The sequence below is a fragment of the Gymnoscopelus microlampas genome, assembly GCF_963454915.1.
Source record: "Gymnoscopelus microlampas genome assembly, chromosome: 19".
NCBI classification, from domain to species: Eukaryota; Metazoa; Chordata; class Actinopteri; order Myctophiformes; family Myctophidae; genus Gymnoscopelus; species Gymnoscopelus microlampas.
The window spans coordinates 34,523,553-34,595,641 of record NC_139956.1 but is presented as its reverse complement, the minus strand read 5'-3'; the positions used below and the strand labels follow the sequence as shown (position 1 = coordinate 34,595,641).

At 41.1% G+C, this 72,089-nt stretch overlaps 3 protein-coding genes across 6 annotated transcripts in view; 1 reads left to right on the top strand and 2 right to left on the bottom strand.

Moving 5' to 3' along the window:
- Positions 1–3,959, top strand: part of LOC311034986 (cerebellin-1-like) — a 5,736-nt gene extending 1,777 nt beyond the window's left edge. Inside the window, exons 3-5 of one of the 3 annotated variants that reach the window (XM_084043036.1) lie at positions 588–710; positions 2,004–2,126; positions 2,747–3,959. In XM_084043036.1, the coding sequence (XP_083899162.1) occupies positions 588–710; positions 2,004–2,126; positions 2,747–2,982 (482 nt within the window). In that variant the 3' untranslated portion in view covers positions 2,983–3,959. Of the gene's footprint in view, positions 1–587; positions 711–2,003; positions 2,127–2,695 lie in introns of all 3 variants that reach the window. The other 2 variants (XM_084043035.1, XM_084043034.1) reach the window with 2 other exon arrangements.
- A 32,118-nt stretch (positions 3,960–36,077) lies between these two features.
- Positions 36,078–45,516, bottom strand: LOC311035429 (GTPase IMAP family member 8-like). Of its 2 annotated transcripts, XM_084043615.1 has the most exons (7): positions 45,381–45,516; positions 40,902–40,955; positions 40,084–40,800; positions 38,721–39,422; positions 38,332–38,450; positions 36,952–37,780; positions 36,078–36,631 (listed from the first exon to the last, which is right to left on the bottom strand). In XM_084043615.1, the coding sequence occupies exons 2-7, from the start codon at positions 40,930–40,932 to the stop codon at positions 36,426–36,428; spliced, it is 2,604 nt and encodes an 867-aa protein (XP_083899741.1). In that variant the 5' UTR covers positions 40,933–40,955; positions 45,381–45,516; the 3' UTR covers positions 36,078–36,425. The 2 variants fall into 2 exon arrangements, with proteins under 2 accessions (XP_083899741.1, XP_083899742.1); XM_084043616.1 differs by lacking the exon at positions 45,381–45,516 and having other exon boundaries at positions 40,902–40,991.
- Positions 45,517–61,988: 16,472 nt separating this feature from the next.
- LOC311034483 (uncharacterized protein) lies at positions 61,989–63,686 on the bottom strand (the record flags this gene model as incomplete). Its single annotated transcript, XM_084042365.1, has 5 exons — positions 61,989–62,099; positions 62,257–62,297; positions 62,726–62,833; positions 63,011–63,532; positions 63,632–63,686. The coding sequence occupies 5 exons, from the start codon at positions 63,684–63,686 to the stop codon at positions 61,989–61,991; spliced, it is 837 nt and encodes a 278-aa protein (XP_083898491.1).
- Between the last annotated feature and the right edge of the window lie 8,403 nt (positions 63,687–72,089).

The following is a 72,089-nucleotide window of genomic DNA, read 5'->3' as shown; positions in this document are numbered from 1 at the left end:
GTTACAACAAACTAGTATATGATACTCAATCAAATATTTTGTTGCTATCATTATTATACGTAGTAGTAGTAGTTGTAGTAGTAGTAGTAGCAGCAGCAGCAGCAGCAGCAGCAGCAGCAGCTGTAGTATCAACAGTAGTAGCCGTAGTTACTACCAACAGATCATGTCTGTGTACTTTCATGTACAACTGACTGTCAACATGTGTATCCAGTTGACCTCGTCTCATGAAGGACTCACAAAGCCAGTGAGGGACAATGAAAACATACTGTAGTCTGTAATGCAGCACCGTCTTGACTGGCCACATTATAACTAACCCTATTCCTAAACCTAACCCTAACCTCACACTAACCTAATGGTCGGAATAATGGGATGTCTGAATTATGAGCGGTCCCATTAACCACTGAGCCAGAGTGGCACACAGTGTTTTGTAAACACATTTTCAAGAGAGATATTATTTTCTTATTATTCCCGATATATATTAGATGCTAGCATTGAACACACTTTAATGATAGCAATCAACTTGCAGCAGTAGATGTCCAGTATTAAATAGTTGATCTCCCATTTAATAAAATATTGTTTCCATACAGATCAGTCCAACACGGTGGAAAGAGACCAACTACTGGCTAGCTTCAACCACCTACAGGCCAACCTGACCGAAGAGCGAGACCAATTACTGACCAGTTTTGAGCAGTTGAAGAGGACTCTTCTTGGTGAACGAGACACCACAGTTTTTCTTCATTGTTATATCCTGCATGTTCATCATCTGTAATTAATCTGAACAAATGAAAACAACATTGATAACAACACTAGAAGAAAGCAGTTAGCTGGAGAAACTGTGGTTCTCAGAAAGCGATGGGGATTATGGTGGGTTGGGGTGGGAGGGTGGTTTGGGAGTTAGTGGGTGTAAAATAATTACAATCTACAAACTCACAACACATTGCACGCTGACATGTTGCGATCTTGTAAATTGGCTATTTTCGATATTTGTTGTACAACAATCTAATTATATAATCGGCAAGTCACTTCCGCGCGCCGCTGACGCCATAGCCACAGCTCTGTAATCGAGTAAACACAACGGCGACACACCACATCTCGCCAACACAGTAGCCACGGCGGACGCGGAGAATTTACGGGTGGCGTAGGGCACCTATCATTGCTCACTTCACAGTTTCCACGTCGCAACATAATTTATTCCACTCACCACATTACGGACAAAACGGAAGGTGAAACAGTTTCGTACCGTTTACCGTGCGCACCACCGACACCGAACGGCGACGGCTTGAGCCGAAACAACACGAGCGGCCGCCATTGACCTCTGCGCAGCTCCACAACAACACACAAGCAGGTCCTTCGCTTCAACCCCCCCCCCCCCCCTTCTTACCTACCTCTTTTGTTCCACCCAGGCCGTTACTTTCACTTCACTCATGTCTCGATCACAATATGTCCGTCCTTCACGTGCCATGTACATCCCAAACACAACAACAAACGGCGACGGCCACAGTACAGCACGTTGTCCTGCTAAATCTGGTAAACAAACCAGCGTAGGTTCATGACACCAAAGGATTCGACAGTGATGTCATCATTATGCAACACGGAAGTACAAATACCAAGGATACGTCAGTGATGTCAGTCGGGATGCCAGGATTATGCCAGGTTTTCAAAAACAAGCGACAGAAACAAGCAAGGACGTTCATGAAAAAAAAAAAAAACCCCGGGGGTCCCAACACTCACAGGGGGTCCGCGGACCACCACGTAAAAAAGAAATATAAACATTTTTTTCCAATTTTTTAATTTTTTTTTAAAACTTTTGGACAGTTCTATCCCACCATTTTGGTACCCCACAATAAGCGCGCCCTCACAGCCCTAGAGCCCCGTGCGCGGCTGGGGTCGAGGGGGGCGTAGCCCCCCGAGACTCTAGTGTATATATATAGGGCTTACGTTGTTAATAGTATAAAGTATGCTTTTATAATATTATAAACAATGTGATGCTTCTGTGTTGACAGACAAACCAAAGGTTGCCTTCTCTGCTGGTTTGGGTGGAACAGTTGGAAAAGTTAGTTCTGATACCACTCTGGTCTACAAGAGAGTGTTCACTAACATCGGCAACGCATACAGTCTATCTACAGGTACGGTAGCTGGTGATTAAGTCATGTCCATGAACTTTACACAATGAATTAACTAACCAACTAATTATACAACGTACATATCTTCACTGTCGGGTGGAAACCTTTTAAGTCCAAAACTGTTACTTTTCAGGAATTGTGTTCCAAAATCTGGTGTTCCTATTTTAGCCATGTCATTATAGGTCAAAATGTTAAAGAATGTATATATATATATTTTTCTTCTCTTGCCATAATTGATCAGATCAGATGAGAGCACATTGACATCATTGGTTTTAATTAACTGTGTTTTAAAAGAGTCATCATGGTCAAAGAATTGCATTTGAGTTGAACCTACCATCTTCTTTTACACTATGTGGCAGGATGGCTTATTCACACAGTTATATTCAGTGTGTGTGTGTGTGTGTGTGTGTGTGTGTGTGTGTGTGTGTGTGTGTGTGTGTGTGTGTGTGTGTGTGTGTGTGTGTGTGTGTGTGTGTGTGTGTGTGTGTGTGTGTGTGTGTGTGTGTGTGTGTGTGTGTGTGTGTGTGCGTGCGTGCGTGCGTGTGTGCATATGGTTGCTTATCTTACCTTAGGTATCTTCACAGCACCACTGAAAGGAGTCTATCGCTTCACATTTACTGCAGCTGTCCATGGAACATCATCAGAGCATGTGCGTATCCAGATGTACAAGAATGAGCAGATGCTCATTTATAACTTTGGATACAATGATCATGGAAAAACCGAGTCCATATCTAATGGACTCATCATAGAGCTGGAGCAGGGGGACACCGTTTACATGCGTGTACCTAGCGGGTACAAGCTCTATGACAATGATAACAACAACAACATATTCAGTGGTGTTCTGATCTATCCTATGTAACACTGGTACTGTTACCAGAGCTGTGCCCTCTGTTTACGATTTTAAAAGACTGTTAAAGACTGTAGTGATCATAGGTCACTATTATGGGAAATATTCATAATTGTATGAAAATAATGAGAAAATTATATTTTGTCTGAAATATTATTTTTCATAAAAAAATAAGGAATTAAGCAAATTTAAATTATTTCCCCATCATTTTCACAACATTATTAACATTTCCCATAATAATTATGATCACTACAAGACCCACCTGTTCAGACAGGCGTTTACTTAATTTTATGTGCCTGCAGCTTTTTTTGTGTCCTTTCCTGTCATTATTGTGATGTCTTTTAATGATTGGAGGTTTGACTGATTATTTTATTCATTACGGGGCCAGGCTTCCAGCATGGACCCGTTTTGTTATTGGCATTATTCCATTTCTTCTTCTTCTTCTGCCGTTTTTGCCAGTTCTGGCTGAACCGTGCATACGCTTTTTATGAAACTCGGCCATATGATAGATGGTCATGAAAAACTATCAAGAAATAAATCTCACAATCTTTCGTCAAAAGGTGGCGCTATTAAGTACTCAATTGAAAATGCCAACTTTGAACAGGTACAACTCATGCCCTGTTTGACCTACAGCCATGAAACTTCAATACACACATGCGTCTACTCATGATGAACAACTTTCACACTCTGACTTTTGACCTCTGACCTTTAGATCTCCCACCATTTCGAATGATATGAAAAGCAGTAAAAAGCAGTTAAAACATCTCCTCCTGGGATTTTTGAGTAATCTGCACGAAACGTTTTACACATGAACTTTGGACCTATGCCGACGAAACGCTGCAAGCGGATTTTTTCTAAGTGAAAAAATGAAGCTTTAATGAGCCAATGAATATTGTAGTTTTATGACAATTATTCATCTGCCCCTAACACATACATGCAGACTTACCATTCTTTGAAACTTTGCAGAAATGTAAAGGGCCATTCCAAATATCACTGAAACCAATCTTACTCCAATTGGTCAAACGGGGGCGCTATAGCAATTTTTTGAAAATGCAAACTTTAAACAGGCAAAAGTCATGCCTCGTTTGGCCGACAGCCATTAGACCTGCTTACACATGTGCCTTGACTAATGAGGAACACATCTATCACGTTGACCAGTAAGCACCGCCCTTAGATTGTCCGCAATCTTGAGCAGTTTGAAAAACACTTAAACCCAGGATTTTTCAGCTATTTGCGTGAAACTGTATCATCAGTGTGATCTCTTTTTTCAGAGGTTTGTCTGTTGGTCCAATAGCTTCCCGCTTAAGAGGTCTCACAACCTCAAGGTCACAGGTTCAAGCCTCACTTCATCTAAGTTGCATTTCACACAACATGACTATCAATGAATACATCTGCAATTGTTAAAGATAACATGAAATACTTAATTGAGTGTTTTTTACATACTTCATTGTGAAAATAGCTGATCTACAATCTCACAACTTCTCAGATAGCAATGAGAGTATGTTTTTTCAATGTATAACATACTTCATTGTGAAAATAGCCGATGTACAATCTGACAACTTTTAATTGTTTGTGAGCTTGTAGATCGGCTACTTTCACTAGTTTTGGTTCTGAGGAGATGTACAATTACTTCATTGGTAAATGGTTTGTGAACGAGTGATCTTAATGTTAGTGAAACAGGGGCTTGGGTCATGACAGAAGGCAAGAGTTTGTGATCCTCAACAGACAATATCAGCCTGGACAAAGCTATAGCACTATAGGTAGTGTTGCAGCAACCTAAGAGTGCCTCACGACCGCAAGGTTGCCGGTTCAAGCCTCACTTGATGCACACTCATTTAAGTTGAATTGCAAAAAACATGACTCAATCTATTCCGTTTCCATGGCTCTCTCTCTCTCTCTCTTCAATCTATTCCGTTTCCATGTCTTTCTCTTCAATCTATTCCGTTTCCATGTCTGTCTCTTCAATCTATTCCGTTTCTCTCTCTCTCTCTCTCTCTCTCTCTCTCTCTCTCTCTCTCTCTCTCTCTCTCTCTCTCTCTCTCTCTCTCTCTCTCTCTCTCTCTCTCTCTCTCTCTCTCTCTCTCTCTCTCTCTCTCTCTCTCTCTCTCTCTCTCTCTCTCTCTCTCTCCCCCCCCCCTCTCTCTCTCTCTCTCTCTCTCTCTCTCTCTCTCTCTCTCTCTCTCTCTCTCTCTCTCTCTCTCTCTCTCTCTCTCTCTCTCTCTCTCTCTCTCTCTCTCTCTCTCTCTCTGTGAGGGGCGGCCATAGCTGAGTGGTTAGGGAGCCAGAGGCTCTGGTTGCCCCAGGTACGATTCCAGGCCAGGTCAGCAAATGTGTCGATGAAATGAAATTTGTCCCTGAGCAAGACTCTTAACCCCTAATTGCTCACAGGCCCTCATTGGAAACAAGACCGCAAGGACTTTCATGAACTGACCTGTTAAAGGAATTATCATTTATCTCTCTCTCTTTCTCTCTCCTGGCCCCGTATTATCGCTGCTTGCAGCTATATTTTGTTTTATATTGCTATGTTTTTATGTTTTAAACTTGTAAAGCACTTTGTGACTGTCAGTGTCTGTGAAAGGTGCTCTATAAATACATTTTACAGCCCAGTGGTATATTCTATGTCAGAATGTTGTCAGAATTTATTGAGAGGATAGCCCCCAATAAATAAAACACATTATTACATACAGTAGATACACAAGAACACACAGATAGCTTGCTCACCCTCTCCCATCCATCCACACCCCCAGCCCTCAACTGTTTCACAACAAAAAATGAGAATAATAACAATGACCTGGATAAAAAAATGAAATAAATACAAATACAATTATCGTATGTCTCCTATACAAACAATTTAGAAGCATTAAACATGTTGTCTCAAGATGTGAGTATTTGGTCCCGAAAGTGGCAAAAGGAGGTAAAAGAGAAAAAAGAAAAGAGGCAGATTATTCCAGATGGAGCTTTATAATGGAATGACCTGAGTCCAACTTCTTTACACATTTAGGAACAACAAAATAAGGATACTGGTACCATTGCTTTAAAGAGCCCAGTGCTGTTCTTGTCTATTCTACGTCAGTGGTTCTCAATGTGGGGTCCGGGGATGCCCAGGGGTCCTCAATGATTTTCCAGGGGGTCCCTGTTAAAAATGAGTTGATATAGCATCAAAATCAGTTTAACCACTTTAACCCTATATACATTGGATATTGTAAAATAGCCAATGCAAAAGCTTGTAGAGCTGCTATACTGTACCTATCTGAAACATTTTGAAAAATCTTGAAAAATCTTGAAACATTTGGAACGCCTTGGGAGAAAATAATGTACACACATGTTTTCTTATGAGGTTCCTCCCTGGCACAAGATAGGGATCCGTGGCCAAATACAGATAAATTTGAGGGTCCTTGACATGAAAATGTTTGTTACAGTAGCCTACTCTATGTTGAAGAGCTTTCATCTTGTCAATAAACACTCCAACTCCAAAATTCCATAAATTGCTCCACAACGCATTGTGATCTGCTAGGGTCTCTAGTTTGGTTCCCATCAAATTTAGTAGAACTTTTTACCTATATTTAAACTTGAAAACGGGTTAAAAATTACCCAAACACCCTGGTAGTATGTGTGTTTTAGTCATAAAAATAAACTGTAAAATACATATTCTGACAATGTAATGTCTTCTTTGTTTTTGTTTACTTTTGTATTCTTGCACAATTAAATATAAAATGCTATTTGCCATTTTATAGCCTACACACATTTTGTGTTTGACAACTAATACTTATATTATTTTACATTATTTCAGATCTTTTTTTTATTTTTAACTAGAGTTTGTCTTGGAAGTTGGCTAGAAACGTACCAATCTATGGTCATTAGAGGGCACTCTTTGCCAATCTATAGTCGATCTACCTCACTGTGTAGAATATTTACTGGTGCCATCTAACTGCCTATAGTGGTGTTTTTTTTAACTTGGGTGACTGAGACAGCATGTGGAGCCTTCTTATTAATTGTAAATATGCACTAAATTCTGTGCTTTGGTTTTCTGTTTACAGAAGCACATAATTGTCTTATTGTGGATAAGTGTCCTGTGTTGCTGGGCCTTCAACTGCAGTTAAGAAAGTGCATTGAATGAATCCAGTCTTGTTAAAGCCATTCTGACTGATGGACTGTCTGGGACAAACATCCAGTTAAGCACTTTCAACCTGGCTGGAATCCTTATCTATTGCATGTCATTATAAGTGTTTAATATACTGCAGTCCAACAACCTTCCTCTGTTTCAATTCCTTGTCAAATAAATCAAATAAAATCAAAACCAAGTAGCCTATCGCAGAGGCACAGAGGAATTATTGCTAAACTACAGCATGTCTTTCATTTCATGCTGTGTAGTTGTTTGCTTACCCAAGAAGCACTAAAATGCTGCCTTGTGAACATCAACGGATTAAAGTTTAGAAAGCCATAATAACAATAAAATAAATAAAATACATTTGGACATAACCTTTAAATTTGTACATGGGCAAGACAGCAAATTGACATAGATTCCTGTTTGATGATATAACAGATATCCTGCATTAAATATATTCCCTGACTACAACAGGCCTTCCCCAGATATAACTTAAAATAACCCTATGTTTGCTGTCTTGGGGGTTGAATCAAAGACAAATAGTGCCCACAATAAACGTACATGCTTTTCAAACAAGCAAACAGTCTAGGCGAATACACGCTGACAGACTGAGTTAAAGGGCAGAGCTTCCCAGCATTGTGCCCATAGACGGATTTCCGCGCGACGTCATCACAGAGCAGAATGCGCAATCTGCGCATGCTCGGGGGAAACGAATTGTTGCGCCGTTCACTCTGTTGTTATGTTCGGGAGTTAGATAGCCATAATTCTGCTATTATAGGCATAATAGGCATAATGCTGCTATTATATACAAACAGATCCAACTTCCGACAAATCATTTTTATTGAGTAAACAAGGTATTACAAACTGCATAATTTAATCTACTTTCATTAAACCCGGTGAAGATCATTTATTTTATGAATGGACATTTGACCAGAGCTGCTGCGGGTAATGGCGCCCTCTATAGGCTTCCCCCTCCTCTGCGCGGTCATATCCTCTCAATGTTTACTAACAGGAAACCTGTCTATAGAGACACACGGCCGGAAACGGAAGGCCTACAAATTCACAACCACTTTTGAGATAGCGCCGCTACTCGGGGTCCGTTAGAACGATGAACTGCAGCTCTCAATGCATTCCCTATGAGAGGATATGAGAGTTAGCCTACTTTTAAAATATTCCTACATTAACTGGAGACGATATTGATTTAAATAAAAATATGTTTCCAAATGTATGGAGTGTCTTTGTCAACATATCTTCTTGTTTTCTTAATAGTTGATGTGTTTCACATTTAATTTGCCACTTTAACGAGTTACCCATAATGTTAACACAGCAGAGGGTAGACGGCAGACAGACAAGTTGTCGCATTTCAGTGACATCACTGCCTTTACGAGCGCGGAGCGCGCCGAGCACTGACCAGTGGTGTACCCACTGTAGAGACAGGACAGGCGGTTGCCTGCCCAACTAAGATCTCGCCTCCCCTAAAAAAAAATAAAAAAATAACCCGAAAATGTGTCATTGTGTGCTTAATGTCCTCAAAGTCACGCATCCAACAAGCTTTGAACTGAGCAGATTGGACCTTCTGTTCCAGAGATAATGACTAAAACGTATTGAAAACGGACACTTTCGCCAGTTTTCTAGGTATTGAAAACCTCAAGGGATGCGTCCGTGACGTATATACTATGCGACCACTTAAACTCTAAATCTCCGATGCTAGCGGTTTTGACATACTGATGGAGTATATTATAGTATATTGTGGGTAGTATATCAAGATGACAGATATGGGACATCATTAAACAAATGGGACAGTTTATTAGAACACAAAAAAAATCGCTACAGCCTCAGTAGTTAACCAGTGAAATTATGGTATTTTACAATGCCTCTCATAGAGATTGCATTGAGAGCTGCAGTTCATCGTTCTAACGGACCCCGAGTGTCAAAAGTGGGCATGAATTTGTAGGGCTTCCGCTTCCGGCCGTGTGTGTCGCAGGGGCGTCAATTGGGTATGGCAGGCTATTGCAGCTGCCATACCCTGGCTCCAGGGGAGAAAAAAAAAAAGAGTACTTTTTTTGACAATAAATCGGGAAAATCAGGCAAAAATAAGAATTAAATAACATAACCCTAACCTAACCCGAATCCTAACCCTAAAACCGAAATAAAGTAACCAAAAACTGAAAAAAAACGAACTCAACCCGCCCAGAACCGCACAAAAATTTTGCGCGCGCGCTTCGCGTGCATGCTGCCATACCCTATCTTTTGCTGAACTGACGCCACTGGTGTGTCGTGACTTCACTCTTCTTCTTCTTCTTCTTCTTCTTCTTCTTCTTCTTCTTCTTCTTCTTCTTCTTCTTCTTCTTCTTCTTCTTCTTCTTCTTCTTCTTCTTCTTCTTCTTCTTCTTCTTCTTCTTCTTCTTCTTCTTCTTCTTCTTCTTCTTCTTCTTCTTCTCTTAGTTCATTGGCATGTCGCAACCAACTTAAGGTGCATATCGCCACCTACTGTACACATCATTTCTGCTGTTTTATTATATATCAGACTATTTACAAAAATCACACCTGTGTGAAGGTAGCGGCGCCTTTGATACATTTTGTCATCAATAAGTGTTTATAATGTGTTTATAGCCACGTGTCACGTGAAGCTTGACCAATCACTTTGTTGACGTGTCTGACCAATCAGAACGTTGACGCAAAAGCCAGGTATAGAGGGCTACCGCTCTATACGGGTATAGAGCGGCTAGCGCCGCTAAAAACTTGAGGCAGAAATATCAGAGAGTGGGCTCAACTGGGGAGATCTAGAGAGAACCGCTAAAAACCGAGTGAAATGGAGGACATTTGTCAACGGCCTATGCACCCTGGAGGAGCAAAGGGCTTAAGTCAAGTAAGTCAAGTATTTACAAAAACACCCATAGTGATCCCCTTCTCGTGCTATATTACATTCTACCCAGACCCAGTGGTCTGAGTTGGTACGAACCCTTCCCTCAGGGTATAATCAAGGTCCTCTCCACTTATGTCCTCTATGTCAAGAAACTCTCCTGTGCCTGAGACAAAACTGACTCATATAATCTACCTGCATGGCCTCTACCTAGTGGCCTCAACCATCTGTCTTAAAGGACAGGTTACCTCAACACATTCACCTAAAGTACTAGTGAAATCAACAAAGAAAACATTTCCCAAACTTTACAGAAATAATTATCATCCAAAAGGTAAGTATTAGTCATGTTTTTAGCAACACAACTCTTTTTCTCTAGAATATATAGTACACAGAAAAATACCACACTCCCCTTTCATATGGTATGCCCCAATTACCATACCCCTCTATATAAGGAGCACTGTGGTCATGTGGTACTCTTTTCTGATCCTCAAACCAGGAAGAGGACGTGGCAAGTATGTGTGTTTGTTTGGTGATGAAGATGAGCTTTAAACTGTGGCGATTAATAAAGTGGTTACTGTATGTTTGAAACAAACAATTGTATCTGTGTTGTTTGTAAAAATGAAATGAATATGAAATGAATATTGATAAGAAAATGTAATGGAGATCTGTTACAAAGGCCATGGTGAATATATTGCAATAGTAACATATGGGAATAGTTAATATCCTGTAGCATGAAATGAGTAGTATGATAAGAATGCATATGTTAAGCAGAAAATAATTAAATCATGAGAAATATAATGGAACGGCTAATGGTGAGGCTATAAAGGTAAAGTGGGAAAGGCAGTGTGTCTTTACCACATGGTACTTTAAGTATATTTTGATTCCAATACTTTTGTACTTTTACTCAAGTAATTTTTGAATACCAGACTTGTACTTGTAATAGAGTATTTCTAAACTGTTGTATTGGTACTTTTACTCAAGTAAAGAATTTGAGTACTTTTTACACCACTGGGCCAAGTAAATCACTTAACACATTCACCAGGATTCTGGATGGCTTGGTTCCAGGCTTAACATAATTTATAAAAAATATTTCCGAAATCTAAAATGAATGGGTTTGACACCACAACATTGGCGCCACTGCTATGCCCTTTAAGTGTACTAGACCATACCCGGTCGACGCATGCGTGGGGGGATATGCGCACATGATCTGGCAACCCGGGAGGCAGTTCGTCCCATAGCTGGGCAGGCCTGTAACCATGGCGACAGTGTTTGACACATAAACGCTAATAAGAAGCTGAGATTTGATGAAATTGAAAAACGGGCTTCACAATTAAGTTCAGATGGTAATGGTCAATGGCTGTGTGCAAAATCAGAGCAATTGCTCCAGCCACTGAGGAGAACCGGGTAGCTTCACGTACTCACCTACTCACCACTACAGACAGAGGTTACTAGAATTATAGCAGGATACAGGGTATTTGCAGCACATTTATGAAGTTACAATTGAATGCCTTTAATACTAAATTGGCTAGGCTGTATGTTGTGACAGGATACAATACGTATATGTGGCTCTCGGTTACTTGAATGAATCTTTCTTTCTTTGTTTCTTTCTTTCAGATACTCAAGGCTGGCAGAGGTGTTGCAGGGGGGACACCCCCCTCTTTATTATAAGCCTGGACTATGCATTAAGACATCAGTGGAGGAGGGGAGCAAGAACTGGGCTTCACTACTACAACTAGGAGGTCTAGATGGCTCCCTGATGTAGTCTTTTTTAATTTTTTATAAACACACACACACAAACACACCCCACACACACACCCACCCATACCCATACACACACACACACACACACACACACACACACACACACACACACACACACACACACACACTGTACATATGACGATACCAGTGGCGTAGCCAGAAAGCTGGCAGCAGCTGGGCATGGGGATTTGTGGGTGGGCACGCACGCAAAGCGCGCGCGCGATTTTTTTCGGTTATTATCGGTTAAAATCTTACTTTTTTGCGCAATTTGCGGGTCTTTTGCGGGTTTATTATGTTATTTAATTGTTATTTTTGCCTTAATTTTCATGAAAACATTGACAGGTCGCAAATAATGCCCCGTTGTCCGCCTCCTCCGCGCGTCCGCAGTCCGCGGCTGTCCGCCTCCACTCACAGAGCACAGGCACAGTTCACAAGCAGAAAAAATGTTTTCTTCTTTTTTTTTTTGGGTGGGCACAACAGCCAGGTGGGTGGGCCCAGGCCTACCTATGCCCACCCGTGGCTACGCCCCTGGACGATACAGATGACATCTGCATCGTCAATGCCCAGAGGACTGAGGTTCTCACCTATAGTGTAACACCCTCCCAGACCATCCACCTCTAATAAAGTACTGGTGAAGCTAACCAGATGTATGGAGGATGGAGATGGCGGGAGTCGCCGCTGGAAGGCTCATCCGAGGATGCCCTGACCTAGAGAACGAGATCTGAAGATCTCTCTTAATCCATGGATTTGTCTGCATGGGGGATTCCTCCAAAGACTTGGTCCGCACGGTCGAACGGCCGAGGACCTCGTCCTTCTCGGGGTTTCCCCTGAAGACGGCTGATGAAGACGGCTCAAAGTAGGAACCTCTTTAGGACTGTCACGATTATGACATTTTACTTGGCGATTAATTGTCGCTCAAATAATTGCGATTAACGATTTAATCGTATGACAAATAACTTGCATAATTCAATAACTTTGTACTTAAAAAAAAACATGAATAGTGGAAATGGCAGTCTGCTATTTCCACATTTTTTTTTTATGTTTGAAAACATATTAACATTTTTCAACATGGAAATGATTATGACGATTATCTGAAAAAGTATTGCGATTATCTCAAATACTTGCGATTAGGCGATCATGTAATAATCGTGACATACCTAATTTTTCCTTTTCCTTTGCTGGATGCTGCTGCTGCTGCTGCTGCAGCAGTTTGTGTTGTATGCTGTTCATGTCATGTGCTGATGTGGTTCAAAATGTAGCTCTGTTGGGGCCCGGTGTGCCAGTGAAACATGTTCAGTGACTGCTTGTTTGTTTGTGGCTCTGGAATTGAAGGCTGATGTGAATGTCGGCTGTGTTGTGTGTGTGAGACACAGAGAGAATTTGCATTAAATACTTTTTAGACATAGGCCTCTGTAAATCCGGGCTTGGACCTGGTCATTTGAAAGGTCACTTTTTAGGTACCAAAAGGTCAAGGGGACTGTGTAAATCCGGGCCTGGACTAGACACAAATACAATGAATGAATGAATGAATGAATGAATAAATACATAAATAAAACACATTATTACATACAGTAGATTCACAAGTACACACAGATAGCTTGCTCACCCTCCCACCCATCCACACCCCCAGCCCTCAACTGTTTCACAACAAAAATAGAGAATAATCCAGTTAATGACCTGGATAAAAAAATAATAGCGTATGTCTCCCATACAAACAATTTAGAAGCATTAAACAGGTTGTTTCAATATGTGAATATATGGAAGTCCTGAAAGTGGTGAACGGAAGTAAAAGACCTAACGAGAAAAAGAGGCAGATTATTCCAGTGAGATTGAGCTTTGTAATGGAATGACCTGCGTGGCTGCGTCCAACTTCTTTACACACATAGGAACAACAAAATAGGGATACTGCATAATGTCTGAGTGGGTATGATGATGTAACACGGGTACTGGCACCATTGCTTTAAAAAGCCCACTGCTGTTTGGTCTATTCTATGTCATTGGTTCTCAATGTGGGGTCCGGGGACCCCCAGGGGTCCTCAAGGATTTCCAGGGCGTCCCTGTTAGAACTTGTTGATATAAAATCAGTTTAACCACTTTAACCCTGTACATATTGGCTATTAAAAAATAGCTGATGCAAAAACGTGTTGAGCTGCTATTTCTGAAACATTTTGAAAAATCTTGAAACATTTTGAAACATTTGAAATGAAACAATGTTCGACATGAACATGTTTGTATCACTGGTAATGGTAGCCTGCCACATGATTATCAAAATAAATGAATGTTGGTCTTAACAATTTTATGGGTCTCACTTTGCATTATTATAAGTGTAGTTTTTGTCATCAAATAGGGATCCGTGGCCAAATACAGATCAATTTGGGGGTCTTTGACATGAACATGTTTGTATCACTGGTTATGGTAGCCTGCCACATAATCATCAAAATAAATGAATGTTGCTCTTAACAATTTTATGGGTCTCACACTGCATTAATATAAGTGTAGTTTTTGTCATGACTGTTATAGACTGTGAGCCAGGACCCAGAATTTGGGGGGAATAATTTTCATAGTCATTTTTGGGAAGGTATACACCCCTAGTGCTCGAAAATATGTGACAGCATTACAGCGGTGGTAGCTTTCTGTGTGTTATCACTCCATTCATAACCCCATGCCAAAACACAATTTTCAAAATTATAGATGAGGCAAATGAGGCATTCCACTTCAAACTGATTGTTTTATCTAATTATTGACCCTCTCTGTGGGGTCAATAATTGATGGGCATAGCTCAGACAATATGTTTTTCAGAAATGTTGTTAAAATTAGCAACTCTAGAAATGTCATCTATTACTGGCAGTGGCAACATATATTGACTATACATTACACAAGGTGTATTTCTGTTTTCATGAAAGATGTTGAGGCAAGTCCACACCAATGCAACTAGTCGCAAATTGCAACCAGTTGCAAGACATTGCAGCGGTTTGGACTGACCAGTTGCAGGCCTGTGTCTTTGGGGAAATGGTTGCAAGTAGTTGCAAGTATTGCAGTTGCACAATTGCGTTACGAATCATTGGAGTGGACTGGCTTACACAAAGGTTTCCACTGTAAATAACCTAAAGATTTAATACAGCGCGTGCTTTTTCCACAACAGTTGTTAACATGCGAAGAACCTCTATGGCCTGAAGAATTGCTAATTTATTCATTCACACATTTTTTGACCTGCAGTAATGGGACAAATCGAATATCATGCAGGTTCCACCCTCAGTTCATGTAGTCCGTAAGCTAGGACCCCATATTTACTAACTAGGGGGAATAATTCTCATAGTGATTTTTGAGAAGGAATACACCCCATAGTGCAAGAAAATGTGTGATACTTTTGCAGCAGTGGTAGCTTTGTGTGTGTTATCAATCCATTCATAACCCCATGCCAAAACACACATTTCAAATCTGATGATTCTCTCTTATTATTGACCCTCTCTTTTTTTTAAACAGTGGGCATAGCTCAGACTATATGTTTTCTATTACTGGCAGTGACAACATAGTGACTATACATTACACAAGATATACTTCTGTTTTAAAGATGTTACACAAAGGTTCCTCTGTAAATAACGTGAAGATGCAATACCATGATTACATATCTAGTACATAGATTTTAATACAATTATGAAATTCAATAAAATAAATATAGCTTCATGTAATTAAGTGTAAGTAATGCATTCTATAAATGCCTTCTAAATCCTAACAGTTCTCTGAAACAACATATGTTGCTATATCTATCTATCTATCTATCTATCTATCTATCTATCTATCTAAAATAACACTGATGCTTTCTCGGATTGAATGGGTTAACATTACATTCATGAATATCGCCTTTGCAGCAGGTGCTTTTTTCACCTCTATGGCTGGCACAATCGCCAACTCATTCATTCTTGACAGAGTAAATAGTAAGAATTGATTATCCAGCAGGTTCCAGCCCCAGTTCATGTAAGCCAGGACACCAAATTTGGGCCACCACCAGTACCATCTGGGGGGAATAATTCTCATGGTGATTTTTGGAAAGGTATACACGTACCCCTAGTGCTAGAAAATATGTGCATTGCATGAGGAAATGTATTATGAAATTCAATATATCAAATGTAATGTAGGTGTGTAAGTAATAATAGCATTTATTTTACCATTACATATTTGCAGCAGCTTTCCACCAGCAATTGTTCACATGGCAAAATTGCTGTTAATGATAAGTATTCATTCAATAAAATAAATTAAAAAAACATTCACTTTACCACTTTCCCTGTGCCAAATGCATTCACGATCCCCACTATCCCAAACCAGTAAATAATATTATTTTCATATAGGCTATAATTGACCCGTCTCATTTTCTGGTAGTGTTATATTACAAGACAGCACACATATAGCTACCACTGGTGCAATGCTATCACATATTTTCTAACTCAAAGATGGCGTGTAAGATGGCGGCTGGAAAACTAGTTGCGATGATGTGATCTATAATACATAGAAATAAAGTTTTTGTGCCTATACACAATTTAGTAGGTTGAGGAAAGCTTATTATAATAGAGTGAATGTCATTGCAACCAGGGTGCATGTCATCACTAACTAGTTTTTGATCCTAAACTAGTTACCATGCTAGTGACAGGGACTCTGGATCGTACGCATAGTCAAGAGACCTCAGTCATATATCATCAAGAAAAACGGAATACCAGTTTGGACACTGGTTATATGGACACCTAACACACTGGACACGTGGACATTGCTTAGTTTGGATAGGATTGGATGCTGGTCCAAGACCAGCAGTTCCCCACCAAGAAAATCACCAGAACAGCAGTGATTGGGACCCGGAATTTCGACCGCAAAACCCGGCCGCGAGAAAGAACCCGCCCATGTATCACAACGGCCCGGGAGCTGTGTGGATCCACGACAGCCACGGCTTACCCGATAAACAAGCGTTTTTATTCTCGCATGTCATGGTGTGTTGCTAATTTGCTGAATACTGTATTCCACTGTATTGTATCCCATCCCATCCATATGGGAGGGATTTTCGGAATAGTGGCCAATCGGCACCTCCGTCTTCACACAGCAGTGAACATGGGGACCGTCACTATAGAGTTGCATTAGCAAATATTTTCACAACTATTAAACAATTAAATTGTGATTAAGTAGGCTAGAGGCCATCGTGTTACTCTTCCTTTAACTACATCAGTTTAAATTCAGCGAACATGAACAGGCTTTTACCCGTTTTTTAATAGAATAGAATGGAGTAGAATACTTTAGTGACAGTGACAGCCATTACAATCACATTTCACCAATTGAAAGTGACAAAATGGATTCAACTAAAGAATGTTTTTTTTGTATTTTTTTTTTCTTTTTTCTCTAGACTAGAGTCTGTAACCTGCTTATTTGCCGTAGTGTTGCATGTTGTGTGTTGTATGTGGTCGGTAATTGTTACAACAGGGGGAAAAAGGAAATGGAAAAAATGAATAAGCAACTGCAATGTGTTGTCATCAGTGTTTTAAGTCAAAATTTGCATTTTTTTTAAAGTGAGGGGCAGAACAAACAAAAGCAGAAGAGAGGCACAGAAATAAAAGAGGGACCACTCTATTCTTTTGTTCAGTGTGTTGTTAAGAGGTGGACCAAGTACCTGCAAGAAGCATTAGAATCATAAAGGTATAGAAATGGATGTAGATGGACATTATGACAACCTTGAGCTGCAACAGATAGACGATGCAACCTATGAAGACCTTAATACTAGGCCTACATTTCAGGAGAAAGATCTGAAGATGCTGCAGTCTGGTAAGAGATGTTGACATAAATAGATAAATACATTTTACATTTCAAGTGGTTCAAATATTTTAACGTGTGTGTGTGTGTGGGTGGGTGTGTGTGTGTGCCCTCCAGACATAAGACGGTACAAGCGGGTTGGAGTCAGTGTTGGATTGCTTTGTGCTGGTCTAGCTCTCCTCAGCATTGCTGTCCCGCTCTATCTCTGTAAGTCACGTTTTATATTAATGTAATGTATTGCAATGTTCCAATTATCTATGATGATCCAACATATGCAACATGTTCACAACAAACTAGCATACATGATACTCAATAAAATATAAACATATTCTCAGAGGCAAATATTGTACTTTTACTCCACTACAATTATTTGAACCTTAGTTTCTAGATTTGAATTATTATTACAAAACATACATTAACTACTTCAGCCCTATTTAAACTTTGGCTATTTGAAAACCAGACGTTTCAAATCACAACCGTTGATTGATGGTTAATACAAACATAATGTTGATACAAACATAATGTTGATACAAACATAGTGGACACAAGGACTTAACAATCAAACTTGACAGAACTAACTGAATAACTGAAACTGAATTGTGTTTATAAAACTAAAACGAACAAAGTAAAATTATAGACAAAATGTGTTTATTTTCGTTTATTTTGTTTTGGGTTGATATGAATGTATTGATTTCGCTGTACCAAATGTATAAATAAATGCTATCTTTTGTTAAGTTATTACACAATACTTACAAATAACCCAAAGTATAAAGAAAACTAAAACTAACACTAAAACGAATAAAAACTAACCAAAACTATTAGCATTTTCAAAAATAAAAACGTATACAAACTGGCAAATCCGCTCTAAAGACTAACTGAATTAGACAAACTCAAACTAAACTAAAATGAACAATCCAAAACTATTATAACCTTGGTATGTAGCCTGCTTTACTGTGAGGCAACAGTGCTTACTTCTGAACCACTGTGGGTCAGTGGTGTTTTGTAATTCAGGGGTCTTCAACGTTTTTCAGGCCAAGGACCCCTTAGCTGAGAGAAAGATGAAGCAGGGACCCCAACTACATTGTATGCAATTGTGTTGCAGAGTAAACATTTTCATACATTTCATAGATAGCTTCATTTACTATTATTATATTATTACTAATTATTATAGTGTTGTGTAAATTTGTGTACTTTGTTTATTTCAGACATTTAAACACTTAACCCCTTGATACTTAAGTTAGTAAACTTTACCATTGGCTCTGTTTTGCTCCTTTTCCCCTCTACACCAAATCTCTTTGCCGAAAATAGCCTACAAGCTCACTTGTAGATCAGCTATTTTCAGCTAATGTTCCCCTCACTATAGAGATGCTAGGGTTCAAGTGGTTAATGTTAAAACAAAACAAAATAAGTTCATATCATACAAAGATTTGGTGGCCCCCCTGTAGTAACTCTGAGGACCCCCCAGGGGTCCCGGACCCAATGTTGAAGTCCCCTGTTTTAATAAATAAATATGCGAGCATGAACCACTACTTTAATAATAGCAATTGACTGCAGCAGTAGGTGTACATTTGTATTAAACAGTGGATCTCCCTTTTCTTAAACATTGTTTCCATACAGGTCAGTCCAACAACCTGACTGAAGAGCGAGATCAATTACAGAGCAGTTTTGACCAGTTGATGACCAGATATAAGAAACTAGCTGAAGAGCGAGACTGCATGAAGAGGACTCTTTGTGGTCAGTGAGACATCACTGTTTTTCTTCATTGTTGTTACATCATGTTTGTTAATTATTTGTCATTAATGCGAGCAAATGAAAACATTGCTAACATTATTGTTTTATTGATAGAACCACATGGATTTACATTTGGTGATGGTCTGTGTTATTACATCTCTACTGAGAGGAAAAACTGGGAGGAGAGCAGACAGTGGTGCAGAGACAGACAATCAGACCTGATGGTCATAAAGAGCAAAGAAAAACAGGTGTGTGTGTGTGTGTGTGTGTGTGTGTGTGTGTGTGTGTGTGTGTGTGTGTGTGTGTGTGTGTGTGTGTGTGTGTGTGTGTGTGTGTGTGTGTGTGTGTGTGTGTGTGTGTGTGTGTGTGTGTGTGTGTGTGTGTGTGTGTGTGTGTGTGTGTGTGTGTGTGATTCTTTGTGGACGCACAAATCTATTGTACAGTTTGTACATCAGTAACCAGCAGCTTTTCTGTCCAGGACTTTGTTGCTGGTTTCAATAAGAGAGTGTGGCTGGGTTTGACTGACAGCGAGGCGGAAGGAAGATTTAAGTGGGTGGATGGAACGCCACTGACCACACCAACGTAAGACTTATCATCTTCATTTTTATGTTCTTGTTCAGTACATTTCAAATATTACATGTGTAGCTATATTCTTTCCAAATTATATTAATTGTTGTTATAACAATACAAACATATAATATTATTCAGACACGTGTCTATATCTAGAATATAGTTTGTGGTCATTTAAAAAACTAAAGATTTAGAGTGGGAAAACCATCCCTTTAAAGGTATTGTAATCCTACTTTTAAAACATGGGTGGGTGGACGGTGGGTGTCATAAACGTATCAAACGTAACATCCAGATTTGCCAACCCAAACCACCGTGTTACGTAGCTCTAGAGCTACTTGATTTTCAAGCCGACCGAACATCAGGTACATGTAACACATTAAAAGTGGTGAAAGTGGTTAAAATCATTTTAACCACTTTAACCATTATTTTATACTTTGGCTATTCAAAAATAGCAGATCTACAAGCTCATAGCGCGTCACAACGTGCTATGAGCTTGTAGATCTGCTGGAACTAAATCATTTGAGATAAATATAATTTTGGGGGTCCTTGACATGAAAACGTTTGAGCACCACTGATATAGCAATTTTCAGAAAACTTGTTAGAAGACAGGCCTCAGGTCTTAATAATGGGTTATTTAAATGTTCCCATACTTCTACAGGTACTGGTACCCTAATCAGCCTTCTAACAAAAGCCGAAACTCCAATGCAACAGAAGACTGTGTTGAGTTCTATGACGGGAGTCAACCTTCTGCTCCTGGTAGAGGATGGAATGACGTAACGTGTTCTTCACGTAGCCTGTGGATCTGTGAAAGAGTTGTGTGCTGAAAAATCAACATTTTTCCACACTGTATCAGTTAGCTCAGTGGTTCGCAACCTATGGGTCGGGACTCCCAGTGGGGGGGGGGGGTCCCCAGATGACAGTGAGGTGATAATTTAAGGACTTTTAAGACCCTTTTAATACAAAAAAAAAGTAAAAAAGACCATAACGGCATCAAAAGTAGTCATAGTCAATAGTGTTGTTACCTGGAGTCACTGGGTGTTTCGGGTCACCCTCCTCCTCACCCGCAACAGACACCCTCCTCCAGGCGACCCGACCGAGGCTGTTCAGACGGGAGGCATACGATAATCCGACATCCCGTTTCTCCGACTATGTGGCATCCGCGTGCGGTTAGGGTTCGGGTTTGGTATAGGGTTAGTATTGGAAACATCGGAGGCATGCGCTGTCGGAGGAATGCGCTGTCGGACTAACGTATTGCACCCGTTCAGACCCCAGCCTGTGTCCAAGTGGTATGCTACTGCCCACACTGTCTCTTGAGGGGAGGTAAGAGACAGTGCTAATTGGGGGTTAGTTGGGGGTAAAAAGAGTTTTAAAAGGAGTTTTTTTCCTGTGTGTTGCCCTGTGTACGTTTCTCCCCTCATTGGTGTATGTGTGCTTGAGTGGTGAGGAGTGACTGATTGAGTACCAGCTGGTGTGAATGGTGACTAAGTGGTGTCTGGGTGTGACTGGTAACTAGTAGGTTGAACCTCGCAGGTGATTGGCTCCTGTCTTCATTGACTGGAGATGCCTACCTTCCGTTCTTCAGGTGTCTTCCACCTGGCCACCTCCAACCACACCAGTTCTGTGTCTGGCAGCGTTTTAGTTTTGTATTAAAATGGGTTAGTCAGTGTATAGTAATGGTATTGTATTCTTTTGTTTTCAGTTGGTTGCTGTTTTTCTTTAGGTTAGATACTGTACTTGTCTTCTGTCTGGTCTAGGTAAGATTAAGAATAGTGTTTTCTTTTGTTTAGGGGTTTATGTATTAGCTATGGCCCACCCTGAGGTAATTGACCCATGTTCTACAAATTAATCACTGTTTTGGGATTTAAACAGGTGTTGTCTACCTATGTTTGGGGAATGGGTGGGAGGGATTCCATTTCTGTGTTACACCTGGGGACCTCTAGGCCGGGTCGTGACAGTACAGCTACATGATGGCTGTGTCTGCATGTGGTAGTCTGTGTGTTTGCTTTGGTTTGTCTGCCTCGCACTTCTACCCAATAGAGGGTTCATCTCAGCTCTTGCCCCGCCCCATGTACCTCCCTGTGGCCAGGCTCTACTAAAGCAATGATTCTCAACCTTTCAAGGCCTTGACCCCCCAAAACAATCCTATCTCAACTGGGTACCCCCCACCCTGACAAGCACTTGGAATCGTAGACATTAAATTTAGTTTGACTCGGTTCCACAGATAAATATTGTGAAACTAGTCAAACTACAAGCCCACAACGGCTCACACTGGCGTTGTGAGCTTGTAGATCGGCTATTTTCACAATGTTTGCCTCTTTCTTACGTAATATTTGGTATTAAAAAAGGTCTGCAAAGTCATTAAATTGTCACTTTAGCAATGTGCAGATACCCAGTATACACTTGTACTGTATGTTGGTATGTTTACTGTTGAGTGAGAAAACAATGTTGCACATTAAGCTAGCCATCCTGCGACCCCCAAAATCCTTTGGGAACCCCCCCTGTTCTCAACTCATGTTGAGATCCACTGTCCTAAAGGTCGTCTAAATCGCGCATTGTAACTAAGGGTCATCGGGCCTTCGCCGTCCGAGTTCCTATAGGCTCTTGAATGCTCTACCCGAGATAATTTGCCTCACTGATTCCATTATATCCATTATTATCTTTAACATTATACGTCTTAAAAACGTACGTGTTCCAGAAACCATTCCTGTATCAACTTTTTTGTTTCATTACCTTTTGCTCATCGTTATTTCTTTCATTTGTATTAGCTCATTTAATGTTTCACTTGTTTATTACCTTTGTGAAATTCTTGTTTTTAGATAAGATAAGTTATTCTGCATCCGTTTCTAGCAATATTCTCACCATTTCTTACCATAACCATTTTAGGCATTCTATTTAATTTAAGTTTCCTTAAGTTTTCCTTCCATCTTGTTTTATTTTGTAATGCAACGGTAATCTTCATGTTTGATTCATTGTAATCTTTTTCATGTTTTTCTCATCTCTTTAATGAAAAGCACTTTTTTGTATATGAAAGGTGCTTTAAAATACAAATAAAGTTTATTATTATCATCACTCTATGAAGGTCAAGTCTATATGCATATTCATAAGAAAGTATTTGGCATTATAATTCTTTATCAAACTCTTTATAAATGTATTTAATCATGCATGACAACGTATAACAAGGTTTATAAAGTATTACAAGTGGTGGACACAATTGATTAACTTGAACCATATATAAAGACACATAGAGAACTGCTTATATGTAACACATTATACATTCTAAGTTTTATTATTTAATATATTTAATATTTAATAATATATCCAATAATAAACTTTCATTACCTTGTTAGATTTAAGTAAAGTGGCAGCACTGTATATGGTTATTATTAGGGGTGTGCCGATATATCGTCCCGCGATATATCGCGATACGTTTTCGCGACGATATGTATCGTTTTGGGGAAAAAAAATATCGTTTTTGAAAAAAAAAAAAAAATTTTTTTTTTTTTTTTTTTTTTTACAATCATAATAATCAGGCATGCAAACGGCCCCGAAGTGAAAAGAGTGACAACATGTTTTTTTTTCAGGTCAGGTGTCATACTATTTGGATTCAAAACGGCTATTGTAGCTGAAAAGCTACAAGTTTGCATGTCTGAATAATGCAAAAACAGAATTATTTGTTTGCATTTTCTTTTTTTCTCCTCCATATATTTTCATAATAAAAAAAGTGCGTATCGTATCGTATCGAAATCGTATCGAAGTTGTGAGCCAAATATCGTATCGTATCGTTTCGTGAAATTAGTGTATCGGCACACCCCTAGTTATTATCAATTGTATGACACTATAACACAATTATGGGGACTAGAGGTTTGGGCCGTTTCGCGGCCCTCACATCTAGGCCCGATCATATCACAGTCCATATTTGGCAGTGGTAGCTGCATTGGAAAGTCCTTATGGTTATGACTGATCATGGTAATCGAATAAAAAGATACTGCGACCAGAGAGAAGGAAAGCTGCTGTGGCTAGAATGTTAATATGTAGTAGGAAATGTAGTTTTGTGGCCCTCACATCTAGGCCCGATCATATCACAGTCCATCACAGTCCATATTTGGCAGTGGTAGCTGCATTGGAAAGTCCTTATGGTTATGACTGATCATGGTAATCGACTAATCGAATAAAAAGATACTGCAGCCAGAAAGAAGGAAAGCTGCTGTGGCTAAAATGTTAAGATGTAGTTTTATATTAACCGTACAATATGTAAGTACATCCTATATTATAGCCAGAGCTCTGATCAACAGTCTGTGGCAAGTTTCGGGGCAAATGGAGTGATCGTGTGTTGAGCAACCCCGGACATATTTTGGAGGTCATTTCAATTAAAGTAGTAGGCCTAGGATTTATGAGCAGTATTGGCTGTAAGTAAAGTTTAAGTAAAAAACAAAACCAACTTAAGACATTCATGGAACAAAGTCATTAAGACAAGTCTTAATGACTTTGTTTAAAGAACATGCTACTGTAAGATTAGATTAGATTAGGATAGAGAGAAATTCCCATTCATTTACTCCATAGATGTCAGAAAATCCTTATGTACAGTACTGGAGTTTTAAGTGTGGAATCAAGCCAACCAGCAACGCAATGAATCATCCAATCCAATCCAATCCACTTTATTTATATAGCACGTTTCACAACCAGGGTTTACAAAGTGCTGTACAGAAAATCATGCAAAATACACTGTTAAAATATGCTAAGACACAAAAAACACCAGCAAGGACACACAAAGAACAATAGACATAGACCACAGAAACTCAAGGGGGAAAGCCAAGATATAAAGATGTGTCTTAAGCCGAGATTTTAAAAAAAATGGTGGGGGCCCTTTTAACATGGGGAGCGCATTCCATAGTGAAGGGGCTATGGCAGCAAAGGCTCGGTCGCCTCTGGTCTTTAATTTGGTCCTTACTGTGACCTCGAGACTTAGCTGGCCAGTAGACCGCAGTGACCTTGGGGGGGTATAGACCTTTATGAGGTCAGAGAGGTACTGGGGTGCCAAGCCATTCAGGGATTTAAAAACAAACAATAACATTTTAAAATCAATTCTGAAACGAACAGGTAACCAGTGGAGTGAGGCCAGCACGGGCGTAATGTGCTCACGCCTATCATCATCACCATAACACATTTGATTGTGTTTGTGATTGTGTTTATTCTTCAATTATGCCGGGAAAATATATTTTAAAAGATAAAAGTGTTGACTATTAGTCGTAGTGAGTCATTCCTATTTCTCAAAGTCGCTTAGATTTCTATTAATGCTAATATAATTACACATTTTAACATATTTTCTATTTAGTTTGGAATTAAAACGACTGACGGAGTTGACATGTCATGGTTGGGACACACCAGATGGCAATATTATTTAGTGCATTTATCAAAAAATAGAAAGCTTACCAGAGCTTTCTCATCTTTCCCGCCTTTTTTTAAACCAGGAATAGAGACAAGGGACCTTAGGATATAGCTAAATCCTGTTTATGCTTGATTAAACAATGTTGAGTTGACAACGATCTTGGACACAACTTAAAAGGGCAAACACATACAAAAAAACACATTTTTAAACAAAGATGTACATTCTTACACCTATGTTATCAATACACATGGTTAGTTTTCTTTTAATGTTTTTTTAAAAATAGTTGTGAATCCTTGTCTGATACAAGGGTGTTTTCTGGCAGAGTGCAAGTTTAGATGTAAAAAAAAAAGGAAACCAGACCATTATTATCGTATGCGTATATGTTATTATATATATTGTGTGTTGCATATGCAAAGGCAGAATTGTGTGGAGAAAGGACGCAATTACCAATTTTGCAGGGATAAAAGAAAAAGTAATATAATGACTATAATTACTGTCGGCAGGGAGTAATAAGTAAATTCATATTGTTACTTTTTTTGAGTAGCGAGCTCATTACTGTTCTTGACCTCCTCTGAGGGATAGTAAATCCAACCTGTCTGACTGCTGCTCTCTGCAGTGCAAAGTCAAGGATGCTGATGAACATGAAGGGGGCTAGGCTAGTATAGGGCAACAGAACAGTTTAATAGGCTGTTTAACATGGTGGATCTCAAACCTTTTTGTGTCAAATTGATATATATATTTGACCGTGAAACCCCACCTGAACATGTTTTGTGCCAGGGACCCCCAGAATAGAAGATTTGTGTTAATTAATGGAAAATTATTTTAAAAATTCCAAACATTTTTTTCAATTTGTATTTCTTTTTATCTATAGCAGATACAAGCGCTGTGAGCTTGTAGATCTGCTGTTTTTGAATAGCCAACATATAAATGGATAAAGTGGTTAAAATGCTATATTAACTACTCTTGCTGCGGGACCCCCTGGAACCCCCCCAAAGGACCCCTGGGGGTCTCCGGACCCCACTTTGAGAAGCACGCAAGGTCTAACAGCCTGAAAAATCTCTGGTTTGTTTTGCCTGCTGAGCCTATCAAAATGGCCACCAAAACACGGGTGAGGTGAATGCTGATATGCGGTGGAATCCTTCTCCTCTTCTATAGGAGCCAATCTGAACAAAACAAGCTTCTTTTGGGTTCTTCATATTTGGATTAGACTGTGCATATCAACAATCACCTGTAAAAGGAAAAGAAATATAAGTCTATATTGAACTTTTTTTTACAAGCTATTTACAAATAGATTTGACTTGCTGCAATCTCATAGGGATTTAAAAAGCCACATTTAACAAGAAAAAAACGTTATGCTCTCTATAAAGTCCTCAGTGTCAGGTCCTATGTGGATCTTTCAAGGCGATACTATTCCGATATGTTGGAGAATAGGCGGATGATTTCGAGCAACTTTTCTCCCGCATCAGATTCGGATTTTCCTCCCATAGTCAATGTAGCAAACTCCATAGTTTACCCTACTTTACACATCAAGCACTCTTATGCATTCATGTGAAAAAAAATTAGAATCACACCAGATAAAACTTTTTTTATCAACATTCTACACTGTACTATTGCTATACTATTAAAACAAAAGAAAAAAAGTTGCAATTTGAAAATAATTTGTGAAGTAAAAAAAAAATCTGCCATAAAGGTGTCCTAGGGCGGGCCCATATTTATATTCTGAATAGTGAGCTTGGTTAGAAAAAGCTGTTGGAGAACCTCGCCCTGCTTGACCACCATCTCAGCCCTGGACCGCATGTTCATAGACTCTATCTGGTGGAACTTTCTCTCCAACTCTCCAAGGTTCGTGAGGAGGGCTTCACGCTGCTCATGGAGCTTGTGCTCTGCCGTGTGCATCTGTTGCTCCATGTCTTTAACCGCCTGCTCTGCAAAGCGGACCTTCCTCCCGAAATCACGCTTCTCTTTGAAAAAAGCCTGATTCTCACACACTATATCCTTTCGTTCCCTTTCCCAGCTTGCTTCCAACGCAAGCATCTCCTTCCTGAAGTGCTCCTCCAGGGCACTCTGTTCGTTCCCCCAGTTGATCTGTTTGCTCCTCAGTTGACTCCTGGCGCAACTCAGCTGGGAGTACAGGACCTTGTTAGACATGTCATCCACCTCAGCCATCTCTTTCTTGGCCTCGACTCCAGACATTTTCAGCTTCCCCTCCAAATATTTAATCCTCTGCTGGGCAGAGAACAGCCGTTTACTCATCACCTGCTGCTGTGACACCATACCCTCTCTCTCTGTCTGCCACATGTTGCTTCCCTTTGCAACGGTCGCCTTCCTGAAGTCTCCCATTGGGACTGGCGCGCTCCTGAAGTTTGTGTCGACTTCTTTCTGTCTTCGGTGCACCAACTCGTTGTCCTCGTGCCACGCCTCGCTGAGTGGGTCCTGGATGACATCCCTGGCATGGTCCTCTTGTAACGCCTTGGCATGATCTGAAGCTTTATCAAAAAGAGCCACGCTGGGCGGTCGAGCCACGCTGGGCGGTGGGTTGTGACGACGGGACTTGGTGAATCTCGGTGCGTAGGTGGAAAAGCGAAGCTCTTTGCTTCTCTGTTTGTCGACCGGGTGGGGTATGGGGGTTCTATCTTCCTTGTTCCTGACATAGAGCTCGTTGGCCGCTGCTCTCATCTGTTTTTCCAGATGCTCAGTCCTGTCCATGATTTCAGCCTTCTCGTTTGATAAGAGGAGCTCGTTCGCTGCGGCTTTCATCTGTTTCTCCAGATATTGAATCCTCTGCGAAGCAGAGTTCAGCTTTCCGGCCAGCTGCAGCTTCTGTTCAATCAGACTCGCTCTCTCTCTGAGCCATTTGTTTTCAAACGGAACACTCTTGTTGTACCTTAAGTTCGTCGATAGTGGCCTGGTCTCACGAGGTGGCTTTTGAGCGTCATCCCAGGCAAGGTCATCTTGTAGCACGCTGGCATATTCCGAGGTTTTCGTGTTCCATTTCGGTGCAGCGGTGTCACTCCTCAGATAATGTTTGATATTGCGACCAGGTGGTGGTTGGAACTTCTGTTGCCCCCTTCTTTTTTGCTTTTTGTTCTTTTTCTGTACCTCCTCATCCCTATCAAAGATCGGCAGATTTCCCATATCATCTGCTTTAGCAGAGGACGTGTGGCCCACATTTTTTTCGATAGCTTGCTTTGCTTTCTGGATACCGAGTTCAAACTCCTGCAGATTTGGACGCAGTTTCTTTCCCCTGGTGTAACACACCAGTGCGGACTCAAAATCCCCCATGGCGTACAGTGCCTCTCCCTTACAGTGCAACCCCCGGTAAAAGTCCTTGTCATCTCTAAGAGAGGCCTCAGCGTCTCTCAAAGCGCTTTCGGTATCCCCTATCTTCAGATAGCATGCTGATCGGGAAGCGAGGCAGTTCTTGTCATCTGGCTGAAGAACCAGTGCCTTGGAATATCGTTCAATTGCCTTGACATCTTCCGACATGTTGGCCAATTGCCTCTTTGTGGTAGTTGGTAGTGTTCAACTTATTCTATCAAAGTTCTCCACCTGCCATTCATTGACTTGGGTTCTCTCTGACAGCTTTTTTAATACCCCCCAGCACTAGCTATGTCACACGTCATAATGACGTCACTCAATCTAATTGGGATGCTTTAGAGTCTATACGGTTTTGACTTGTTTAGAATGAGTGACGTAAGGACGGCGCGTGTGATTTCTAGGGTATTAAAAAGACGGCCATCAGTGATTTTCGACCTTTTGCTATTTCAACGGCTTACAGTTTGATATGCAATAGCTTGTCAATAGCTAATCATTTAGCAGGGAACCCCTGGGCAATCCTGGACCCCCCAGAGGTTCCCAGCTAAATGATTAGGTCCATTTGGTTCCATTACACTCTCAGAGTCAGTAAACTGTAAACAGGGGGTCCTTGAAATGAAAAGGTGTGAGAATTACATTAGCTCACAGACCACCCCCCACCTGTTATGTTTTTTCATCTTTGGTACCTCAATCTACGCTGTACAATCCTGCTATTTTAATACTGAGAGTGAGTGTGCAAACCAAATGGACCTGTAATTCTCAAGGACCCCTGGGGGCCATGTAGATCACTGACTTCATGCATGTGGCCATTTCAGCACTTATGTGGGGGCAGCCACATATAGTTGTAAGTCATTAACAGCCAATATTCCCTGCACAAGACACTATAGTATCAATGTCCAGCCAGCAGGAAGCAGCATACTGCTGTAACATCACATCACATCAAGGCTGCCTGGCTGATTGGCTGGCTGGCTGGCCACCCCCAGCCAAATTCTCAGTGGAGTGAATGCCAGCCAATGTTGACTTCAGTCATGCTTTCAGAATCAACTTTATTGTCACATGACAGGCTTACAGGTGTAAAACAGTGGGTGAAATTTGTTTTTGTTTAATCGCCATAGTTTTTGTTATTTATCTTCTCAATGGTCCGGAATTTCATGTAAATGAATAAAAAAAACAGGCCTCTGCCATACATGAGCCTGAAATGGAGATACAGTAGCGTTGGTTTTATTCAGAGGTTTGAATAGGAGTTTGAATCTGGGGTACATGAAGTTACAGAAATATAACACATTTGGAAATAAAATGCCCAGAGACACGTCCTTGGCCTACTGGCAGCATGCACATTACATGGGGAAAAAAACAGACAGGTTTTAAAGGGGTTTCTCACTTGAAAACACTTCTGGGGTCATTTCAATGTCTACTCAGACTTTGGTGTGCACCCTAGACATTTTTTTTAAGTTGCTTGAGTCAATATTTAGACATTTGACTTTTTCACGCCCCCCCCCCCCCCCCCCCCTATATAAACCAATTAAATTCAAGCTCCATTGTAACCAGGTCAACACTAACTTAAAACACACGTCCCTTGTTTTGGTGACTGATATTGTCCTTCTAATGTGTGAGGGGTCTGTTTTTTTCAATTTCTTTTTTCATTTTTTATTAATTTGCATGAAAAGGAAAAAAAAAGACAAAGAAAAAAAGAACAAAGTAAGTGAAAAAACATGGCCCCTCAGGTGACGATCCTAACAGCGATCAAACGGTAATAATGGCTTCATTATAGGCTGTTGTGAGAATATTTAAAGATCCGGATCCGGATTCACGGACCCAGTCTGGGTTGTTCTTCCTAATAAAAATAGCAAAATTAACAGGAAGTTGTCATTTGTATAAAAAATAATAACAGTACCGGGTTTGGTGATTTTCTATATTGTCAGAATCAGATTTATTTGCGTTCATAAATGGGCTAAAGGAGAGCCTCCAGAACCTCTTCACCGTACAATGTAAGTCAATAGACCAATTATTTGTTTATACTAACATTGAGACTGGACGCACAGGTGATTGTTTCACGCAATCAATTCCCAACCTGTTATTTCGGGCTGCGCTGGTTTCAGCACACCCCAACCCCCTCTTGTGTGTTGGCTAGTGAGGCGCGTCCTACCGAGACCTGATAGAATGGGTTTCATTGCACGCATACTGGTTGCACGCATACTGGTTCTTATCAGTGTGACGTCGTCTGTTAAGGGGTCTATGAGGAGCACATTTTGACTGATCAATTTCTAATCAATAGAGCAATTATTTTGGATTTCCTGCCCACCTTTGTAGTTACATCATGGCATGGTAACTACTGCACAGCCCAAACCGGGTTGGACGTGCGGCCCATTGTTTTCAATAGCTTGCTTTTCTTTCTGGATGCAAGATGGAGTTCAAACTCCTGGTGGATTCTAAATCACCCATGGCGTACAGTGCTTCTCCCTTACAGTGCAACCCCCTTGTAAAAGTCCTTGTCCTCTTTAGGCCTCCGTGTCTCTCAAAGCGTTTTCGCTATCCCCTTCTCTTTCCTGAAGAGGAGCTCGTTCAGGGGCTTCAATTGGGTATGGCAAGGTATGGCAGGTGCCATACCTTGGCTCCAGAAAAGAAAGATCATGAATAGTAGCCTAATGCAGGTGTAAGACCCTTGTATTTGTATTGTGTTATAGGTATAATGCATAATTTTCTATGCATGTCGAGGGTTTTGACCCCCCAAAAGAATTTCCTCCACGCGACTTTGCCCAGGATAGGTGTCCCTTATTTTAATCTCTGGGAGTTGGCAACCCTAACCTTGCCATACCTTAGCTTTTGCTGAACTGACGCCACTAAGCTCGTCCGCTGCGGCTTTCATCCGTTTCTCCAGATATTGAATCCTCTCCGAAGCAGAGTTCAGGTTTCCGGTCAGCTGCAGCTTCTGTTCAATCAGACTCGCTTTCTCTCTGAGCCATTTGTTTTCAAACGGAACACTCTTGTTGCATCTGAAGTTCGTCGATAGTGGCCTGGTCTCACAAGGTGGCTTTTGAACGTCATCCCAGGCAAGGTCATCTTGTAACACGCTGGCATATTCCGAGGTTTTCTTGTTCCATTTCGGTGCAGCGGTGTCACTCCTCAGATAATGTTTGATATTGCGACCAGGTGGTGGTTGGAATTTCTGTTGACCCCTTCTTTTTTGCTTTTTGTTCTTTTTCTGTACCTCCTCATCCCTATCAAAGATCGGCAGATTTCCCATATCCTCTGCTTTAACAGAGGACGTGTGGTCCACATTTTTTTCGATAGCTTGCTTTGTTTTCTGGATACCGAGTTCAAACTCCTGCAGATTTGGACGCAGTTTCTTTCCCCTTGTGTAACACACCAGTGCGGACTCAAAATCCCCCATGGCGTACAGTGCCTCTCCCTTAAAGTGCAACCCCCGGTAAAAGTCCTTGTCATCTCTAAGAGAGGCCTCAGCGTCTCTCAAAGCACTTTCGGTATCCCCTATCTTCAGATAGCATGCTGAACGGGAAGCGAGGCAGTTCTTGTCATCTGGCTGAAGAACCAGTGCCTTGGAATATCGTTCAATTGCCTTGACATCTTCCGACATGTTGGCCAATTGCCTCTTTGTGGTAGTTGGTAGTGTTCAACTTATTCTATCAAAGTTCTCCACCTGCCATTCATTGACTTGGGTTCTCTACGACAGTTTTTTTTATACCCCCCAGCACTAACAATGTCACACGTCATAATGACATTGCTATGATTTCTAGGGTATAAAAAAGACGGCCATCAGTGATTTTCAACATTTTGTTATGCAATAGCTCAGTAATGGTTCTCAAGGTGGGGTCCAGGATCCCCAGGGGTTCCCTGCTAAATTATTAGGTCCATTTGGTTTCATTACACACTCTCAGAGTCAGTGGCCCTGCATAGTAAGCTGGGGGTCCTTAAAATGAAAAGGTGTGAGAATTACATTAGCTCACAGACCACCCCCCCACCTGTTATGTTTATTCTTCTCTGGTACCTCAATCTACGCTGTACAATCCTGTGTGTTATTTATTTTAACACTGAAAGTGAGTGTACAAACAAAATGGACCCATAAGGTTCCATTTGCCTACATTCTCTGAGTTACAGACCTGTAATTCTCAAGGACCCCTGGGGGTCCCCAGACCCCATGTTGAGAACCAGTGATCTGGAAGCCATGTAGATAACTGACATCATTCATGTGGCCATTTCAGCACTTATGTTGTACACTCTCAGAGTTAAATAAACACTGAGAGGTCGAACAGGGATCCCCAGGGGTCCTTGAGAATTACAGGTCTGTAACTCAGAGAATGTAGGCAAATGGAACCTATGGGTCCATTTTGTTTGTACACTCACTTTCAGTGTTAAAATAACACACAGGATTGTACAGCGTAGATTTGTACTGGCTTTGCTATTTTAGGGGCGGTGTAGCCGCCCCCTATAAGTGAGTTTTGGACACTGACCAATCCTGCACCGTGATTGGCCAATAGTCTACAACGCATTGTATACCCCTAACCCTTCCATTGTTAATGCAAATCGATACTTTTGCAAAGTCAGCCAATCACATTACAGCTAGTGTCATCACCACTAACTGTAATGTGATTGGCTGACTTTGCAAATTCAGGACTGTGATTGGCTAGCGAACACATGACACATGCAGCCCTATGAATAGCAGTGTGGACTTAAAAAAAAGTAATTTAACCTTTCTTTTAAGTGAGTCATGTTGTGATGACCACACACCGCCCACTTCACACTGGTTACAGTGATTCATTAATAACTTTTTTACTGTAACCCAGATTCTTTATGTACTTGTAACCTGGGCAGTGGAAGTATTTGATAACCGCCTACTTGACGACATACTAGCCATGTTTTTAATTACTTGTGAGTTGTGATGTCAGTCAAAATCATACGGTGCTTATCATTGGTGGTTCTGACGTTTTCATGTCAAGGACCGCAAAATTGATATGCATTTGGCCGAGGACCCCCTCCTGAAAATACTTTGTGCCAGTGACTCCCAAAAGAGAAGATTTCTGTAAAAAAAAACACGTCGACGCGTTGTGAGCTTGTAGATCGTCTATTTTTGATAAGCGAAAGTACAAAATAGGGTTAAAGTGGTTAAACTGCATGCTTGTGATGCTATTTTAACTAATTTAGCTGAGAATCTGCTGTATAAACTAATTTGGCTGAGGATACGCAGTATTACCATAAAGGACCCCTGGGGTTTTACATTACTTTACTACCATTTTCCAAATATTATATTATATGTAAAATCTTGGACAAAATAGCCAATTTTACATCGAGGTGCCCACTCTTCCTTAGTGCCCACTCTTCCTGTTACCATTTTGAGTAACGGGGGCCAGTAGTTATTGTATTCAAAGTTAAACAACGTTTCGACCACTGTGGGTCTTCATCAGGTCTGATGACCTGAAGTTATTAAGTTAAGTCAAGACCTGGTAAGTAAGACATGCAAAATAGGCTGGGCCCCTAGTCTTGTTTTACAGTATACGGAAGGGCTCCCCAATAAATCTTCCCCCAGGGCCAAATTGTTTATACCAAGCGGGGGCTGAAACATGTTGTTATTTATGTGCAGATAGCACCGTAGCTGCTCTTACTATCATTATTATTGATGGAGGCACTGGCAGCAACACTAATAATTTGAGCTTGGTACTCTCGCATCCTGTGTTGAGGGTTGAATAAGAGTAACATGCACTCTTGAAACAGAAGTCCAGAACCTATAAAACTTAATTAAAACATTTGATTGTTACAGTCTGTTACAGTCTACACTCTACAGTCTACAGTCTGATTTATAAATATCTAGCAGCCAGTCGTACAGTGCATCATCATACCATAAAAGGAGGAAACCTCAGTCCATTTTTCTCCCCAGTGGGCTGACATATCTGAATTTGCACATGGGCATTAACCATTTGCATATCTTACTGTCGGGTGGAAACCGCATTTGTCCATAAATGTAGAAAATGCTAAAAATGGCAAAAGTAACAGATCTACAAGCTCAAAACGAGCTTGTGGATCTGCTACTTTTGATGCATTTGTGTGACGCTGTAGTATGATCAAGTAGGGCATTCATTTATGAAAAAACACAAAATGTTATATGGAGATAAGAGGTTTCTGCCCGACAGCAACAATATATGTATGTATACACAAGGGTGGGTAGGATTGAACGGTGTACATTTGATGTATGATTTAAATTTGAGATAAAATATCTACTTTACATTAAAACTTCAGCATCTGCTGTTCCATGTATAGTTCTGTGACACAGGATTCATGTCTCCACTGAAGAAAAGCACACATTTGATTTGTCATAATATACAATTAATCAGTCACTTTCTCCACAGTAAACACATAATTGAATAGAGGTAGTTAGACAATAGAGATAAAACCTGATAAAATAATTTCCAGTAGGCCTACTGTACTTTTACATGAACCAGTGATTTATTTAATGATACATATATATATATATATATATATACTGTATAGGATATGCAGGATCCCACACATGAAATGGAGTATAAAACAAACAAAAACAAATGTCATCTACTGTATAATGAATCCATCTTAATTCACAATGATTCGGGAGGTACTGTATGAGAATAGTAAAATGAATTCATAATTCATAGAAACAACAGTGATAATAATGGACATATTAGTATTTTTTTTTACATATTAGTTTTAAAAGCATTTTTGGCATCTTTGTAAATCTGATTTAGTAATTTATAACAGTATGATTTTTTTTTGTAGATCATTAGCTAACATCAACATGTCAAAATAAGTATGACCCTAAACCATCATACATTAACATGTAAAGACAAACACTATCTTTTCACTATCATTTCTGTGTGTGAGCTGATTGGTCCATGTGGGTCCATCAATATTGTCCATCAACAATTATTGTTTCTGAAAGAGAACGTGTGGAAGATCCGTCAACTGAAACCTTCACGTGCTCGCGCATGATGTTTTCATGGTGTGTTTTCATTGCAAGTGAATGTGTGGGGATTTTTCTCTTCTATGTCTTATTAAGGGTGACCGAGCCATCTCTGTGGCTGGTCCAAATGTATGGAACATCCTCCCACTTGTCAGATCTGCCCTTTCCCTTGACACTTTTAAATCTAGGTTAAAAACACACCGCATTTACCGTAGACTGCTTTCCCATGTTTTTACCTATATTGTCTTAGGTGTTTTCTGATGCAAAGTTTCAGCCAAATTGTCTGATCGGGTTGAAACCTTGCCCAAATTTGGAGTCATGCGTCATACTGTAGATGCGGTATGTTATGTATGCATATATGAAGAAAATTACTGGAGGTGCTTCTTTGGCCTACTGGCAGCGTGCATACAAAGTTTGGCAACACGCAGAAAGATGGACACACAGACTGACCCTCTTATAGACGACTAGCCTAACGCAGAGTTGCGCTTTAGGAAAAAAAAAGAAATAATAATCAACATCATCTTTATACGTATGGTGAAGGGGTGCAATCATTGTCCTTATTTGCCTTGTTCAGAATTTTTCACAAAGTATCTCCTGAGATCCTTCAAATATATATATTTTTAATTGAGTAAATACAAAATGAAATGTGTGTGAGTGACTCCAGATAGCTCAGTCAGAAGAGCACAAGGTTCTGGGTTTGTTCCGGGGCACTGCCAACTCAGCGTATGAGTTGCACAGCTTGGTTAACTATAAATCGTGCAGTAAATACTGCAGTAGGGAGCTGATGGTGCGTGTGTTGCACTCCTTAAAACATAGCAGTGGCTGCACACACTTAGCCCAAGTGCCAATAACGTTTATTAAGGACGCAGAGAGATAAAAGACCAAATAAAAAGTGTTGCGCTCCTCCTCAGCAGTCCATCTCCCGGGGGTATAGCACATTGAAAATGGGATAGACTCCCTCGTTCTCGGCTGATACCGACAATAAGATGATTCATAGATTTGAATCATCTTCATCTGTCACACTCATCGCATCAGTAGTGATAGCTTCACTCATGGTGCCATATCCTGAAGAGCGATATCCCTTCCTCGGCGAAGAGGGCGATGTTGAACCAAGATGTTTCTTCAACAGCCAATCAGAAACCTTGTCAGGTGACCAGCAGTATGAACTTCCTGTTTCAGATGGTGTTCCGCCACTCACTGGAACAGAAGACAACAGACATTTAAAATGATGATATGCAAGAAGTGATGGCAACTGATTATTTATATTATCATCATTATCAATAATAATAATGATGATGAATACAAAAGGAAAATATTACAGACATACGGTTACTATTACAATTTTTGCAAGTTTATTTAACGTGTATGAGCACTAATATTAAAAGAGGAATGTTTATTCAAGTCTAGGTAACTTTTTTCAAGTGTCTAAATGGATGAAAAAAAAATACATTTTGAAAAGTCACAGTAAGAACGATCACATTGAAGTCTGTTAGCAGATCAATAACAGTGATACTCACCACTTGGAGGCAGGATATCCATGCTATCCCTTCTTCTCTTGACGGCTGGCAGGGTTCGTTCTTCTGGCTCCATCACCACAAACTTCAACATCCTGTCTATCATCTCCTCATCTCTCCTTCTACTTTCTTCCTCTCTCTCGTCTTCTCTCAACTCCTCTCTCCTCCTCCATTCTTCCTCTCTCTTCTCCTCATTCTTCTTCCATTCTTCTTCTCTTCTGTTCCATTCTTCAGCAGTGAATGTTTGCTCTCCTTTCGGTCTTTCCAACAGTGTCTTCTGTCTTGTCCCATGTCCCACCATGAAGTGTCCTGTGTCTCTGACAGACCTGTCTTTTCTGGACTCTAAAGGTCCAAAGTGTCCTCTGTTCCTCGTCACCATGTCTTCTATTTTCTCCATCAGCTCTGTTACTTCTGAAATCTCCCACTTGGAGAACTGGAGAACATGGTACCTGTAGCCACATTTCTCCAGGAGCCACTTCAGTGGTTCTCCTTCAGACTCGATGTACTCCTCAACCCGTCTAGCTCCCAGCCACCATCCCCATGTGAACAGAACCAGAGCGTGTCTCCAGACTTTGTCCCCCAGCAGCTTCATGTGTTCTTCCACTGATCTCCTGTCGGCTTCAGAGAAACTGGACATGGCAGAAACAGTCAACAGGACAGCATGGGGTCCAGGAGAACACAGAGCCAGTCCACGTAGAAGAACGTCTTTGATCTTCTGTGATGGAGAGGTAGTGGACCAGTCTGGACAGTTCACCACACTAACGTTTCTTTCAGCAACTTGTCTCTGTCGTCTGACACATTCTGTCTGTAGTTTATTCTGTGTTTTAAACTCCTGGAATATGAGGATAATGCATGTTAATAATTAAACCTTCATTCTATTCTGTCATCATTCCCCTCTCAATCTTGACAGATATTAATTTGCTGGATGTAACATTCTCCATCACTTTGTCTAACATTGCAACAGGAACAAAAAAACAGGGGAAAAAAACAGAAATTAACTATATGGAATAATTTAACAACCTAAATATATCTGACTAGCGTAGAGCGAAGAGCTATTAAATGGAAGTCAACATAATTGCTAACAGAGACAGTTGATTTTTAACAACTGAATTTAAACTAGAAAAAGTGCTCCTTGGAGCACAGGTCTCCGCCAGGACAGGTAGGTTATTGTGGCCTCCTGGTGGCGCTATAATAGGCCAATGTGAAAAGGGTGTCATTTCTTCTTAGGCTTTTCACGGTAATCAGACACTGCATTCATGATTTGTTGATCATAATGTTCATTGGTCACATGATGCTCAAACATTCATGACAGCAGATACTTACACCTAAGTAAACATTTTAGTTTGTTTTATACCTGCATAAAAATTATGCAATATTACTCACCTTGAATATGTTTTCTGTAAACACAGACTCCTGCAGTATGCACTCACCAGCTGTGCTCCTCCCAGACTGCTTTCCTCCAACCAACATCAGTCTCACATCTGGTAGACTCTGATGTTCTCCTGACAGACACAAACTCAACAATCAACACTGATTTGACTATTTAGGGCCTGGATTAATTGGAATTATTACATAAACATTTCTGACTGAACTGACCACAGAGAGTTAGAAGTAATGCATTGCTCATATGATATTAGATGTTATATTACCATATAATCAATTATGTAAATGTAATTATCAAACTTTATACAGGCAGGCAGGCAGGCGGGCAGGTGACAGACAGGCAGACAGACAGACAGACAGACAGACAGACAGACAGACATTTTTGTCACCTTCAAACAGAGCTTTCAGAACAGCTCTTTGTCTGCGGGTCCTGGTCATGAATGTATGGACACGAACCCCTATGTTGCTCTTCCTCCCTGACAACTTCTCTGAAACATCTTCACCAACTTCATAGTGTCCACCTCTGTTTCCTGCCACCATCTCCTCTATCTTCTCTAGCAGCCCTGTGACTTGTGTGACGTCATCTTTCTTCTTATTGTTGAAGACATGGTATCTGTTCCCACATTTATCAACAAGCCAGCGGAGGTTTTCCCCTTCTGTCTCAATGTGCTGCTCAATGCTGGTGTCTCCCAGCCAGTCTCCAGACGTGAACAGTGCAATAGTGTGACTCCACACTCCCTGTGTCAGAAGTGTCATGTGTTCTTCTACTGCTACTTTCTTTGTATTGGTGAATGCTTCATCAACAGGAACCAAGAGAAGAACAGCATGTGGTCCAGGAGGACAAAGACTCATACTGTTCTGGATCTCCAGTTTGTCCATCTCTGAAGTGTCCTGCCGTGTACTGTTGTAGTACCAGCCTGGTACATCTACCACTATCAGATGTCTCCCTTCTACTTCGCCATATCTGACCTGACTGGGTTCTGACCCATGACCAACTTTAAAAACAGAACTTCCACCCAGAATGGTGTTTCCTGTTGAACTCTTCCCAGACCAATACTGTCCCATCAACAGAATCCTGCAGTCAGTCATTCCTGTCAGAGAAAACATTTTTTACTTGCACTGACACTTTTGTTTAAAAGGATCTTGGCTAATAAGCCAAATATGCCTTAATGCATTATAATTTTCCTCTATAACTAACATATACAATTAAAAACACCTTATATTAATATACATAAATACAATACAATATATTATATTGTATTTATTTTAGAAATAGTTAATCTTTCACTCAATAGGGGCAATGCCCGTCGCAAGTTGATGATGTCATTTGCCCATGTGTGGTCTAGCCCTATGGAGTGTACGGGAATGCATGTGCAAAAAAACATATTTAAAATATTGATTTGATGCTCATATTAGCCATAGAAAGTATTAAGTTGTTTTTTATTTTCACATGCATTCCATAAATTCCATGGGGCTAGACCACACATGGGCAAATGACATCATCAACTTTCAAGGGGCATTGGCCCTATTGAGTGAAAGATGAACTATTTCAAAAATAAATACAATATTTAAGGAGTTTTTCATTTTACATTTTAGTTATAGAGGATAATTATAATGTACTAAGGCATATTTGGCTTATTAGCCAGGGATCATTTTAAGAAACAACGCCACAATGTCCATGCTATGCTCTTAATATCAAATGAATTTGACTGAAAATGAACATGAAATATTCTTTGTTGAAGTAAAACATACCAATATCTTTTGAAAGTCCAGTTGTTTGTTTCTGAGCGTCTGCCTTCCTTTGCCCTGCTCTTTTTCTGATAGTTTTCTCCATCTCCTCCAAACCCTCTAAGACATGTTTTTCTGTCTCATAGTGACTAACATTACTAGTCACTATCTGATCTAGCTTCTCCAACAGCTCTGTGACCTGACTTCTATCTTCTCTGTCACTGATGTTAAGAACATGGTAGCGGCCTTTACATTTCTGCGTAAGATATTTCAAGTTATCATCAGATCTAATGAGATCTCTCCCAAGTTTAATTTTGTCTTTATCAGCTACAGTGAACACCACAATAGTATGACTCCACACTCTGTCACCGAGAAGACTCATATGCTCCTCTACTGACATGCCTGTCCCTACATCTGTGGTGTCCAATGGCATCACTAGGAGAAAGACATTGGGTCCTGGAGGACACTGATTCACACTCTGTTGGATTTCTAACTGAGTCCGTTTTGGGGTCAGATCTAGGGGATAAGCAGACTTCCATCCTGGTGTGTTGACTACAGTGACCTTTCTCCCTGACACAAACTCTTGTCTCACAACATTCTTAGCTGATCTTTTCTTTGTGTCAAAACCATCTCTGGCACTGCCCAGGATGATGTTTCCCACTGAACTCTTTCCACTTGGGTTGCGTTCGCATCTTCCCCCGATCAGAACAATTCTCAGTTCTGTCAGTTTGCTGTTCTTGCCTGGTTGGAAAAAAAGGGGAAAAAATAAATATTCATGAAGATCACAGATGTGACTAACCAGTATCAGTTTCATTATTTTGTCAGTTTTTAATCGAACTCACCTCTGACGGAATCTGAGGTTCCACTTGACATCCTGTCTACAGCTGTTGCTTGAACTGCAAAACAATGCAATAAGTCACATTAATCTAATTATGTATTATTATTGCTGTGATTATGCTTAAACAATATATCTGCACACTGGTACATGATGACATAATACACATATAGCAACACAGCCCACTGCAGGATTGTGTCCCTATATGTGATGGTGTTGAGTAATACATCCCCTCTCCCTTCCTGTTCATACTATACACCAGTGAGCCTGGTAAAGAGCAGTGGTAAAGTCCCTGCCCGGAGGTTGAGGGTTTGAATCCACCGTGGTGCAGCCGGCTGTGCCGGGCGTCTGTGTCAGAAGGGAAGCCGGGCGGGGAGTGTGATATTGATCATTGCAGGTACTCCTATGGGCTGGGGCGGCACCTGTCAGTGGGTATAGTGTTGGGCGGGAGGAAGGACTAAGGCTCTGAGTTCTCCCAGTGGGGGCTCCTCACTGGCAGGTGAGTCAGTGGGATAGCCGTGACAACACAGAAATGTGTGTGGGGACTGGGGAGGAATGAATTGGCAAAACAACTAAATTGGGAGAAAAAGGGGGTTAAAAAAAAGGGCCTACTCTAAATTTAAAAAAAATATATACTATACACCAGTGCTTGTAAAAGTGGGGTCCGGGGACCTCCAGTGAGGGGGTTCCAGGGGTCCCCAGCTAAATGCTCCTATAATTTGACAAAGCTCTGTGTGGGTGGTGAGCGGGTGGTGAGCCCAAAATCTCTTCTGCCCGGTTCTCCTCAGTGGATGGAGCAATTGATCTGAATTTGCACACAGCCATTGACCATTACCATGTGCACGGAAGCGAAGCCCGTTATTCGCTTTCCCCAAATGTCAGCTGTTTATTAGCGTTTTTGTGTTCACTGCCTCCCGGGTTGCCAAATCATGTGCGCATATCCCCCCACGTGTATGCTCTACTCTAGTGATTGATAATTAGGGTAATTCTGAGTGTACAAATGGAACCAAATGGATCCATGTTTACACTCTCAGAGTTAGGTGGTCCATGGTCTAATGCATACCAAACTGGGGGATCCTTGAAAATAAATAATTGAGAACCACTGTACTGTACTCCTACAGACTCCTCAGACTTCTACATGAGTAGTATCAACGTCTGCCCACTGGGGGGTGCTTTAGGCTCACTTTTGTTCCTCCACACGCTACAACCAACAGAGGAGTGTAAGGAGATGACAAAATCTCGCCTGCATTGCACTGCAAGTGTATGTGACAATGTGAACCTTGAACTTCAAACCTTGACTCCCTAATGAGTCACTATAAGACTACAACTAAAAGGCACACATTGGATTTTCAAATACTAAGGTATGAATAGCAGTTTCACAATAGTCTGGAATCCAGACTGATAGCTCTGTTAATCTCTTCTTCTTGTTTCTTTCACTGCAGAAGCAAGGTTATACATTAACATATGAAAACATTATCCTGTCTAAACCTGTGTGATTCCCAGACAATGGGTCAGGTTGGGACCCATTTTGGGTTCATACACACACCCAATTTTATGGCTCGTGAGTAAATTATGTTTTTTATTATTATTTTTTTTTTACATTTGCTACAAATAAATAAATAAAGTCAACCAATTTTCACAGGGATCAAAATTGTGAAAATATAGCTGTTCTACAATAAGCTTGAAGATCGGCTATTTTCACAAATATCTTTTAAAAAAAGAATAGGGTTTAAGAGATTCATAATGTGACACCAAATGTATCTTTGGGAACCGCTGCCCTTTACAAATCAGATGTTATCTGTTGTCTGTTGCTGCAGAATAAAGAGTACAGTAGCTGAGAGTAGACCAATGTTCCCAACTTTTTCCCATGGAACACCCCCTTCCTATATCGAACAAAAGTATGCACGCACGCACAACAAACACACCCACTCACACGCGTGTTACGCTCCACGTAGTTTTGTTTTTGTGTCTGGGATTTCTGTGTCCTCCCTGTAGTCTCTTCCTCTATCATTCCTGGCTTGAAGTCATCAATCATCTCTGCTGTCTATCAGTCATCAATTACCACATCTGCTGCTGATCAACTTGTTACCCGGTCCCTTCCCCACCAATAGTTTTTTCCCTTAACCCATTTGTCAGTCTCTGCTCCCATAACTCCACCTCCACCAATCAGACTCATCTGCTATCCTATAAAAAAGGGCTCTGTTTGCTTTAATCATCATCTCAAGTCTCAACCAGTTCATCTGTCTGCTTGTTGCCCTGTCTATTGTAGCGGAGTCTTTTGTTGTCGTGCGGCTGTAACCTTGTGTTTTGACAAGACAGAGCAATTTTTCAAACTTTTATACTTGCTCTCCTACCTTAAGAAGAGATCCACTAACCTGGTTCCTGTCAGATTTAAGAGAAACATTGGACAATGTACATTCAAGCACACAGCAACTGTAGCATGGAAAGAGTTACCTGCAGACCTTAGGAGTAGGTTACCCCAAAAAATGACTTATTTTCTATCAATTACACAACCCATGAAGCCTTCAATTCATGGAAATGTTTTTTTTTCTTTTTTTCGCATTCCTGAGCCAATAATTTGATGCCTGGCAGACGCTCCGGTAGGAAACTCAATTGACCTGCATTTGAGTCTCATTTTCCATTTTTTTGGGGGGGAAAATGAAAAATAAATAAATACAATAAATAAATATTAAATTAAATAAATGAAAAAGTTATAGAAAGAATACGGTCTCCTCACGTATTAGGAGGGTAGGATGAGTCACCAGAACCAAGGACGGGTGTTTTTGATGAATGTTAAAAATGGAGTTTGAATTTGTATAGGAAGGGGGCGTGTCTGATAACATTAATATCAAATATCTAAATACTGAATCAAGCAACTTAAAAAGCTGTTTGGGGGGCTGACAAAGACGAGAGCCTAAGTAGACGATAAAATGACCCAAATTTGTTTTGAAAGTGAAATATCCCTTTAAGTATAAAAGCACATCATGTAACATGACATAATTTGCACATACATAAAGGACCGCAATGGAAAAAAGCTGCTGGCAATGTATGTATTTTGTTTATTATCAACAAAGAGGTCAAAGGGTTTGACACACACACACACACACATACACACACACACACACACACACACACACATACACACACACACACACACACACACACACACACACACACACACACACACACACTCACACTCACACTCACACTCACACACTCACTAATACTTCCCTTATGAAAAACAGCAAAAAACACGATCTACAAGCTCACAGTGTGTCGCCATACAACGTATTGTGAGCTTGTGGATTGTCTATTTTAAAGATTTTGAGGACCTCTGTCAGCCCAGGGCCCACATAATCTTACTGACAGGCCCCTGGTTGCAGATACATGAGGTGGATGGGGGGGGGGGGGCGACGACAGTAAATGTACACTTTTGTTCCTCCACTCATAACCAGACTGATAACACTGTTCACACTAACACAGGATATAAGGTAACGATCAACCTCTCCCATGCTTACTGCTCCCGCTGACCCCAACACAACATGATCTATGATAGTACGATCATAAAACCTCCACCCACCTACATACAGTACTCTCACGTGGACTGTGCAACCGCACGCAAACACGTGCACGCACACAGACACAGACACACACACACACAGACACAGCCACACGCACGCACGCACGCACGCACGCACGCACGCACGCACGCACGCACGCACGCACGCACGCACGCACGCACGCACGCACGCACGCACGCACGCACACACACACACACACACACACACACACACACACACACACACACACACACACACACACACACACACACACACACACACACACACACTTATCTTGTAGACTCTAAAAATCCATCATCATCGTGTTCTCAAGGCGGAGCATTCTCTTTCAGTCATGTGATTTCTGGGACCCCATACAATATTTGTGTTGTTGAAAAGTTTCAGAAATATTCCAAAATTTGAATAAACACTGCAATATTCAATGTCTCCTTTATTGGCCATTAGTTTACAATATTTTAACTGTAATAAGGGAAAGGCCGTTTTGGTCTCAATGGATGTGGTACACTATGGTTACAAATAATAATAATAATAATAATTTAAAAAGTTACATGTTCATAACAAAATAACACTAAATTGGAATCATGCAATGTTATATCACCAAAATAACTACTGAATATGCAAATTGGTACACTCAATAAATAGTCCACTCTCAAAGTAATACTATAGTAACTATAACTAACTATAAAAGTATACTATAATGTAAACAATTATACCAGCCAATCTAGGCAGTCATTTAGCTTGCAGAGAATTAAGTGCAACTGTAACTATAAAACTGTAATATTATTTCAATATTATTTCAATGAAGATTGCAAATATTGGTTGATTGTTGAACGAGCTGCATCTAGAATGATCTGCTAGATTAATTATAATCATGCATGAAACACAAAGACAAAGCATGCACTTACTTTTTGGATAGACGGACACAGGTGTTCCAAGGGGAAACTGCTCATTAAACTGAAAAATATAAGCTGTTTTCTATGACCTCCGTACTATGTCCAGAGAAGCAGGTTGGGATGTTGTCCAGCAAGTGGACTGTTGGGAAGAGAGGCTACAGTATGCTGTGGAGCTTATCAGCAAAGCTCTCAGTAAAAAGGGTGTCTGGATGTTTGCCAATCTGCAAGTCCTACGATAGAGGGAGCCAGAGAGAGATCTCTGGCATTTACAATAAATGGTCACGGCATTTATAAGAAATGCTGTGACCATTTATTGTAAATGCCAGAGATCGCTCTCTGGCTCCCTCTATCGTAGGACTTGCAGATTGGCAAACATCCAGACACCACAGCATTTCTTGTAAATGCTGTGACCTGATGATGCAATGTACTGTACAGTTTCACATACACAGGCACTTATCCTGGTCTTACCTGCTGCTGCAAATGCACCCTGTTAATTCTACTGTATATTGTATGTAGCCGACTAACATTCCTTATTGTCTCCGCCAGGCCAAAAGGCATGCTTCCGTGTGTCTGTCCGTGCGTGCGTCATTCTGTCTGTGAACAGCTAATCTCCGGCACCGTTGGCATGATCGCAGCGAAACTGTGCACACACACTCCCTGGATCCCAATTCAGAACCTCTGCCCCAAATTTTTCACATGGGCCTGTTATAGCGCCACCAGGAGGCCGCTTTTTGACCTCCTACAGATTTTGTCCAAACAAAGCGTGCGATTTCCGTGAAATTTTGCACACACATTCCCACTAGGGAAGACATGCCACTTGAACATTTTCAAATCAGCCTCATGGTGGCGCTATAACAGGCCGATTCGTGTTTTTACCTATAACTGCACAGATCTGTGTAAAAATTTGTATGTGCACTCCCTAGAGGCCAAGGAAAAAGCTTTGCCCTGCATTTTTCACATCTGCCTTTCATAGCGCCACCAGGATGCCGACTTATGTAAAACACATTTTTGGATATTACTCCTTCAGATTTTATCCAAATTTCACGCAAACCGGTACACATGATCTCTATAGTCATGTGATCAAGACGTATCTGTTTGATTTTTCAAGTTCCATCCTGATTGGCTAAGACTGACATCTAAAGTTTGCAGGAGTGGCCCGTTTTGAACAAAATGCTGTGAATCATGAACGCAGCGTCCGATTGCGGTGAAACTTTGCACGCACATTTGCACTACGTTGAGGAACAAATGCCACCCTTTCAACATTGCCCTATTATAGCGCCACCAGGAGGCCGATTTTTACAAAACACTACATTACTCCTACAAATGTCCAAACATCACGCAAATCGGTACATATTATCTCTTTAGTCAAGTGATCAAGACGGATCCGTCCGATCCGAGCAATTTTTCACATTCCAGCCTGATTGGTAAATTCCGAACATTGCTGGCCCACACTAACCTACCTGACCTGGCGGAGACCCATGCTCCGAGGAGCAATTTTTCTAGTTGGGTCTGTTTTATTCTTGCATCAAAAAAGGAAAAGTAAATTACATGTATTTTTATTTACACGTTTCATTTAGGTGTTACTGACAGCATCAAGTTAGCAACAGTATGTATGGAACACACACTAATATATACTACTATATAATATAATACTAATGTACATACTAATACTAATATACTAATATATGTACAGTATGTATGTCAAATAGACAGGGCATTTACAATAAATGGTCACGGCATTTACAAGAAATGCTGTGACCATTTATTGTAAATGCCAGAGATCTCTCTCTGGCTCCCTCTATCGTAGGACTTGCAGATTGGCAAACATCCAGACACCACAGCATTTCTTGTAAATGATGTGACCTGATGATGCAATGTACTGTACAGTTTCACATACACAGGCACTTATCCTGGTCTTACCTGCTGCTGCAAATGCACCCTGTTAATTCTACTGTATATTGTGTGTAGCCGACTAACATTCCTTATTGTCTCCGCCAGGCCAAAAGGCATGGCGAGAGAGTATGTTTTGCCCCCTGTCCGTCCATCCTTCCGTGTGTCTGTCCGTGCGTGCGTCATTCTGTCTGTGAACAGCTAATCTCCGGCACCGTTGGCATGATCGCAGCGAAACTGTGCACACACACTCCCTGGATCCCAATTCAGAACCTCTGCCCCAAATTTTTCACATGGGCCTGTTATAGCGCCACCAGGAGGCCGCTTTTTGACCTCCTACAGATTTTGTCCAAACAAAGCGTGCGATTTCCGTGAAATTTTGCACACACATTCCCACTAGGGAAGACATGCCACTTGAACATTTTCAAATCAGCCTCATGGTGGCGCTATAACAGGCCGATTCGTGTTTTTACCTATAACTGCACAGATCTGTGTAAAAATTTGTATGTGCACTCCCTAGAGGCCAAGGAAAAAGCTTTGCCCTGCATTTTTCACATCTGCCTTTCATAGCGCCACCAGGATGCCGACTTATGTAAAACACATTTTTGGATATTACTCCTTCAGATTTTATCCAAATTTCACGCAAACCGGTACACATGATCTCTATAGTCATGTGATCAAGACGTATCTGTTTGATTTTTCAAGTTCCATCCTGATTGGCTAAGACTGACATCTAAAGTTTGCAGGAGTGGCCCGTTTTGAACAAAATGCTGTGAATCATGAACGCAGCGTCCGATTGCGGTGAAACTTTGCACGCACATTTGCACTACGTTGAGGAACAAATGCCACCCTTTCAACATTGCCCTATTATAGCGCCACCAGGAGGCCGATTTTTACAAAACACTACATTACTCCTACAAATGTCCAAACATCACGCAAATCGGTACATATTATCTCTTTAGTCAAGTGATCAAGACGGATCCGTCCGATCCGAGCAATTTTTCACATTCCAGCCTGATTGGTAAATTCCGAACATTGCTGGCCCACACTAACCTACCTGACCTGGCGGAGACCCATGCTCCGAGGAGCAATTTTTCTAGTTGGGTCTGTTTTATTCTTGCATCAAAAAAGGAAAAGTAAATTACATGTATTTTTATTTACACGTTTCATTTAGGTGTTACTGCCAGCATCAAGTTAACAACAGTATGATGGAACACACACTAATATATACTACTATATAATATCATACTAATATACACACTAATACTAATATACTAATATATGTACATGCAGTATGTATGTCAAATAGACAGGGCCCTCAGCTGTGAGTGTCTGTCTGTCTGTCTGTCTGCGTGCGTGCGTGCGTGCGTGCGTGCGTGCGTGCGTGCGTGCGTGTATGTGTTGGTACCCCATGCCAGATCCAACACTGTCCTAACCCACCTCCCCTTCTCTGATCAGAACATTTCCCTCTCCACCTTCACTAATACAGTGTGACACTCAATTAACCTTTTGAGAACCACATGAAAAACAAAATGGCTTCTGGTCGCATATTGTGTTCAAATGTGACCTGATCTACAGTCCTATAGATAAACTGAAAGGATAAACTCTCACGATGCTCGAGGTAGTTGAGGACTTCAAAAACTTGGTGCCTGGACTGCTTCATCGGAACAGGATCTGAAGGTCTGGAGGGCACTTGCCTGGAATGCCCTGCTCAGGATGAGGAGAGTGAAGAGGCAGATGTTCGTAGCTACAGTGGAGTCAGTGCTGCTGTATATGGGGCTGAGACATGGACCCTCACTGTGGAGTCAATACTGCTGTATGGGGCTGAGACATGGACCCTCACTGTGGAGTCAGTACTGCTGTATGGGGCTGAGACATGGACCCTCACAGTGGAGTCAGTGCTGTTGTATATGGGGCTGAGACATGGACCCTCACAGTGGAGTCAGTACTGCTGTATGGGGCTGAAACCTGGACCCTCACAGCACAACAGCAGCACCGTAGGAAGCCATTCCCAGTTGGGGGGGATATATTTGTACCGGCCCACATGCACGTGCTCCACACATGCACGCGCGCGCAGTCCTGGATGGCGTCTACACAAGAATGGTATGAATGGCACTTGATGTCACATGGGCAGACCACATCAGAAACGTGGTCCTCTACGGGGGCCTCCTGCGCTGTCATGTAGCCCCACCTCTTTAGATGTGGTAAAAAAAAGGTGCTTAAACTCTTTCCACTCAAGAGACAAATTTGAAGAGAATGGCAGCATCAAAGACCGTCCTGCATCTAATGTGTTTCCTTCTATGGGGAGAAGGTAAAATACCACAAATATTATGTTTTAATTTATTTTTTATTTTTACCTACAATCAAAATAAACAACCATTTATTTTGATATTTATATGTATATATTTTTGTTGCAGTTCATTTTGCTCAGTTGTCAGTGGTTGAACAGCAGAAGGATGTCGGAGACACCGTGACTATGAACTGCTCCGTTCAAGATCATTTCAAGATCTACTACTGGTACAAGAAAAGTTTTGGAGATAAACCTGAGCCATTAGCGTTCCGGAACAAGTACAATAAGAAAGCTACTATGTTCGAGAAATTTAACAATTCCCGTTTCTCGGTGGTCACAGGAGAAAGAAAAAATCATCTCAAGATCTCGGATGTGCAAATGTCAGACTCTGCAGTGTATTACTGTGGGATGTGGCGGGTTACTGAAATTCAGTTCCAAGACGGAATTATGCTCCATGTTAAAGGTTCCTCGTCCAGCATCCAAGCGATTGTCCAGCATCCTCCAGAGAAGAAGCCAGGAGAGTCGGTGACTCTGAACTGTACCGTCCACACTGCTGGTACTTACAACTGTATGGAGTCTGTGGCCTCATGTGGAGAGATACACTCGCAGTTGTCTGGAACTTGGACCAGGCTGAACATTGGCCTGGGCGTGGCACTGGTCCTTTTCATCATCCTGGTTATTGTCTTGTCTTCCATCATCTGCAAGTTCAAACGGGTAACCTGCATTCATAGTGGTAAGTGCTTTAACCAAAGCATTTTAATTTGGGGAATATTGTAAGAGTGTGGGGCCGTAGAGCAGACAGGAAAGGTTCATTCATTGTATATTGATTGAATACTTTATTAACACATTTGAAAACACAGTACGGTAATACAGTAACAAATCTATGTTAAAAGGATAACCCAAAAAGCACTCAATGCATCATGACATACAATTACTTATCAGCAACAACACTAAAACCAATAATAGATATGTTTACTGTGTGTGTGTGTGTGTGTGTGTGTGTGTGTGTGTGTGTGTGTGTGTGTGTGTGTGTGTGTGTGTGTGTGTGTGTGTGTGTGTGTGTAGGGAGACAGTGGGGGGCAGAGGATGCTTACTCACACACAGGGCTCCTTCCGTGGAGCTTTGTTTGCATCTCTGTGCCTTGTTGTCATATAGCATTATTTATTTTTTGTTTGTCTTCTAGGACATTCCCATGGTTTCTCAGTGTCTCCTACAAATACAGTGGTAGGTTTTATTTATTTATTTGACCTAATTCATCTTCTAAAGTTATTCTAGGGCCACAAAGTCCACTCCTGTGTCGTGTTCCTCTGATCATGATTTTCTTGTGTGTTTTATAACACAAGGACCAGAATGACGTCAACCTCCATTATGCTGCTTTGAGTCTCAGCAAGAAGAGCAGACCTGCAAGACCACAGACAAACAACATGGAGAGTGACACTGTGTATTCTGGAGTTAGAGTTAGACAATAGATGAAAAAGGTGTCAAAACAATGACAAAGGACACACCCACAGCTGGGTGCTGGATCAAAACTTCAACAGTAGAAAAATTATAAAATTATAAAAACATTGTGGAATTTGTTATCGTGTACCACAAATACAAATTCTGCAATGGGAGCATCATACTGTGTGCAGAGTTAGACAGCATTGGATAGTAGACAGCCGTGTCGTAGATCTGTTCTATCTACTTTGAGTTTGTGGGGCTCAGCACTTATACACTTATGTTCAAGACCACAGAAGAACAAAAACAAGATTGTGTATGCTAGATAATAAACATAATATATTTGTTACATGGACCCACGGGTCTGAAATAAAGATTATACAGTATATATCTACTATCCACTACCAGGCCCATTGTCCGTGGAGGTGCGGGGGTGTACATAAGTCATAACAGTGGCCCTGATCACTACTTTGTGGGGATTAGCACCCATATACTTATGACTGAGTTAACAAAATTAAGACTTATTATATTGGAGCTTTCAGCTGAGCTTTCAGCTTTCAGCTGTTGAAAAAAACGCATGCAATAGCAATTAATACATAATTTAACAAAACGTTTGATTATTTTTTTATTTAATTTTATGTATTTATAATAATTTTTGGGGGGATGGATCATTGTTCAGAGTAAAGTAGGCCTACCTTGTTTTTTTCCTGTATTGAAATAACATATTAATAATGAAGCATTACTGCATAGACATATTAAGTAAATGCAGTGTGTGTGTGTGTGTGTGTGTGTGTGTGTGTGTGTGTGTGTGTGTGTGTGTGTGTGTGTGTGTGTGTGTGTGTGTGTGTGTGTGTGTGTGAGAGAGTGTGTAGACCGTACAATTTTTAAATCTCTGTGTATTTTTAAATCTCTGTGTTGTTATCAATGTCCTCACTGTATTGCCTGATTCACTGCCTTTTTGCTATTATTTTAAAGTTGCTTTTGCTTTTCTTTTTTGCTTTATTGTTAAATTAGTTGTAACTGTAATTGTATTCTTGCTCTGTAAAGCACTTTGAGCTGCATTTCATGTCATGAAAGGTGCTATACAAATAAAAGTTTATTAATATTATTTTTTTTTTTAAATATTTTTTGGGGGCTTTTTATGCCTTTATTTAGAGGGGGATAGTGAAAGTAAGCTGACAGGAAATGGGGAGACAGATGGGGCGGGGGGTGACACGCAGCAAAGGTCGTCGGGAACGGGAGTCGAACCCGCGACACGCTGTCAGGCTGGCATAGCAGCCTACGGTGCCTGGACCGTCACGCTACGGCCCAGGCCATAAAAGTTTATGTTTAAAGGTTCCAGGGTGTTCGCACTGGAGCCTGTGCTGGTGGAGGGCCCCCTGTGGTGTTGCAAGTCGGCAAGACCATGTTCAAAGAACTTACAGTAACAACTCACATTGAACTACAGTCAATCTGATGCTGCTATTTACTATAACATACCCTTGAAAACGCAAAGCCGTCACAGTCATGGTTTTCATTTGATAAAATATAGTCTTATAGATTTATAACAAAATGATGCTTGATTGGATAATGATATGTCTTTTTTGGTAAGACATGGGATGATGGGAAATAGAAATATCAAAACCCTGTTTGACGGTCATTTGAATAGATTTAGGCTCGGTGCTGAGGCCCATCAATGTGCTATTCATATTTGGGGTAGATCGGATGTTCTGTTCATGATTTGGCGCAAGTGGAGGGCGCGAGTGTGGAATTGGAAACATACTGTAATCTCTGCCTCTTGGCCTGTCGGCCTAACAGAGATAATGCTTTTGAGTGTGTCATGTTCATATTATTCTACATCAGGTACTGTATGTTTTGACGGTGTGCAAAGGTCACAGGACAAGATTGTCATCTCACACAGACACAGCATGGACAAGAAATCTCAGTACTTTCTTCTGATCAGAAATGTTGATGTAGGTTACGCCTTGCAAATTCAACAAAGTCTCACCTGAAAGTTTCTGTTCTCATTTCTGTGTGGTCACAGTTGTTTAGTTTCCGTCGGTGGAAACTAAAGTACAGTGAGGACAGGAAGACAGGTCTGCAACCATAGGGGTTCCTAGAAGGAGCGAGTGCATTTACCGGCAGCAGCATCTGCCGCACGTCCTAAGTCACAGAGACAAAATGTACAGTAAGATGAAGTGTGAGTTTCACATTAGGAGGTTGATTTAAGGTAAATGTGGTACAGGACATCCATTTGTCTGATCATGTAGCCATTAACTTTTAGCTGGTTAGCAGTTATAATTATTTTTGTTAGACTCTGAATATACAATCAGGTAAAAAGCTGTGTTGCTGCACTGTGGTCTGTTAAAAAATTTATGAAATGATGAATCCTCTTGACCTTTAAACAACAAAAATAAAACCACACACCATATATTGCACAAGCTTTATTTTCAACACTACGTTTGCCGTCACACAGGAGTCTTCATCAGGTCCTATTGATCTTTGTTCATCTTTACTGTGCTGTCTTTCATTGTAGCAGGAATCAGAGTAGTGTGCTTTCTCACAGAACCTGCTTGAACCACGAAGACCTTTGTATCTTCCAAAAACAACACTTTAGTTTGTATTATCTAACATTGCTCATCAGCCAAGATCAGTGACAAGTGACTGAACCACATTAACCCATTCAATCCGGGAACGCATCTCTGTCATTTTAGATTTCTTTGGCTATACAAAAATCTACAAGCTCATAGCGCGGCACCAAGTGCAGCACTATGAGCTTGTAGATCTGCTTTTTTTGTGCAAATCTTTGAATATTTTTTTTTTAAAGCAAACATTTGTAAATGTCTAATGTCTCAACAAATGTCTTGATTTTTCAGAAAAAAATATTGTTGCTATATCAGTGGTGCTAAAACTTAGATTATATGTTTTTGGCCACCGATCTCCATCAAAATGTCATTCCAGGCCCCCCCCCCCCAGAAGCAAAGCTCTGAGTAAAAAATGTAGATCTGCTATTTTTGAATAGCCAAAGTGTAAAAATAATGGTTAGCCTATAGCTAACATCTAAAATGACACAGATGCGTTCCCAGATTGAATGGGTTGAATGTAAAATCAAAAAATGTTCTAAAAAGTTCAAAAGTTGAGATTCCACTATGAGACCATAAACTCCACTTCATCCTTTGGTGTCATCATAGATGCGATGCGAGAGTGCAGACTAGCCAACACCAGCTCGGGACTCCAGAAACCCTGCCCTGCACACCCTCCTGTCTAGCATCAGGGTCTTGAGCTCTGCAGTGCTGTTAGCTCCGTTGTCGATCGATATGTTATCATAGATTAGCACCTTTGGTTTATGGATTATAGCATGGGAAAGAGTTGTGAATGTCCACTAATGAATTGCATTTTAATGTCAAACAACACATGCATTTTGAAGTAGATTTTCATGATTAAATGCCTTGCATCAGAGAATCATTGTGAATTTAGGACATCCCACTGTCACACTACACAGCAATCTGCAAGTGAACTTTGGTGGTGACACATCTGTGTCATGAAGGCTGGCATTCTTCTGTTTATAAACCTATTTATAAACAGAATATAAACATAAGGCGCCATGCAAGATAGGGATTATAAAATCTGTGGGTGGAGTTGGAAATAGATGTCTTTAGCATATTCAATTAGAAGTACATTTAAAAAGCATTCTCCGGTGTAAAGGGAAAAATGGCGGGAGCCATATACTGACACCTGGAGGACTCTGGTCAATGTACAAGGGAATGAGAGAGCAAACCTGTTATAAGAAACCATGGTAGATCTGACCAGTCAGGTAGGAGGAGAACCACTTGTTGTCCCAGTGTGACACCACGGTCAGAAAAGGTGTCCAGGAGAGGCCTGGGTGTTTACTGCATCAAATGCTGCAGATGTGTTAATCCATTATAGGACAACTTTGTTTTTTTACAACCAAGGTTTATATTTTAGCTTGTAATTAAGTAAATAAAAGATGGTGTTATATATTTTTTTCATTTACTGCTTTCTATAGTTTTAGCAATTTTCGCGATATTTTGTGTGCGGGGGCATTCTGTCCGGTGGCTAAATATGCCTTTTTTACACAATAAAAAAGGTCCTGTGGTCTTTGATGGCCAGATGTGAGTTATTGGGGGATAGAAGAGCTACTGTAAATAATAAAGAAAACACCGGGTTATAGTGTAAAAAAAGACATATTTAGCCACTGGACAGAATGCCCCCGCCCACTGTAAAAAATATCGCGAAAGTTGCTAAAACTATAGAAAGCAGTAAATAAAAAAATTTGAACACTCATCTTTTATTTAATTACAATCTAAAACATAAACCTTGGTTGTAAAAAAACAAAGTTGTCCTTTAAGACCAGGAACGCATCTGTATCATTTTAAGATTTCTTTGGCTATTCAAAAATAGCAGATATACAAGCTCACATGATCTTTTAGATCTTCTTTTTTCTTTTTTTTATTATCATGGAGTATTTGTGCAAATCTTTGAATATATATATGTTTTAAAGCGAACATTTTTTAACTCCGATCTGTCTGTGCTTCTGGGGGTCTCTGGAACTCTCGGGTGGAAACCTCATAATGTCCAAAATACTTTTCAGGATTCAAATTCTAAAATAGCAAAATGAGTAGATCTACAAGTTCAAAACAAGCTTGTTGATCGTCTACTTTTGATGCTTTTGTGTGACGCTGTAATATGATGAAGTATAGGGCATTCATTTGCTATATCTAAGTTTAAATATGGAGATAAGAGGTTTCTGCCCGACAGCGATAATATAGAGTATGTATGACACATCCACAGTCACATCACACCATTAACATGTAGGCTACAGTATGTATGACAAGTACAGACATGTCCCCCAGCTGTGTGTGTGTGCGCGTGTGTGCATGGCATTTTCGAGTGGTGCCGAAGGCAACCACTCCTATACGTGGCTTTGTCTGTGTGTCCGTATGTATGTATGTATGTATGTATGTATGTATGTCTGTGTGTCCACCAAGCTAACATTGGTCAAGCATCACGTGACACGTGACAATATGTTGAAAGGGTGTGCTTTGATTGGCTAGCGAGACGCATGACGAAATAGAGCCCTATAAAGAGGTGTGTCACTTCGAAACATTGTTTACATGTTTCGAAGTGACATCAGTGCCATCAGCCAAGCTAACATTGGACATGTTAGCTTGGCTGATTGAACATGTTAGTGTTGTATATTTCCATATGTTAGAAGTACTAGGATTACAAGTCACTTTGTCCTGTACAGACAGCAGACAGAGAGGAGCCTGGTGGGGGTGACAATTAACATTGCCTATTGTTTTAGTTGATAGACAGAGCGGCTATGCATTTGAGATCAAGGCTGACACCCTTCCCTTCCTGGCTCCATTATAGTTGCAAATGTGTGGGGCCAGGGAAGGTGGGGGCTCACCTTTGAGGGCTGTCACACCCAACACGTACCTCCTCTTATTCTCTATGTGACCACTGCTATAAAAGATGGACTCAAATGTAAGCTAGGGTGTGTGTGCCAGTCAGGGCCGAAGGGCCGACGGTGGGGACCTCAGGGTCTCCATAGAAAGCTGTTGATACTCTGTTTGTACTGCAATAAATCGGAAGAAGTAACCTCACTATGGAGTGATGACTCAAATCCATTCTTCCATCAGTCCTACACATCTCTGGAACATCAAACTATCTTTACAATATGGCGTTGTTGGCAAACTTCAATAGTGCAGTAAAACCTGTAAGTCTGTGGTTTTAAAGATACCACATTAGCCAAGCTAACATGTTCTAATCCTTAGATGTTCTAATCTAAGAATCAGAACATTTCTAGAAAACTATGGTTAAAGATAGGGTAAGTGCTGGAGACTTGTGCTCCGAGGAGCACATTTTCTAGTCTGTTTTCTATGTCTGTCCACAAACATTGATGACAACATCAATACGGGGGTCAATACGGGGCTCATCAAAGGCACCACTCACGTCACACAGGGTGTGATTTTTTTATTTGGTTTAAAAAGCAATATTAAGAATTTTGAGGTGACACTGGACATCTGTATGTTTTATTTTGACAAAAAGATTTCTCCTGAACCCTCACACTGCTGGACAACTAGCTAATACACTGATGCGATTTAAGATTTTCCATTCTTCATGCACGTTCACTCATTTATACTAATAATATAGCCTATCTTCTGACCAGGCTATATTATTATTCTGCTAATAACATTGACCTCTATAAATTATAAAAACAATAATGACAACAAGAACAACATGTTTGTCACTCTGTTTACAACGATACTGTTATCAATGGCACAAAGAGTTGGACTTTCAACTGGTTTTAATGGAAAGAGTCCACTAATATCAGGACAAAATAAGCTTCATTCTGCTTATCTATATGTAAATCAAGGGCTTTTCTTGTGTGATTGCGGCCCCTAGTGGACTTCATGAATTCCTGCATAGATAATCCTTCATACCCCAAACGGTTTCGACAAGCCACAAAACCGGCCTCACAACAGGGGTGCAGCGGCTGCAGCCATGGGTGGGCCTGGGTGGGCCACCCATTTTTTGTTTTTGAAAAACACCTTATGTCACCATGTGGTTGCTTTACGTGCGGGCTGTGGGGGAAGGGGTGGAGGTAGCCTACTGTCGCAAGATAAACACGAAGTTTTGTTAACACGTCGGCTTTTAATCTCTGCATAAGGATTTTAAGGATGTTGTGCTTATAACGCTTACAAGAAGATTCCCTGCAGTCATGGATTACTTTGTTGGAACTCGTGGATTGATGGATAACTTTTAATGAGCTCCTCCTGCTACAACAAGTGGAGAGGACAACAACGTCACACACGTAGGTTAATCAATGCTAATTTTTAATCTGATGCCACCCGCCGAATATAGACATCTACACTTCATGGGGATTTTTTTCCAATTTAAAGGGTTTACCCCATGGCCACGGATGTTAAAATTCCATTCGGGTGGGTATAAGTACCCGTATCTACCGTATTGTTCAATAAAAAGCATTTTAATCCGTTCGGCGGCCATTTTCTCATAGTTATAATGTATCAGTATCAGCAATACACCTCCAAACCAATAGGGTCGCGTAGTTCAAAGGAGAACATTGGGAAAAAATGGCCAACGATCGGATTAAAATGCTTTTTATTGAACAATACGAAAGATAGGGGTACTTATGTGGGCCCGAGTAGAATTTTAACATCCGTGGCCATGGGGTAAGCTCTTTATTTGAAATCTGAACGTTTATGTAGATGTACGGGTTGGTTGAAGTTCAGCCACGACGCTCGTGACGGACGAGCAATCCATGGACTGGTGACGCGAGGTTAGGGCAAGCCAAGTTGTTGATGGAAGTTGTGTTGTTGGTCCAGTAGGGGGCAGTCTTCCCTCTGATTGATAGAGACCTGCTGTAAGATATCATGATGAGACTTTAAACAGAGGTCCTGATTCACTGTGGTCATTACTGGACTTAGAGCAGTGGTGGAAAAAGTACTCACATTTTTACTTAAGTAAAAATATCAATACAGCAATGTAGAAATACTCTGTTACAAGTAAAAGTCCGGAATTCTAAATTTACTTGAGTTAAAGTACCAAAGTATTGGCTTCAAAATGTACTTAAAGTACCACAAGTAGAAAGTACTCATTATGCAATGTCTAATTTCACAAGTTTTGTATACATCTTTTGAAAATAGCAGATCTACAAGCACACATTGTGAGTGTGTAGATCGTCTATTTTCAAATGGCCGAAATGTATATAGGGCTGAAGTGAATACTGTTTGTTTTGTAATATTAATCAAAATCTACAAAGTAACTAGTAACTCAAGTTTTCATATAATTGTAGTGGAGTAAAAGTACAATATTTGCCTCTGATGTGAGTAGAAGCAAAAGTTCAGAAAATTGGAAATACTCCACTGAAGTAAAAAATCTGAAGATTGTACTTAATTACAGTACTTGAGTAAATGTTCTTAGTTACTTTCCACCACTGGACTACAGAGCTAGTCCACTAATGCCCACGTAGTAGAGAAAGGAATGTGATCTAAATACTGTTTCCATGTGGGAGGAACAATCTGCTCAGGTCTGGTCAAGCTACCTTTGGTCCATCACTGGAACACTTTTCAACTGAGCTGAAAAGTGTTCCAGACATTTATGGAAAGCTAATATGTCCTAGCCTGGGATCCAGACAGATTTTTTTTTCTCAGAAAAAAAAATCTGCCGAACCTAGTGAATCAGGCTGGATCCCAGGCTAAATATGTCCCTCACTTTCCAGCATCTCAGCAGCTCCACTTTGTAGGACATTGTAAGTTTCCTGCTTGTCTGCCTGCTTGTCTGTACTATACCAGTACACGACTACAGTACAGTGAAACCTCAGAGAATATTGTTAAATTACAATGGCATGCGGCTATGAGACAGATCGGTTGACAGGGTTGATCAAAGGAGGATATATTTAACATATATTTCTACTCTGTGGGGAAAATATTTGTCTTTTCTCAGTATATTGGGGTGACATGTCCTAGGAATGAGTGGTTATGCCCATGCCTGTTGGGGCCTGAGTTGGCCCAACCACTGCCATTACTCCAGTATTGAGGAACTGAAACTGTTCTATTTGAAAATGAATTATTATGTCAGTTGCTTCTCGTGTGAAAATACCTTAGACTTGACTTGATAATACATGGCTGAAGTCTAGGTCTAAACGCACGCACGCACACTAAACTAAACTAAACGTATAACTATACCTATAACTAAACAGCAGTTGAGGCAGTCTTTTTTCGTTTTCTCTTAAAGGATTTAAAGCTTGTCACTATTGTAAACAGTGTGTGCACTATATCAGCCCACATAAAACATTAAAAAAAAAATCATAAGAAACAAAATCTGTTTTCCATGGATACCATAGGCCCTTGCAGCCATTATGGATTTCCTTAAACATTGTCCATTATTAAAGGAACCACTCAATAAGACCCTCTGAGTTTCTTTGCTCTTCCTTAAATAATGATGACAATAACTACTAACTATAATCTTTTACTGAAAATAAATAAATAAATCAATGCATATCATATGTATTTCCAAACTCCTCAAATGTGTGCACAAATGGTCTTTGGAGCCATGTGTTGACTTATCAAAAATTCCTATTCAATAACACTTTGCTATAATGGGGATAGAAAGTTTGTGGGACATATTGTGTGCCTAACTTGTTACTTTGAATTAGCAACCTGAATTAAATCAGACATGCCTGCTTTATTACCGACCGTGCCTCTCAACCTTCCGGTCTCAATCATAAGATCCAGTTACATAGCAATGTGCCTCCTTGTACAACCCTTATACCTGTTCCTGGCCAAGTGATCTGATTAACCAATACATGACATGACACACCTATTTGATCCCAGCTTCTTTAAATGAACAACTCTGTTGCATGCATTGTATCTGTGACAAACATGCGAGTAATATACATTTTCTTTCAATGTAAATTATATGCTGCACAGCAAGGCACTGTTAATAACACTGTATAGAGCTGTTTTCCATGTGGGTGGTCTCTGCGTACATTCTATGCATTGTGGTGAGAGGGTAGAGGCTTGACGCAGATGTGGCGATACTCACACCACCTATGTTAACTTGAACATCTACTTCCTGTGTAGTGTGAAGTGACAGAGGGACAGCCTGAAGTCATAATGGTTCTCTGATATAAGAGCAATAATCAAAACCTCAAATTCATGTGTTGTTCGACATTTACAAATCTATCCAATGCTATAATCCATAATCCAAAAGCTGTAATCTACAAAATAACAACAAATGATTACTAGTGAGTTCATAACTCACAGAGTTTGATTTTGCATAATGATCTATTATAAAACATTTTTTGATGATGATGTTTTTGGAATTTATAAATGTCTTCAGTTATGTAATCAGGGTGTGTGTGAAAGCAGGATACAGTATAAAGCACAGTAAAGATGAACAAAGATCAATAGGACCTGATGAGGCCTCCTGTGTGAGGTGAAACATCGTGTATATACATACACCACACAAATCATTTCTACATTGATAACACACCACAGTGCTGTAACACTAGTAACAAAAAGTAGGACATCTTGTGAACATATATTGTCTATATACGCAGTAGGATGCTGAGCCTGTGTGGTTGCAGACCGTCTTCCTGTCCTCGCTGTACTTTAGTTTCCACCAACGGAAACTAAACAACTGAGGCCACAAAGAAGCGAGAACAGAAACTTACAAAGGGGTGTAACAGAAAGAGGGGGGGGGGGGTGCAGTGGAAGATTTTCACTATTGCCCTGCTGGTTGGTGCCCAGTGTTGCAGCACTTAATGTCCTTGCATTAACCCAGCACTGGCAGTGGTCAGCCACAGAGAAGAACCCAGGGACCAGCTCCAGCTCTAAGGCCAGTGCCTTGCTCAAGGGCACTGACACACACACGCACGCACGCACGCACACACACAACCCTTTGTAAAAATCACTCAAAATCATTGTACTAGCTACTCTGTCTCTGACCAGTGATGCCCCCCCAATTAGAAAAAATGTAATCCAAAGTTTTGTTAAAGCAATTTATTAATTGCTATTGCATGTATCATTTAAACTTACAAATCAAGCAAATTTGATCACAAGGTGAAGCTACAGTATAATAGCATATGATTTGTCGTGTGCGTGAACGCCGTCATAAGTGTATGGGTGCCTAGCCCCACACAGAGTAGATAGCAGTGGACAGTTAGATATCTGTTCTTTTTTTTTTTTTCCTTATAATTTTTATCCCGCGATTTTGTAACCCTTATTTTTCACCCGGTGCCAATTTTTTCTAAGTGATCCTGGGCGCTACACTCCCCTCACCAGCCTAGGGAGGCCAGGGCCGAGCTCATGCCTCCTTCAATGCATGAGAGCCAACTGACCTTCTTGTCACCTGACAGGGGAGAGTTTCCCTGGTTGGACGTAGCGCGTGGAAGGAACACGTTATTCCAACCAGTTCCCTTCCCCTCCATCAGGCGCCCCGGCTGTCATAGGGGAGGCGGTATATAGATATCTGTTCTATTGTCTGACTCCAGAATACACAGTCTCTCTCTCCATGTTGTTTCTCTCTGGTCTTGGTCTGCTCTTCTTGCTGAGACTCACAGCAGCATAATGGAGGCTGTCTTCATTCTGCTCCTCGTATTAAAAAAAGAAGAAAAGAGAACAAGAAAATCACAATCAGAGGAACAAGAACCTGGTGTGGGCTTTGTGGCCATGGGAAAGCTTTAGAATATAAATTAGGTAAAAATAATAAAATAAAATACAAATAAATTAAGAAAACCCCTACCCTTGTGTTTGTAGCAGTCATGGAGGAACCAAATGAATGTCCTGAGAAGCAAATATACATAATGTTATTAACCTTTCCTGACTGCTCTATAGCAGTGGTTCCCACACTTTTTAGCTCAAGACCCAAACTAGTGAAAATAGCAGATCTACAAGCCCACAACGCAGCTTTGTCAGCTTGTAGATCAACTATTTTCAATACTTCTTAAGAGTTTTCAGCCGAATCCTAAGCCTTTTCTAATTTATGGAATTTCTTAGATTTTCTTTCATTCATTTATGATTTATGAATTTTGGGGGGAATTATTTGAAAATGTTTTGAAGAAACATTAATAACAAACAAACGCAAACAAAAAATAAAGGCATATTCTACGGTACTAGCGACCCATAAAAATGCATCTGCAACCCACAAATAGGTCCCGACCCACCGACCCCCCCCCCCCCCCCCCTGAAAATACTTTGGTTAAAACACTTACCACTATGGATACATGTTTCCCATTTCAACGAGTAGATGATGGAAGACAAGACAATAACCAGGATGATGCAAATGACCAGCACAATGCCCAGGAAAACCTTTGCTTTGTCTGTAGAGAATTAGCACCAGTAAATATCTATTTTCACCTGTCTTTATTTCATTAGTAAGGCTGCCTGCTCACTAACCCAGGCATACTTGCAAAATTATAGATTACTTTGTCATAAGCCAACAATAGTACAGTTGAAATAGTATCATAGGTACTGAGAATACAATTAAGTGATTTTACCTGTACCTCCAGCATCTGGCCTAGAAGTATTTCCAGACAGTATCTCCCCACATGAAGCCACAGCATAGTCAGTCCCAGCAGTGTGGACGGTACAGTTCAGAGAGTCTCCAGGCTGGACTGACTTCTCTGGAGGCTGCTGGACAATGGCTTGGATGCTGGATGAGGAACCTTTAACATGGAGCATGATGCCTTCTTTGAACTGAATGTCAGAATACATTTGCATCCCACAGTAATACACTGCAGAGTCCGACAATTGCACATCCGAGATCTTGAGATGATTTATTCCTTCTCCTGGGACCACAGAGAGACGGGAATCATTCTTAAATTTCTCGGACAAAGTAGGTTTCTCATTGTACTTGTTCCCGGATGCTAACAGCTCAGGTTTATCTCCAAGACCGTGCTTGTACCAGTAGTAGCTCTTGAAGTTATCTTGATCGAAGCAGAGCAAAGTTACGTTGTTTCCAGCATCAGCCGTTATGACACCCTTCTGTGGTTCTAGCACTGATAACTGCACAACGTGAACTGGAAAAATAAATATAAAAATATGAATAATAATAGAATAATTTGGCAATGGATTTTTATTTTGGTTGTTTGTTAAAAAAATATATTGTCGCATCTTACCTTCTCTCCATAGAAGTAGACATATAAGATGCAGGATGATCTTTGATGCTGCCATCATCTTTGTCTGTCTTTGTCTTTTGAGTGGAAAGCGTTTTCAAAGGTTGACCACATCTTAAGAGGTATGTGTGGCTGTGTGTGATTGGGCAAACTGTCACTGAGAGGATGACACAGGGGTGGGGGTGGTAGTGTTGGGGACTTGGCCTACTGTACTGTACCATGACCTATACCTATCCTAGGCCTATATCCAATTGATCAACAATGTCTCTGTGCACATGCATGAGTGCAAGCTGTGTTGCTGCTGTTCCTCAAACAGGTGTTACGATGTCTGAGTGGCTAACAACAAAAAGCATCATGCATTATGAAGGTCAGATGACACTGCATGACATTGCATTAATAAAATGTTATGTTTGTGAAGACTGTGTGTGGACTAGGTGTGCAAAATTACATACACCATGTGTGCTGCATGGGCAGTTGTTGATTCTGAATCTGTTCATGTTGATCTCTTTGCAACAAGAAGTGTTGCCATGTGGCTAAAAGTAATTGCCAATTTGACTGAAAATTTGGAACCTAAGATCCACTCACTGAAATCAAAATTAAATGAAATTAAATGAAATTAAATGAAATTAAATTAGACTCGTGAACGTGCAGGTCCTCTACTATCCACCAGAGGGTGCTGCAGCACTATCCACACCCCTATTTTACACTTTGGTGGCTAACTCATGTGTGGATAATATTGTTATTGTCTACTAGACCATACCCGTAGGGGAATATGAGCACCCAAAGTGTGCAGTTTGGCTTATGCGCCGAGAACAGACAGTTTATCAGGGATCGAAAGTGAGTTTGTACTATGTAGTGCAGTGGTTCTCAAACGTTTTTATGTCAAGGACCCCCAAATTGACACTTGTTAGCCCGCGGACCCCCATTTGAAAATATATGCCAGGGACGCCTCCCCCCCAACCACACACACAGCACGGAGAATAGCGTAGGCATGTTACTCGCCCGCCCCGGGTCCCGTCGCTAACACACACACACACACACACACACACACACACACACACACACACACACAGATCCGTAACGGCCGATCGACACCAGGCTTTTCAAAGCGAGCGTGTGCGTACAGCGCGTTTGTTTAGATCCAAGTGATTATCAATGATAGCGGCTACACCAGGCGCGCGGATACGCGAGTCGCACATACGCAGACTTTTAAAATAGGACTGGGTCTAAGTGCGCGTGTGCGTATGTGCATCGCGTGTGCGAAAAAAGTCTGGTGTGTTTACTTTACACAGTAAGAATTGTACTCAGAGAGTGGGCGGGGTCTATGGTGCAGCGTCGGTGTTGCCATGTCGGCCTACTGTAAGCGGTTTAGGGGCAATATTGGTGGTATTGTGTTTTGGCGTTGGTTGTGAAAGTGCAGGTGGGTGTGGGGACGCGTTGTGAGCTTGTACATCGGCTGTTTTCCAAGAGGCAAGGTATATGTGTGAAGGCGCTTCGTTTGGCCTTCTTTTCATAGACCTTGTTGCTTGTAGGGGTCGTTTGGTTTGGCCTTGTTTTCATAGACCTTGCTGCTTGTTTCTCTCACAAAACCTGGCAACGACGCATGCGCAGTTTGATCAAGAGTCGACCCAAGACACAAGACAGCTACCACCGTCTGTGAGGTTACTAGAATTATAGTAGGATACCAGTGAGTGGGGTCTAGAGGCCCCCACGGTCCTTAACGGGGTTCCCCCGTGGGATCTCCAGATAAGCCTTGTAAGCTTGTAGAAAATACTGAAAAAATCTTGACAATTTTCAAAAATAAATGTTAAATATTTAACATCTTTAACACAAATGTTTGCTTAGAGTTCCTGGCACGAAATATTTTCAGATGGGGGTCCAGGGCTAAATACATCAATTTGGGGGTCCAAATTAGGGGTCCCAGATGTATGTTTTTGAGGGTTTTGAGAACCCCTGGTCTATACCACGTTAAAGGAAACATGAATTCACCTAGCCACCATAATACTTTGCCCTCTTGATTGTACCTGAACCCTATCAAATGCAGGACATTCTATGCTTTTACTTACTGTATCAATTTACATTAATTTAACTTTCAACAATGATGATGTTGATGTGGTTAAGCTGTATACTGGTAAAGTAGGCCTACTCTTTCGGTGTGCTATAAGGAAATACACTATATTGCAGTATAATGTCCATGACCAGTACTGTACTGTACTGTTTCAGTGTGCTATGTAAGTTTTCCTCCAATGACTGAGATAGATGACACACATCATTCATTCAAGATTTATTTATTCTCAAAATTACACTGAGTAGTTAAACTCATTTGCGGTGTCGTGGAGTAATACAATGTATTCAACAACATCACTGTTTCCCCTTTTTTACACACTGATGTCTCTCAGACATGTAGCTTTGCAACCAACTGCAAACATTTGTGTCAAAGCCAACACTACAGAAGAGAATGATGAACAGTGTCAAAAGCTTTTGATAAGTCTACAAACAGGGCAGCACAATGCTTTTGGTTATCTAGGGCTGATACTAAGTCATTTACTACTAAGGTGGTGGCTGAGATTGTGCTGTGTTTTTCTCTAAAACTGGATTGATGTGGGCTTAAACCAGAATGTTTTGAGAGAAAGGTTTTCACCTGGTTATTTACCAAGGATTCCATAATTTTTGCTAAGCAGGATAGCTTGGAAATTGGTCTGTAATTAAATCGCTTCTATCCCCTCCTTTATGCAGGGGGGTTACATGGGCTGTTTTCCAGGCAATAGGGAATGTGCCTTATAGTAGAGAAAGATTAAATATGTATTATTTGTTCAAGTATTAATGGTGTAGCTAGTTTAAGGAAAATAGGACCCAGTCCATCCTCTCCAGTTGATTTCCTGCCTGTCTTACTGCCTGCACCTGATAATATCCACCAATAGGGGGCCCGAATAGTTGGTGTCACATCAATTGCCTGCATTTACAAAATGCCTGTTAAAATCTTGGTGGATCTCCTTCTGTTCAGTTAACAAGCAATCATTACTTTTAACTTCTGTGGGTAAAGATGTTGTAGCCTTGCCTTTATCAGAATTCACAGCTTTCCAGAACTTTGATGGGTCAGTGTATGAACGATCAGATCAAAATAATAATTTGACTTAGCTCTTGCCACTTTTCACTGCAGAAGTACATTTGTTTCTGATTTGTCTAAATGAGGCCCAGTGTGATGGATCTTTAGATTTGCAGGCAAGTAACGTTCTATTCTTCTCTTTGAATTGACCAGGGTGATGAAATATCTTTTATTCTTAGTTTCATCAAGTAGCTGACATAAATTATTTTGGTTAAGTTTAGGCATTGGGTGATATCTGTAGGTTGTGCTGCGGTGGATGCGGTGTAGTGTAGGATAATAAGAATAGTCAAACCCTCTATACTTATTAAACTAATACTTAGTTGAGCGCGGTCAGCTCTGGGTAGTGTTACTAAATTTTCATACTCACCATATCATCAATTCATGTTATCTCATTTTATTACACGGCTTGGTTGAATGCTTGATTCTGATTAGTCAATCGCTGAATTCTGCGGTCTGTTATTTCTTGATAATGACCGATGTGCTCAATAACTGTCTAGCTGTCCAATCAAAGACTCAGAGCACCTGGCTCATATCAACCTGCACTGCTTGGTTTAATGCTGTATTCCAACATGACAGCCATGTAAACATACACACCATGTCATTTACAACTAAACGTTGCTCTCAAGAATGTTTTTGAAAACATTTGAAGTGAGAAATAGACGATGCAATAACCGAAACGTGATTCTATTTGATCCACTACACTTCCTTGTTTACCGTGGTGCAACAACGGCAAGAATACCAAAACGCTCGCCCCAAAACACAGTGGTGTCACATCAATTGCCGGGGCAAATCTGGCGGTATTATAGGCAAATCCGGCGGTATATAGAATGGGGACCTTATTTATAGTTATTGTATTTTTAGTGGCTCATAGGAATAGACTACGTGACAACCAGGAACAGTCTGGTGACCACCGGAGAGACGGTTGACAGCCGGAATGTAGACGGCACCTGGGAGCAGTATGGGTTGGCGCCCCAGCCTGTGTCTTCTGTGAGGAAGAAGCCCAACAAACCCACGGTGAGGCCTTTAAGGAGCGCCTTTCAGGCAAGCCGCAAGTCTTTTTCTGTCGTATGTCCTTAGAACTTCAGCTCCGTTGCAGCAAGCCAGTCCAGTGTGTCATTGTCTAGGTCAATTAAGCCACGATCACCATTAGGTGGCCGGTATTTGGGGCAGCTGGTCATCACGTGTTCCACAGTCTGTAGTGGATCCCCACATTCGCAATGGGCATGGTCGTCCAATGTTTGGCCCAATGTTTGGAACTATAGCCCATAGCAGCCCGCTTTGTGGCGAGATCAGAGCTCTTCTACACTCTGGTGTCCAGTTAATAATAAATAATAATAATAATAAACTTTATTTGTATAGCACCTTTCATGACATGAAATGCAGCGCAAAGTGCTTTACAGAGCAAGAATACAGTTACAGTTACAACCAATTTAACAATAAAGCAAACACAAATAAAATAAAATAAAATAAAATAAAATAAAATAAAAGCAAAAGCATAAAACAACATTAAAATAGGCAGTACAGTGAGGACTTAACGAAAGCAAGTTAGTCCCCCAGCCTATCCCAGTGTTGATTGTCAGTTGAGTTCACCTAGTGTCTAGTTAGTCCATGGATATTATATGCCCCTGTGTATTCAGTTCCTTATCAATTAGTCGTCGTTAGAGATGGGATTTATGTCTCTTTTAAGGGAGTCGGATCTTGGGTATCCGTTCCTTTCAAAGAGCCGTTCAAAAGTCTAATTTATGGCTCATTTGTATCTAACTATATAAATGCCGAGCAACTTCCGCGCCCTCGGTGGTGACACCCCACAGCTCTGTGATCGACTAAACACAACACCGTCAGACCACATGTCGCCAACACTGTCGCCACGGCGGGCGGCCTGAATTTACGTTTCGCGTAGGGCACCTGGCATGCCTCACTACACCGTTCCCACCTCGCAACATAATTAATTCTACTCACCAAATGTCGGACACAACGGAAGTGGAAGCAGCTTCGTACCGTTTACCGTGCGCACGACCTCATCACCACAACAGCAGGCAGCCGCTGCGGGTTTTTTTTCCTTTTTTTCCAAACTTTTTTTTTGGTCACCATTTTCTCCAGGCACCATTTCTGGTGTAACGTCGGGTGTTTCTTTTCACCAGCCAATCACCTTTCACGTTGCCACGTCCGTTGCCACGTCGCGCTGACGTACGCTAAACAAGCGCTGCCGTGCGCACAATGCAAACGAGCCCAAAGGCGCGCAAAAATAAGCCGACCAGTGCTTAGACACAAAGTCAGACCTGGCAACGCAGCCTAGGCCAATCATGTGTGAGAGATCTACAAGCTATGGGGCAGAGACGCCACCGTATCTTAGCAACAACTACAGCGCTCACTCTCATTGGTCCTGTCACGCTAAGAGCAGTCTCCAGACAATGGCATCGCAGACAGCTTGCTGTTACTGCTGTAGCCATCACAGGCAGTTGCAGCACGACGGACAGGGCGCTGTGATAGCTGCCATGTCGCTAACGCTAATCTGGTTGTCATGCCTGCAGCGGCTGTGCAATCACTTTGTCAACAATGCACGTTCGTGTGGTGAATGTCTATATTGCTGCTCAGTTCGTCCATTGTACATGGTGTATGTTTGTGTGTGTCTTCTGGAGAACTATGTCGCTCCACAGCAACTACAGTAACTAACGTAATGGCAGGACCGCCACGTGCAACGCATGTTAGGCTGCATTATGGTCATGTAGTAATTTCAGATAATTTCGCTCCGATTACAGCAGTGTTTATCAACCCTTTCACGCCGCCCCCCCCCCCCCCCCACAAATACACGTACTTGATCTGGGACCCCCCCATTCTGTTTGACTCCGTTCCACAAGTAAATATTGTGAAAATAGCCGATCTACAAGCTCGAAACGCCTCACGTTGAGAGGCTTTGTAAGCTTGGAGATCGGCTATTTTCTACATGATTGCCTCTTTCTTACATTCTTTGCCAATGTGGCCCATGTTTTCATAGCATAGTTTATTGACTACTTCTGTTGCAGAAATGGCCATTTCCTTTACTTTCGGTTTTTTATTGTCTCCGCCAGGCCGAAAGGCATGGCGCAAGACTATGTTTCACCCCCTGTCCGTCCGTCTGTGATAGCTAATCTCTCACATCGTTGACTTGATCGCAGCAAAATAACAGCCCGATGTGGAGAGTCAGTGAGAGCTGGATAAACGACGTAAAATGTGTCAAAAGGAGTCTGTACGCCTGTCGATAAATGAACACATGACGTCAGTGGGAGAGGAGATATTGTGTCTTTTGGACAAACAGCAGCGTGGTGCTGATGTTTGTTGTGTCAAGCAGCTTAATGTCACAGTGTTTGTGTTGGAGCGCCTCAGTGCGGCTGCAGAGTTCATGTGCAACCTCTTCCACAGAGACACAGAGACACTAGAAACTCTGCTGGGGAAAAAAAACACTGCTGGGCATTGACTTTCCTATGGACATTGATCTACACACTGCAGGTATATCTGCTACACACACAACATCAAACTACACACTGCAGGTATGATGCAGCGTTTGCATTACAGCCAGCATGCCAGCGTAGTTCCCATATGGTTTCAAGGTGGGCTAAACCATATGGACCCCATGTCAGCAATGTCAGCGGCATCCACTTCAGTCCCAACTGCGATGCCCATGCAGGCTATAAGTAGCTTCTACCTGGCCCTTAGGTGGGCCCCAACTAGCCATGTTTATGTGGGACCAAGGCGGGTCCTAACTGCGTTTGCCCATGCAGGCTTTAACTGGGTTCTACCTGGGCCCTAGGTGTACCCTAACCAACCACAGTGCAGTGCCCATCGCTCCAATTGTTGTGATGTCAGGGCTCTCAATACTGCACATTGGTGGAGGAGGAGGAGGGGCCGCAGGGGGACCGCACACATCGCTGAACCAATGGTAGCCCACGGATGTTTCCTCTGTGGATTTACAATCTGCCCCTCTATGCCACATATCATCCGCACTACAGGGTCTTCACTGACCGAGCCACGGCCCCACTCACCCTCATGACGCTACGCCACTTAAACGTGCGGCAGCATGCGCTGGGTTGCCAGGTTTGCACAGCCTGCGCCAGAAACAAGCAACCACCTTCATGAAAAAAAAAAAAAACACCGAAATGGTCCGCAATGTTCCAGGGGTGTCCCCGCGCGTCCCAACACTCCACAGGGGGTCAGTGGACCATCAGGGGGTCCGCGGACCCCCTGATGGCGGATGAAACATAACAAATATTATTTCTTCAAATTTTTTCCTTTTTCAAAAAAAAATTTCCACAGTTTCACTCCGGCGATTTGGGTCCCCCAATATACACACGGCCACGCTGGGCCCCGTGCGCGGCTGGGGTTGAGGGGGGCGTAGCCCCCCGAAACTCTAGTATTATATATTTAAAAAAGTATATATATACATTTTTATACATATTTATATCTCATAATATTATTTATATTATATAAATATTGTATCATTTATGTGTTTTATCATATTATTGTAAACTATAATACAACATATAACATATATAATAATATAATACTAATAAATTCATATATTTAATAATATAATATATTACATCATGTAATGATTGCTATGTAATTATAGGTTATCAGGGAAGTATCGGGATATATAGACCAATTATTTGTTTACCAACATTGGACTGGATGCACAGGTGATTGTTTCATGCAATCAATTCTCAACCTGTTGTTTCGGTGTGCGCTGGTTTCAGCACACCCCAACCCCCTCTTGTGTGTTGGCTAGTGAATCGCGTCCTAGCGAGACCTGACAGAATGGGTTTCATTGCACACACACACACACACACACACACACACACACACACACACACACACACACACACACACACACACACACACACACACACACACACACACACACACACACACACCTTCTTCATCATCATCATCATCATCATCATTCTTACGGCCATGGAGCTCCAGCGAACACACACACACACACACACGCACACGCACACGCACACACACACACGTATGTGAGCACACATTCGCATTTCATAATTTGTTTACTTTACATTTTGCGCTGCAGATACCAAAAAAAAAGATTGGATCGGGGCAAAAATAAGCTTGCAGCAACCTGGTATAATATGACAAATTGTGTAGTTTCTTGTTTTTGTATCTGTCCTGGGTTTCATACTATGCCTAAACCTGGCCTTATTTCTTAACGTAACCTCAGTAAAACTATGCCTAACCCTAAACGTATTGTTAACCTTATCCTCAGTAAAACAAATACAAGAATACAAGAACCGCTGGTCCGGGAAGAAATGGGGGTGAGCATGTTTTGAGGCGAGATATGGTATGGACCAGCAGATATGGTAT

What these genes read in the sequence shown, in the direction of transcription:
- LOC311035429 (XM_084043615.1), bottom strand. Translation starts at nt 40,932, where the DNA reads ATGTCAAGTGGAACCTCAGATTCCGTCAGAG. An exon ending in TGGACTTTCAAAAGATATTG is followed by an intron (nt 39,423 to 40,083) that starts GTATGTTTTACT and finishes TTTCTCTGACAG; the next exon opens with GAATGACTGACTGCAGGATT. An exon ending in TCTGAAAGCTCTGTTTGAAG is followed by an intron (nt 38,451 to 38,720) that starts GTGACAAAAATG and finishes TGTGTCTGTCAG; the next exon opens with GAGAACATCAGAGTCTACCA.